This window comes from Magnolia sinica, chromosome 1 (genome assembly GCF_029962835.1).
Source record: "Magnolia sinica isolate HGM2019 chromosome 1, MsV1, whole genome shotgun sequence".
Taxonomy (NCBI): Eukaryota; Viridiplantae; Streptophyta; class Magnoliopsida; order Magnoliales; family Magnoliaceae; genus Magnolia; species Magnolia sinica.
The window spans coordinates 6,691,056-6,756,560 of NC_080573.1; the positions used below are offsets into that span (position 1 = coordinate 6,691,056).

Here is a 65,505-nt window from a genome sequence, read left to right on the forward strand (position 1 = left end):
TCAGTGGTCTAAGTCACTGCTTAAACAAATGAAAACTTCGACTTAAGTCGCCTGAGTCAACTCGACTTGAACAGATTTCATTGTGCCTGGTGAAATTGGCTTGACCATGACTTGCCAATTCAACTACAATATTTATATATTTTTAATGAATGCTAAGGCCCCGACCTTCATGGGGAGTTTAGCAATGTCCCGATCCAAAAGGTATTAAATAACATACGGCAGGACTAATTATTGTTCTGGACCATCCATTCGTTCAGAAAAATAAGGGAAACCATGGTACAAAAATCATGTTAATCAATGAAACGTTTATTCAATAGATTTTACACTATATTGGTTGTGTTTATTGATGTAGGACATGTGATGTAGAGCAGGCTGCAAACCTATTCTTGGCACAGATGAACTGAAAGAAGGCGAATGGTCGGACCTACTCTGTTAAATCCGGCCCAGTCCTACATAGGGCATGACAGTCCGAATCGAAGAAATTTACTCCGAATGTGAAGAAACGGTTGTTCAAAGTGCGAACCATAAATAAGCCAAAACTTTTGATCCATGTATCATTACGTGATGCACAACTTATGAATTTTGACTAGAATAGGTCATCCGGAGACAACCGACCCTTGTATCCATTTTGTGAAAAAAAATACTTTCTTCCAATTCAAAACTATATATAATCTTCTTAGAATTTGCTTATTCTAATCATGCTGGGAATCATCTAATATAATTAAATTAGGACTTTCTATTTTTAATAAATTTTAATATTCCGAGTAAATTTATGTTTAGTCGAAATAGGACTCATGATTAAGGTTTTGCTTTCCTTTATAAGTGATGTAATCGGAAGTCTAAACATTATTATTGATTGATAAAAAAATTAAATTCCTTTTTTCTTTTGTGGATTCAAGAGTAACCTTGTAGATTCTAAGTTTTGTACACTTAAGGTAGATGATGATCTTCTTCATCACATCATTCCCTGGGCCAGTTGGTATCAGAATGTGACTTTTCTTTGGCTCAGTAGCATCTAACCAAGGTTTTGGCAATAATCCCATGGACAGTGCTCATGGGATTATCCTTTGATGGCAGTAGTGTTTGGGGCGGCGCAGCGAAAATTTTTACAAGCCATACAAGGACTGTAGGCAACAATCAAACATATGACGAAAGCCTTTAAACAGACCCGTGTTCATAATGACAAGTAACATTAGATCGATTATGGAACTCACAATCAGCTTGTTCGTGTTTCAACACTAATACTAAATCATATACCACCACTTGTTAATGGTGATTTAAGCAATAAGGAGCTTACTAATTGATGTGGACACAAGCGCATTCAAGGTGTACCAACGAAGAAAGCGCCAACCACAAGTGCCGTCCTTCTGGATAGGCGACTATTGAGGAGCTGATGACCTTTCACATGTGATTGGATATATAGAAGACCCCACTCAGGGAAGACACATGTGAAAGAAGATTGGAGAAAGAAGACCGAGGGCCCAAACTTTCCTGTACTTATGTTATTTGCGCGTTTTGACTTAATTAGGGGTCTTTTAGTAAATTTATGTCTTTATTTGCTTATTCTAGGGATATTTTAGTAATTTTATGTATTTATTTGCTTATTTAAGTGAGCTAAAGCCCTAAACTCGAATTTTAACTATTGATTAATGAAAAGAAAACCCTTTGGTTGCCTCCTTCCTCTCTTCTTTCTAATGGTACTTCTTCTCTCCTCTTGATCTTCTTCTTCTAATTTCTTCTTGTGCCCCTCCAACTTCTTCAAGGTAATAATTTTCTTCCTTTTATTTTTCAGTTTTGGCTAATCCTTCTTCAATCAAAATCTTGAGAACCGATCTAAACCCTAAATCCCCAAATTCTCAAATTTCTAATCCGAGAAACTTCTTGGTTCTTCGGACTAGTGATCTTCATTCATCGATTGGGTGTGACCATGCAAGATCGGGAGGTCTCATCCCTCGCCGGATCCAACCTAAGTAGTAATTGAATTCCATAATCCATGGTTGTAGTGATGGCCCGCTCCATTGCATGTTTCCTTTATGATTTTCTCAGTTATGATGATTACTGTTAGAATTTTAGATCATTTATTCCTTTTATTTCCGCTGTTTAATTATCTCCATGAGCATGCATCATAATTAGGGTTGTCCTGCGTCAAATTTGGTATCAAATCCTAGGCTTGCATGGTTTTTGTCTAGATCGAGTTATCAAATTAGGGTTTCGATTTTAGGTTTAACTTAGGAAAGTTCCAGGTTTAGAAAGTTTTCAATTTTAGAAACTTTCCAATTTTAGAAAGTTCCTAATCTGGAAAATTTCCAGATTTGAGTTGTTTCTTGTTTCAACTTAATTGTGTCAGTTCATAGTAGTTTTGCATTCTTCGCATTCATCTTGAAAGTCATAACACCTAGTAGTCTAGTTAGGTAGAGTTTGGTTCAAGTTTTCATTGTATGCCCACGAGAAGAGGTAGAGGTTTTGGACTTCAACCTACCATGAATAACGAGCAGTTATCTGAGCAACTTGCTCAATTGATAGAAAAGATAACCACCCTAGAAGCGGGTCAAAGGCGTGAGTTTGCCCGCCTTGAGAACCAAATTACCACTACCATGACTAAGGTGGAGCAACTAGAGGCGTCCCAAAAGGAAAACCCCGTTGTAGGGGAAGATGCGCACTCTCAAGTGGAAGGAATCATTGAAGAACGTGTTGCCACACGTGGTGGTAGTAAGGATAGAGATTGTGGTAACAGTCGTGGTGTGGTGCGAGAGGCATAAGCCACATGTGGTCATCAAGACCGCTATGATCCAGATGAGCGTGCGATGAAGAGTGTGAGAGTTGAGGCCCCGAGTTTTGATGGGCGCTTGGATCCCAAGGCGTTCCATGACTGAGTTACTGACATGGACCACTACTTTGAATGGTATGGCATGTCGAAAAATCGTCAAATGCGGTTTGCTAAGATGAAGCTTGTGGGTCAAGCCAAGCTCTTCTGGACCAATATCGAGCGTAAGATAGAGAGAGTTGGTAGAGCCCCTATCACACATTGGTATGAGATGAAAGAGAAGTTGAAGGAGAAGTACCTTCCTCTCTCATACCGTCAGAAACTCCTTGACCAATGGCAATCCTTACGCCAAGGGTCATTGCCTGCCGCTGACTACATCGCTAAATTTGAAGAGTATGTGATGCGATATGATATCCGAGAAGACCCTCTAGTAACGCTCTCGCGTTTCAAGATGGACCTTTATGCAGATCTTCAGCGCGAGCTTATTACTCAGCCCTTAACGGGCTTAGATGAAGCATATCAAGTCGTGCAGGAGTTAGAGCAATATCTGAAGGCTCCTGTCGTTCGTCGTTTTGAGTCCCGAGACTCCAGTGCTAGATCTAGTTCCCAAGGAACTAGACCTAATAATGGTAATCAACCTAGGGCATAGGCGACCATTCCGCTTAGGCCTAGGGAGGACAAGGGCAAAGGGGTTCTTGGTGCCGGTCCTAGTAACATGAGCCAAGTGAGGTGCTATGAGTGTGGCAACCTTGGCCACATGTCTAATCAGTGTCCTATGAAGAGCCGTGGGAGAGCCTTAGTTATAGGCGAGTCCCACGAGGGTGAAGATGACCAGGGTGATTATGAAGTTGAAGAGTATCACCCTGAAGGAGGACTTACTGATGAAGAAGAAGTGGATGGAGAAGCAATGCTTGCAGTAGTTAGGCGTGTGTTAGCTCAGTCTAGAAGTAGTGCTGACTGGCGTCGAAGCACTATCTTCTACACTATTGCCAAGTGTGGTGAAAAGAATTGTAAGGTGATAGTGGACAGTGAAAGTTGTCAGAATGTGATTTCCACTAGCACCTTAGATCGCTTAAAACTGAAATCCACACATCATCCAGACCCGTATAAAGTTTCTTAGGTTGACAAGACATCCCTACCTGTCACCCAGCAATGTCTAGTCCTCATCGAGTTTGGGTCATACAAAGAGTCCCTGTGGTGTGATGTTTTACCTATAGATGTGGGACATGTTATCCTAGGTAGCCCGTGGCTATTCGATAATGATGTCATGATCTTTGGCCGTTTGAATGCGTGTACTTTTATATATAATGGTAAAAAGATCAAACTTAATCCCATGCCACCTGAGAATACACTAGGGAAGAAGAAGGATGAGAAGGCGAGTGAGCCTAGAGAAATAGGAAAATCCAAACCTAAGTCTTTACATATAATCAGCGCAAGAGAGTTTCAAAAAGAGGCTAAGGAGGATTCTATGGTGTATGCCCTTGTGGCTAGAGAAATTACACCTGAGGTTCCATCAGAGTTGCCCTGTGAGGTGACCTCGGTCCTGAAGGAATACAGTGATGTATTTCCTTAAGACTTACCAAATGAGTTGCCACCTATGAGGGACATATAGCATGTCATTGATCTTGTCCCAGGGTCTACTTTACCAAACCTTCCTCACTACAGGATGAACCCTGCAACGCATGCAGAGTTGAAGAAGCAAGTTGATGAGCTTCTGCAAAAGGATTTCATCCAAGAGAGTATGAGTCCGTGTGTCGTGCCTACATTGTTGACGCCAAAGAAAGACGGCACATGGCGCATGTGTGTGGACAGCCGTGCTATAAACAAAACTACTGTCAAGTATAGGTTCCTTATACCTAGACTTGATGATATGCTTAACATGTTGGCCAGGTCCACTATATTCTCTAAGATAGACCTCAGAGTAGATATCACCAAATCCGTATATGCCCAGGAGATGAGTGGAAGACGGCGTTTAAGACGAAAGATAGACTATATGAGTGGTTAGTCATGCCCTTCGGCTTGACTAACGCACCCAGTACTTTCATGCGGGTGATGACATAAGCTTTGAGGCCGTTCATGGAAAAATTTCTAGTGGTGTATTTTGACAATATTCTTATTTATAGTACCACTAATGAATCACACCTTGAACATTTAAAGAAGGTTTGTAGTGTCCTTAGGAAGGAAAAGTTGTACACTAATCTTAAGAAATGTGCATTCATGTCTAACCAAGTTGTGTTCTTAGGATTTATAGTGTCATCTGAAGGGATGCGCGTAGACCCTGAAAAAGTCAGGGCCATAGTTGAGTGGCCAGAACCGAGGAACATTCATGAGGTACGAAGTTTTCATGGCCTAGCAACTTTTTATCGTCGGTTCATTAGGGGTTTTAGCACGATCATGGCTCCCATTACCAAGTGCATGAAAAAGGGAGAGTTCGTGTGGTCTAAAGCCACCGTCAAGGCTTTTAAAGAAATTAAGGGCAAGATGGTGGAAGCTCCTGTCATGCATCTACCTGACTTTTCTAAAGTCTTTGTAGTAGCGTGCGATGCGTCTAGTGTCGGTATAGGTGGAGTGTTGAGTCAAGAAGGACACCCAGTGGCCTATTTCAGTGAGAAACTGAATGAGGCAAAACAAAAATACTCCACTTACGATAAAGAATTTTATGCGGTAGTGCAATCCCTGAGACATTGGCGACACTATCTCCTACCGCAAGAATTCATTTTATTTTCTGACCATGAGGCTTTGAGATATTTGCATTCTTAGAAGAAACTCAACCCAAGGCATGCCAAGTGGGTAGCGTTTCTTCAGGAATATTCGTTTGTTTTGAAACACAAGGCCAGGGTTGAAAATAAACCAGCAAATGCCCTTAGTAGGAGAGTGGCGTTGCTCAACTCCTTGAGTGTAGAGGTAGTCGGATTTGAGCAAATGAAAGATGAATACCCCATATGTCCTGATTTTAGGGGTACTTACGCGTCGCTCTCTAGTGACCAGCATATTATGGGTGAATATGTTCTTAAAGATGGCTTTCTTTTCAAGGGAGACGGACTTTGTATTCCCCGTATGTCCCTTCGTGAATTCCTCATCTGGGAGCTTCATTCAAGAGGGATAGCTGGCCATTTTGGTCGTGATAAGACCATTGTCCTCGAGGAAGATCGTTTCTATTGGCCAAGCCTCAAGCGAGACGTAGCCAAAGTTTTAGGGCAGTGTCGAACATGTCAGCTGGCAAAGCAAAGAAAGTAAAATACCGGGCTATACACGCCATTGCCAGTGCGACATGCTCCATGGCAGGACATTAGTATGGACTTCGTGCTCGGGCTTCCCAAGACTATAAAAAAGCACGATTCCGTTTTTGTCGTTGTGGACCGTTTTTCTAACATGGCGCATTTCCTCCCATGTTCGAAGACGTCAAATGCGTCTCATGTTGCTCGTCTCTTTTTTGATGGTGTGGTGCGTCTCCATGGGTTAGCTAAAACTATAGTGTCTGATCGTGATGTTCGATTTACTAGCTATTTTTGGAAGACACTGTGGCACATTATGGGAACTCGTTTGTAATTTTCTACTGCTTACCACCCACAAACAGATGATCAAACTGAAGTGGTAAAACGTAGCCTTGGAAATCTTCTACGTTGTCTAGTGGGTGAACATGTTAAGACTTGGGACCTAATTTTACCAACTGCTGAACTTGCTTATAATGGGTCAGTTAATAGATCTACAGGGTTGAGTCCTTTTGAAATTGTACGTGGTTATAAACCTAGAATGCCCATAGATCTCTTACCTATGTCTGTTACCCAAAGGTCTTCTGAGTCAGTCGATGCATTCGCACGCCATATTCATGATTTTCATACGCATATTAAACAGCGGTTAAATAAGAGCAATGATGATTATAAAGTTTCAGTTGATTCTCATCGTAGAGTGCAAGAATTTCAAGAATGAGACTATGTAATGGTGCGAATAAGGCCAGAGCGATTCTCTCAAGGATCTGCAAAGAAATTACAAGCGCGTAGTGCTGGACCATTCAAGATATTACAAAAGGTTGGGTCCAACGCGTATCGGGTTGACCTTTCACCTGAAATGAGCATTAATCCAACTTTTAATGTGGAAGATCTAGTCCGTGCCCATACTCCCATTGTTGATACATCGTCCCTTTCATGGCCTTTTTCTGAGTTTGCTACCCAACCCCTTCCACCCCCTCATCCACCCATTACCCATAAAGAAGCAATTGAGGAAATCTTGGATGACGAGATAGTATCCACGAGAGATGGGGGTTTCCAAAGGTATCTTGTCAAGTGGAAGAACAAACCATCGTCTGAATCTACGTGGCTGTCGGGCGACGCATTGCAGGGTATTGATCCAGATTTACTCGAGCGCTACAAAAGTTTCAACTCGTCGGAGTCGAGTTTTTCTCACCCGAGGGGAATGATGCGGACACAAGCGCATTCAAGGTGTACCAACAAAGAAAGCGCCAACCACAAGTGTCGTCCTTGTGGATAGGCGACTATTGAGGAGCTGATGACCTTTCACATGTGATTGGACATATAAAAGATCCCACTCAGGGAAGACACATGTGAAGGAAGATTGGAGAAAGAAGACCGAGGGCCCAAACTTTTCCGTACTTATGTTATTTACGTGTTTTTGACTTAGTTAGGGGTCTTGTAGTAAATTTATGTCTTTATTTGCTTATTCTAGGGATATTTTAGTAATTTTATGTCTTTATTTGCTTATTTAAGTGGGCTAAAGCCCTAAACTCGAATTTTAACTATTGATTAATGAAAAGAAAACCCTTTGGTTGCCTCCTTCATCTCTTCTCTCTAATGGTGCTTCTTCTCTCCCATTGATCTTCTTCTTCTAATTTCTTCTTGTGCTCATCCAACTTCTTCAAGGTAATAATTTTCTTCCTTTTATTTTTCAGTTTTGGCTAATCCTTCTTCGATCAAAATCTTGAGAACCGATCTAAACCCTAAATCCCTAAATTCTTAAATCCATAATCCGAGAAACTTCTTGGTTCTTCGAACTAGTGATCTTCATTGATCGATTGGGTGTGACCATGCAAGATCGGGAGGTCTCATCCCTCGTCGGATCTAACCTAAGTAGTAATTGAATTCCACAATCCATGGTTGTAGTGATGGTCCGCTCCATTGCATGTTTCCTTTATGATTTTCTCAGTTATGATGATTACTGTTAGAATTTTAGATCATTTATTCCTTTTATTTCCGCTGTTTAATTATCTCCATGAGCATGCATCATAATTAGGGCTGTCCTGCGTCACTAATGCAATTCTTTAACGAGAAGAATCAAGACGTGTGAGGCAGGATCAAGATTATAAAATAAAGATCAACCTCCCTAACTTCAATGGTCAACTTCACATCGAGGACTTCCTCGACTTGTTTTTTAAAGTTAAATTATTTTTTTATTATATGGAAATCCGTAAGAAGAAGAAGGTCATGCTCATAGCCTATGAGTTGAAGGGTGGAGCTTCAGCTTGGTGGAAACAACTCTAACTTTCACAAACCATACAGATGAAAGCGTTGATCCAGACATCGCAACAGATGAAGAAGTTCATGCGAATACGATTTTTGTCGAACGACTATGATCAGGTATTATTCCAATAATATTAAAATTGTTGACAGTGTTAAGGGACCGTGGAAACAAACCCCAAATTAAAATCAAACACACGAAATACAAACGCAACAAAGCATGCATAAGAATACACGATTTTTACATGGGAAACCCTTATGGAAAAAATCACGACATAAAGCAACGAGTAATCCATTATGAAAATGAATTATAAGATACTGATTAACTTACATATGCAAAAACCCTCATTTTCTACCTTGTAAACCCTATAATCGACTTAGTCCTCCTTGTTCTACCATAATCTCGCAATTACACTCATATATATATATATATATATGATATATATATATATATATATATATATATATATATATATATATATATATATATATATATATATAGTGTTATAATCGAAATTGGAAATGAATCACGCGATTATGCAAAACTGCATGCAATGTCGATCTACACATCGATCAATCAATCGATTGATCACCTAATCGAACATTGCCAAAAGTGTCTAGAGAGTTAATTGATTACTTCAGAGTTTCCTTGATTAAACGACCCAACCGGTCGATTGATCGAACTTGTTTGAAACTGTCCAGAGACTAATCTATTTAATCCAAGGTTCACTCGATTGATTGACGAAGCTATTCGATCAATCGAGATCCCCTATTTATAATAGATTGAAGACATTCAAACAACAATCTCCACCATACCTTAAATCATCATGAACTATAGCTCCAAGCTCCATCTCTAATCGTTTCCATCGTAATTTTAACATCGTCGTCGCCTTTCGTGCACACTCTATTTTCATTAAACATTTAACAGACTTAGAGATGTCGAACAAAATTTGAACTTTTTTGTGAAAACTATCTTTGTAAGTATATCTGTCGGATTCACGATCATGTGGATCTTCTTAAGAGTAACTCATCTTTCCGCATGCAATTGTCGAATACAATGATAATGACCATCAATATGTTTAGTTATAGAATGATAAATCGAATTCTTTACTAAGTTAATCACACTTTTGCAGTCATAATTAACTGACACGGTCTCCTACTAAAGACCCAACTCATTCATCATTTCATGCAACAAAAACCTTTATTGATAAACATTTGTCACTATCATATACTCAGCTTCAATTATGAAAAGGACAATCGCAAACTAAAGATTCGGCATCCAACTGATCGCTCCACTCGTTGTACAAACGAGTGACCAAAAGTCGATCTTTTATTATTTACATTTCCTGCATAACCTACCAATTTTTTCTATAATTTTTCAAATGTCAAAACGTAGTCTATTGTACCTTAGAAATAACAAAGTAGCCATTTCACTGCCTCTTAATCCTACTTGTCAGGGTTTGATGTTGAGGGTCAAATATTACATATCAGACCCTAGTTATTGCCTGATTTTACGTACATGATAGTGCTTAACATCATATTTTAATTGTGTTTTTATTGCAGGATGTAATCAGGAGCATGGACTGAAAAAATAGTACTAAAAGCGTGGATTTGACACTCCGAAGTTACCAGAGCAAGGGACGCACTCCAGAGAACCACGAATGAAGAATTTACATGGCAGGAATCCGAGGAAATCAAACCATTCACGTTAAAGAGGCCCGAAATTGGTGAAGAATGCAAGATCACATAGTTCCCACCATCTGATTGGCTCAAAACTGCATGCATGGCCTGAGGGCCATAAATTAACCGTACATATCAAATTTCAGCCCTCAGATCACTATGGAAGTGGCCCAACGGACAGATTAGCCTATGAATCTCGGATTTGGGGCCCACCTGAGATCTGGATATACTTCAATTTTGGTTGCAGCTCCTTAAATTGGATGGGAAACTGAATGGACGGTATGGATTCCTTAGAAAACATCAAGGTGGACCCCACTTGCAGAGCGTGTACCCCTTGCACGTGCACCAGCAAGGCATCAGAACCCGTTAGAACGGTCAGCAGGCGCTGACCCGTTCAAAACAATCCGAAATCCGGATTTTTCGCCGATAATAGGGATTGCGGTCCTCTGTTGTGGGCCGCCATCACAATTCTAAGGACCAATCTATATCGTCCATTAGACCAGATTGGTCCATATTACCAAGGCCTAGGTGGAAGAGTTTCAAAATACCAGCGACAATGGCGTCTCAAACATTTTTACGCAGGTTGAACGGTTGTAAGATTGATCAAGTGGGTCGCACCAACGGACGGCAAAAACCATTCTTTTCCGACCGAAATTTCAAGAGAAATTCGATGGACGGCTTGGATTTCTCATTTGAAACGGATTGTGGACCCCACCATCGTCCCAGCGTAACGGTGACGCACTCTGTTCTGCGTCCGGGAATTGCGGGGAGTAGTGGCTCACGGTCGTTGATCTTTGGGGTGATCTGGACCGTCCAAAGGACTCTCAAGATAGGTAAGGTTCCAACCATGATGTCAGACAGGTAAGATAGATGATCAGCCGCCCGAGACGATTCGTCGAACGCAAGTAGGCATGCGGTTTTGGTTTGAACGTGAAGATAGGGAGTCCAGCTCCGTTACAAACAAGTTGCGTAAAGAGGAGTGCGGAGCTCCTTCTCATCAGGCAGCCACCGCCTCCATTAGTATAAAATAAAGGGTCAAGAGAGAACCAGGGATTGTTTTTTGGTGTGGAATTTTGCAGGTTCTTGGCTGCTGGAACGTGAGAGAGAGAAAGAGACAATAGTGTGTTTTCTTCTTTTCTTTTATATTTCTTTTGTTTTTTATTCGCTTTGTTAAAAGGTTCAACCCATTCATGTGTGGCTAAACCTCTTAGCTAGGGCTAAGAGGTGAAGCCTATAGCGAGACGGGAGATACTGGTTCATGCTTTTAATTTAAATTTATGAACTGAATTTGATTTTAGTTGATTATTAAAGGAATGTTTTCTTAGTCTTTAATGGTCTGTTGTGACTGAAATTACAATGGGTTTGCAATGACTTTGAATATTTCTTTTTTTCTTTTGATGTTTATGATGTCAGGAAGCCCTGTTGTTCACCATCGTCTCCTGGGCATGGTTGGATGATGGTACCCTTCCTAACTTTCATGCACTGTTGATTGGTTGGTAATTAGTTTAATCTTGTTGTTCACCATCGTCTCCTGGGCATGGTTAGATGATGGAATCCATTCTAATTCATATACCTTTAATCTTGTGAAGACTAGATCAAGTAAGTTCAGTTTGATTTTCATGATTCTTGATGCAAGCATAAGATCTCCCTGATCTCTACAAGTGGATCCTCTGAATCCCTAGTTTCCTTCCTTTGAATTCTTTAAAGTTGTAGATTAATCTCTCACCATCATTCATCACTTTATATCGGTTTAGATTTCATCTCATTCTAGTTCTAGTTCTAGTTAGTTTCAGATTACGTACAGGTTTCAGTCCCTTAGGATTCGACCTCAGTCTCACCGAGTTTATTACTACATCACAACCCTATACTTGGGGAGTGAACATTTGACATGTATTTGCTCATAACACCAACTGCATGTAAAATATTCAATTTCGTAGAGACCATGACATACATCAAAATGCCAATTATGCTTGAGTAGAGCACATGAGACATGAACTATTTTTCTTCATCTGTAATGAGACATTGGTTAGAAGAAAGCTGAAAGTGAGCACATTAGATTTGCTAACTGGCTTAGCCTTGTCTATCTCAAACTTCACCAATACATTTTCAAGGTATTCAACGTAAGACAACTACAACCTGCTCCGCTCCTTATCTCTATGTATATTAATGACGAGAATCCTCCTTACAACCCTCAAATCTTTCATTTCAAATGTTCTTAATAATCGAGTCTTCAGTATATTGATATCAGACATGATAAAGTTGAAAATAAATATGTCATTAACATATAATATCATTATAATAAATTCTTCATATCTTAGTGCCTTGAAGTAGTCACAAACTTATAAATTTAAAAATCTTCATTTTCTCCTCTGCAAATCCTAATTTTGACTTAGCCCTCTTTGTTTTACCCTAATCCTGCAATTACACACATACACACACACACACATAGTATTACAATCAGAATAGAAAACTAATTGCACAATTATGCAAAATCGTGCACCGTTGATTATCAACACATCGATCGAGCAACACGCGACTAAAAGTGTCCAGAGAGTTAATTGATTAATTCAGAATTTTCTCAACAATCGACCCAATCGGCCAATTGATCCAACTTGTTCAAAACTATTCAGAGACCAATCTATTTAATTTGGAGTTCACTCAATTGATTGATCGGGTTGTTCAATTGATCAAGATCTCTTTTTTATGATAGATTAAAGACATCCAGACAAAAGACGGGATTGTCAATCTGTGAAGGATTACGCCGAAGAATTTTATGACCAACCCATTAAAACGATCTGATCAAGACTGGGTCACAACAAGTCGTTAGACTCCGGTTGAAACTCATCCAATTCACTTGATTTAAACATGCTTTTAAGTTTTTAATCTATGGTGTTAATTAGATGCGTGAAACCAGATGGTTAAGACTGCCCAATCACTGCCATTTTCCAGCTACGCTTCATCACTGGGGTCCATGATTTGGACGGTCCAAAAGGATGTACATGCATTACGTGTAAATGCTGATTTACTACCATTTTCAAGATGGTGTTGAACCATCAACGTAGGCTAGACTCTAGAGCGAGAATATTGCGCGTGAAGAAGCCAAAAAGAGAATGAAATGACATTTGAATTTGGCCAAACACCAACCGAATGGAAGTGCCAGCGACCAGCCGCACCGTGTGAGAGAAAATCCCTTCGAGAAAAAAATGGGAGTTGTAGCGCACGAGTGCACCCGCCTTCACATTAAAAATAAGTATACATGTAAAAGATCTGATCCGTTCATCAGACGAATCCAATGTTTATATTTCATTAAATGAAAATTACACCGAAATGATCATATCTGGACCACTCATTACCGATAATTTGGACAGTTGACCAGTTTTCTCAATTGATGTTTTGCATGCTTGAGATCGACATGATGATAATATCGAACCGGTAGTTGTACCATGGTGTCCACTTTGAGTATTGTATAACGAATCGGATTTTGTACACGTGTTCCCATTTTATACGTGTCATGCGAGTGCTCTTTGAAAGTGCACTCGAGCGATTGCTCTTAACATTCCTCGATGCAAAAATGAAGACGAACGCTTCGAAAATCGAACGTTTTCTGACGGGAAATGATACGGTAGTTCCGGAAGAACCGGAATAAGGTAGATCCATCACTCCACCAAAAATGTTTCAGGGTTACGTATCAATCTCTACCGTCTATATATTAATTATTTTTGTCACAGATGATTTATTTTAAAAATCGTACATATTAGTTGTACAATCTGTTAATTTTACCCTCTTTCCTGTACTGAATGTTTGCCCGTTAAAACCTTTCGTTTCCTCCTATCTTCGTGAATGACACTGATCAAATCGATAAGATTATCTATCACACGTATATTTTAAAATATACTCCGTAAAGAAGACAATAAACTATAAGGACGGTCCAGATGCATACAACACGCTTACACGTGTGCTATGTACAGATGGTTTTACCACATTTCGCTTCTACCGGCTCTACCGTCTCATTCACCTTTTCACCTTTTACTGACACCCTTTCGACCAGCTTTAGAGTCAAAGCTAAAAGAGGAGCGGATTAGGTGAGAACCGGACTCACCAAAAACAGTGCACCCTTACCGTGGAGCCCACCTTGATGTATGTATTCTGCATCCACGCTGTCCATCTTTTTATCAAGATCATTTTAGACCATAATCTAAAAAACGAAGCAGATCCAATTATCAGGTAGACCATACCAAAGAAAAGATTGGATATTGACCATTAATGGGCCACACAAGTTCAGGATCAAGCTGATTTTTTATTTTTTTGTTTTAAATTCTTTCATACAGGCTTATGCGACGTTATAAACAGATTGGATGGAAAATAAACACTAGTAGGGCGTTCAATCACCGCTGTTTCCTATGATTCAATTACCATTGTTTCTTATGATACGGCCCACCTGATAATTGGATCTGCTTTATTTTTTGAGTAATGCCTTCAAATGATATGAAAAAATGAATGAACGTAGTAGATACGGAATAAATACATCAAGATAAGGCCCCATGGTAAGGGGCCCACTGTCTTGGGTGAGGGCTGGCTCTCACCTTATCCACGCCTGGGTTAAAAGGTGGGGCGCGCTATGGCTACTCACACATGATGCGGTAGAAGAACGCAATATGACAGAACCATATCTCTGCCGCTCACGTGGAAGGATGATCTATAATCTCGATCCAAACTTGGAATGAAATAAGTTTTAGTAAGCCTTTCGTTTATACAGCCTTGACAAAGGCTAACAAAGAATTACCCTCTGGATCCTTGCTCTTGATGGGGGGTAGGCTCTCGGGAGTTTTAACACCCGGTCAAGGGTTTGAGCATCTATAGGTGGTGAAAGCCCACCACGGCGTGAGTGTGGGGGTGTGTTGAAAAAAAAGAAAAAAGAAAAAAAGAAGGAATCACCATCTCAAGGTTTTAATACCACTAAAGAAATTTCATAACAAAACATGTGATATGCTGATAAAATTTTTGGTACGTTATTAGTGGAGATATTGATTAAATTATCATTAAAACAGAGAATTTAGTTGGCAAAAAAATTGAAAAAGATAGAATCTTGTAAGTACCATGAATCACATTACTTTCAGGAATATAATTCTCACAAAATTTCTTAAAACCTGAAATTTTATAGCAAATGTACGTGTTTTCTCACAAAATCGACATCTTCAAATGGCATAACAAGTTAGTTGACATTAGAAATACTATAGCACCGAGATCCATAAGTCATGCATTTTGTGACCATGCCTAAATAAAATGTTAGGGTTATTTTATACTCAATACTTCAAACACCAATTTCTTCATATTAGAAATGAATACTCTTGAATGAAACATACTAGGCTTAATTAGGTCATGATTTAGGACTATTTGATTCTAACGGGTTACTTTCACTTTCGTTCAGGTTTATCTTGCTCAAACTTAATAAGAATGCATCTGCAGCCTGCTAAGTTTCCCACGCTTGGCATCCACGTATGTTTGTTTACCTGGGACTTTGGCATTGTGTATGTTTACATGGAACCAGGACTGAAATTAGTGGGTGTCGTTATGTACTGTGACCCGAAAGTCATATAGACTACATGTGTACGCTGAATGTGGGCTATCTTCTCAATGTTTTCCAAACCATTGGGTTCTCAACACGTGGGGCCTACTTGATTATCAGAATGTCTTGGGACCACGGAATATGCGTTGTGGGGTGGATACGATGAACAACCAAGATCTATCAAACGACAATGGCATATGTAGGAACGAATTAGTATGATAAATTTCAATATATTGCCATAGGATTGGTTGGACCACAGCCATTAGAAGTGATTTATTATTATTATTATTATTATTATTTTTGCAATGATCTAAACAGTTTGTATAACTACAAGTGGCCCTCACTGCCCAGAAAATCTATCGATGTCCAGAAAATATTTTACAGTATTATTAAAATGAGAAGGTGCCATGTGTAACTAGCTGGACTAAAGGTACTGTCTGCCCAGCGGATACATTCCAACCATTTATATGTGTGGGACATTCATCCCATCCAATAAGTCAGCCTTATGATGATGATCACCTTGTGCAAATTAACATCAACCACATCAACAACACCTGTGTTTTGGTTTCATCAATGGCCTGAAATGTTTGTTTTCTATAGTGTGGGCCATCTGAAGAGTCAAACCTTTTGTATTTTGTCAATGGATAAGTATTGTTTACTGGGTGTAGCCCTCACAGTAGGGCCAACCTATTGAAACATTTGGATGTCACGTGCACTTAAAGTTGGAATTTACGGTTAGGTGGACCATTACTTGCTGTCCCAGCGGCTGGACTTAAAACTTATTTAAGTAACCCCATCGTATTAAAAAAAAAGAGCCAAACAATCAAAGGATTAAAATATTATATTTGTTGTACCTTATTTTTAATCATGATGAGAAAAGCTAATAAAAAGGAACATGTGGCATTGCATGAGAAATAGGAGGTGAAGTTTTTTGCAGAATTATAGTTGACATTAATTCAATTCTACACGTTAGCGGATGGTCGATTAAATGATGTGGTCGAGTTATCCAAAAGTTTATACAAAAAATAATGAAGAGAAATAATAATTGGTCGATGGGGAAAGAACCATTACAAAAGGAAAATATTATAGAAGAATAATCTAAAGAAAAACTTTTCAACTATGTTAATCATTGAAATGATGGAAGGAAAACCTAGAAACAAATAAATTTATTTTTTATCTCAACTTATCCCAAAAATAATGGTAATTAAGTAGTAACAATTCCTAGGTAAAGTCCTTATTTGTAATCCAAATTTATACTCTACAATTAGATTTGATCTTTATTCGATATCACATTTTTTTTTTTTTTTTTTTTTAAGATGCATTCTTGGCATCACTCTTGATAATTAAGTGTGAGTTTTTTTATTTTGTTTGATCATACTATTATTCTAAAAATAAACTCGACCTTAATCATTGTTTAATCATTATAAAATTTCACGAATGTTAGATTACACGATTTTCTTGAAATCTGGTCACATATAAACTCATGTTAGACATATTCGCTTATTTCAATACTTGGCATGCCCGTACATATTACACATGACAGAAAGTAAACTGTACCGCCAATAACAATATGAAGTTACAATTTCTAGATGACCTAAATCCTAGAAGGGCCCTTCGTATAGACGGTTTAGATCTTCGAGAATGACATGGATGTAAGGCTAGGCTAAAGTCGCAACGCATTATACGGCAATATTTGTCGGGACGTATGATTGCAGACTTAAGGTGAAGTTCGAGCGAAGTTTACGGAAATTCCTGAACTGGTGGTAGATGACCGTTAATCCATATTATTACGAGCGGTTTCCTAAATGGCATTGCTTTGTTAAGAAATTACACATTTGCCATTACCGTGTCCTCGATACCGCCCGATCCCCCATTCAAAAAAGAATTCAAAAATCAGTCAGAGAGAGATAGAGATAGCTTCCTTCCTGCTGGTTAAAGCAACGGCTGAGATCTCCTGCTTACCTTCAACTACAATCCAAGGCCCACCACCCCAAGACCCAAGAACCCATCCATCTCTCCATTCCTCCTTCAAAAGCATGTCTTCCAGACCCCAAACCAAAACCCCTGCGAACGCCGGCAATCGCAGCCCTTCGATCGTAAGCCTCTCTCTCTCTCTCTCTCTCTCTCTCTCTCTCTCTCTCTCTCTCTCTCCTCTTTCCAGGGTTAGAGTTTCTCCATCTCCTCTTTCCTTCCTCTTTCTAGGGTTACGGTTTCTCCATCTCCCCTTTCCTTCCTCTTTCTAGGGTTAGGGTTTTTCTATCTCCTTCCCTTCCTCTTTCTAGTGTTGGGTTTCTATCTCTGATTTTGCGTTCTTTTTATTTTTATTTTACTGATTTCTGGGTATTACAGAAGAAAGAGAATCTTGATGTGATTCCTCCTCTTGACAAGAGGCAGAAAGTCGGAGTAGGCAAGATGGTGGGCCCCGCGAATGGTGTTCGTGGTCGCCAGGTGTTTTCGGTGGTCAATGCAGCTCAAGCTCTCAGTGGGAACGATCTGATGGCCAATGGCAGTTCGGAGTGCGGCAGCAGCGGTGGCTTTGAGTTTACAAGAGAAGATGTTGAAGCTCTTTTGAATGAGAAGATGAAGGGGAAGAATAAGTTCGATCATAAGGTCTTGTGTGCTGTCTAATTTTTTTCAGAATCTTTATTTTTCTTGATCTTTTCTACTGGTTAGTTTGATATTTTTTTTTTTTTCAGGGGAAGTGTGAGCAGATGACTGAATATATAAAGAAGCTAAGGGTTTGTATCAAATGGTTTCAAGAACTTGAAGAAAGCTATGTTCTTGAGCAGGCGAAACTTCGGGATATGTTAAAATCCACTGAGAACGAATGCCATGAAATTGGTATGTGAATTTTTAAAATTTGTGGTTTCTAATTTATGTTGGAAATCGTAACTAAAGAGTTAATACACAACGCTGGGTGCAATCATGGTGTGGCCCACTCTAGGTGATCTGGATCATTTTCATTTGGTGGGTAATGACACAAGAATTTCCCACATTGAACAGTTGTAGCCATCAGATTATGGTTTAAAAATGGCTGGTTAATCAGCCTGTTCTCCGTTTGGAATAGAAGAAGTCCTATTGGTTTGTTTCGGTAATCTGATAGAGTAAATTTTTGGTAAGTTTCCTCCATAATGGGTCCACCATATGAATGATCACGATCACTCGAGAGGTGGGTCCACCTGTACAGAATGCTGCTAAAGTATGACTGGCTCAGCGTGGGCATGGTATAATGACTTGTTAAATTCGATGTTATGAATGGATTTTTCCTCATACTTTATTTTCTTAGAGCTACAAATGAAGAGAAAGGAAGAGGAGATGAATGAGATTATCACGGATATTAGGAGAAAATGCACTTTGTTACAGGAGGAATTAACAAAGGAAAAATCCGAAAAATTGGTGAGATATATATGACCGAGTTATTTATGATAGCTTTTGTGATATAGCTGTTAACATATTCTTGTTTGGATATGAAATGTAGGCATTGGTTGATGCAAAGAGAGAAGAAACAGAGGCTAGAGTGGCTGCTGAAAAGTTGAAGGTATATTTGTCTGAAGAGCTTGAAAGGGCCCATCAAGAGGCGCTAAGTGCTAATCAGCAGGTAATGCTAATGATTTTATTTGGGTTTATCTGACCATTTGCCTGAGGATATGTATAGCATCAATTAGGCCTTGAGTCTGTACTAGTGATGCACATGGTTCCCCATGGTTATCACTCATCTGATTGGTCTATGCACAAAAATCTCCATGATGGGACATCCCTCGAACCTCTTCATAAGTGGTGATATAGGGTCATCAGATGGGTCCATTATTGTTAGAAAAAAACTCTAAGAACCATAAGAAAGGGAGACACCACAAGGACAAGAGTGTAAGATTGACCCCATGAATTTCATCTGTTGGCCCCAGGAATTTCATCTGGATGTTGGATGGGGCACAGATGTGGTTCAGATTGATAAGTGGTTGAGTTGTGGGGCTGCCATTATTATTGACAGTGTCTATGATTTATACGAGGCCATGCAGTTATGCAAGGGGCTGCATGCAGGAAAATATGCAGTATCGGGACTAGTTTCAAAAGTTCAGTGACCATGTCAGGGGAAGTCCTAATGTTAGTTGAGGCAAAACTGGAAATCCTTGTGAACTAATAAATACAATTGTTGGCAGTTTATTTATTTATTTAATTTTTTCTTGGTCTAGTTTCCTAATTTGGTGGTCGTCCTAGTTGAACTTGCTCTTATTTTTATTAGATTCAAAATCCCTCATAAAGATGCGCATAATACTTGGAGAGGATCAAGCAACTAGGGTTCTCAACAGGCTGGGTTTGTTTACTGATGTATTTGTATCCAGACCCTTCAAAGTGAATTCAGCTCCTGTTGGATCTGGATATGGGTACCAATACCACATATGAAGTACTGGATCTGGACCTGATCGGATTCGGGTACACAGTTGGGACTTGTCTGATCTAGTTTTGAGTACGAGTTAGAATCCAAAATGGGGTTTTGATCTAGACTCATGTTTAGGTTCATATGAGAAACATTCATGGCTTTTAAGCGACAAAATATAATTAAACAAATTATAGAACTAAAAAATTCACACACTTGGGGTACTCGACCTGATTTCTAACTGGTTCTGAATTTGTAGGCCTGAACCTGGCCTGATTATTAATGGGGCCTGACGTTTGGATCCATATCTAATAAAAATGGACTGGATGCTCTGGGAATCCACGGATTCGGTTATCCTGTAACTTTGCATCTTATTATGTTTTTCCCCATGGATGGCATAACTCGGATGGGGGTATTTTACTCAAATTCATCCAAATAATAATATTTTTGTTTGGGTATGTAATGCAGGGGCATTTTCACACCGGGCTCGAGTGGGGTAGCCTGTGGGATGTGGGGACACACTTGGGGTGGGCGGCCTGTTTGAGGCGGGTGGCTCGTGTGAGACGGTATCCATGTGACGTGGGGCCTACGAAGGAGGGTTTGGCCGAGGTCCTAATCCATGTGATGTGGGGCCTGAGTTATGAGATCAAGGGATTAATTCGCCATGCTCTATCAGTTCGAGCTTTTAGAGCAAGTGGTTAATTGTCTTGCATCAAATTGGTATCAAAGGGGGAGGTCTCTTGTTTGAGACTCCTCACCGGGGGTGATTAATGCAGGGACATTTTCATATCGGGCTTAAGTGGGGTAGCTTGTAGGATGCGGGGACACACTCGGGGTGGGCGGCTTGTGTGAGGCTGATGGCTTGTGTGAGGCAGTACCCATGTGATGTGGGGCCCATGAGGTGGGTTCGGCCGAGGTCCTAACCCATGCGATGTGGGGTTTGGGCTATGAGATAAATGGATTAATTCGCCATGCTCTATCAGTTTGAGCTTTTAGAGCAAGTGGCTAATTGTCCCACATCAGTATGTTGTTCCCATAGATAAAATTATATATTCCTCATAATTTAAATGTATTCATTTAATATCAAACTAAGTATTGCTGTCTTTTAGTTGAACTTGAGTAAAAAAGTTTGAATATGGGTATCTTGTTCTATGCAGATAACGTCTCTTCAAGATATCAATAAGCGATTGCAAGAGTATAACACGAGCTTACAACAATACAATAGTAAACTTCAGACAGATGCTGCAACTGCTGCCGAGACAGTGTCACGGCTGCAAAAGGAGAAAAGCTCGATGATGGAAAACCTTAGTAGCTTAAGGGGCCATTCTGCCTTATTGCAAGAGCAATTGACTTCTTCCAAAGTGAGTATATTTCTTGTTTTTGTTCATTTTCTTTTGCATTTGTTATTTTCATCTCAAAGAATTGCGAATTATGATTATCTTATTAGGCATGGCCATGGGTTACAAAAAGTGTTTTAAAAATCAACAATACTATTGATGATATTGTCGATATTATTGTTATCGCCAAGTCAATGATATTGAAATTGCTAACAATTTAAAAATTTCCAAATATTGCCAATATTTTTTATAATTTCGGTGATGTTATCAATATAAACAGCATTCTGAGAAGACTTCTTATATAAGTTCCTTGGTATTGGCAATGCCATCGATTTTATTCACAATACTGGGGATAATATCCCCAGTGTTAGGTAAAATCCTTAAATAGGCAAAAATTGATGGCAAATTGGGAAATTTTCTGAAAACTCAAAAAATTAGGATATCAATAAGTGATTGTAAGCTGAAAATTAAAAGCCTTTTTTTGGGGGGGGGGGGGGGAGGAATTTTGTTCCTTATCGATCACCCTTAATTTTTATTGAATCAAAGTTTGCATTTGGGTAGAAATCTCAGCTCGAAATGATGAAAGATTCTATAGAAACTTTATTTATTTATTTATCAAATGTTAGCTTGGATTGCAATGGAAATTCATGTCTATGCATGATTTTCATGCATTGACATAGATTTGTGGTGAAAAAATTAGCATCTAAGTGAAAAATGGGGAAGATTTGTGAATTCCTAAATTATTTCATTTTTATATTGGAAAATGTGTTTTTCACTGTCAATTAACATGGAAAATTTTAAATTAACGAGTGTTCCCCGATCTATTGATTGGCTACAAATTTTATATATTTATTTTCTATTGTTTTTTTTTTTTTTTTTTTTGGATAACACATGGTTAGGCCCCAACAAAATGGAAACTTATTATGTAGTAGTTGGTTTTTTATTTTTTATTTTCTTATTTTTTTATTTTTTTATACAATATTTTGATTCTTACATGTGTAAACATGTCTTTTAACATCTCCTGAATTTTCACTGAAAAATTCTACCTCTTTCCAATGTTTCCGTAGTGTTTTCCTTAGACACTGATATTTTTCTGAGTATCGGCGATAATATCGGTGATATTGATACGTGTTTTTGTATCCCCAATCGTTGATACATGTAAAGATGTTGATACTCTGAACAATGGTTACAAGTCATGTATGTTATGCATATAAGTTGTATCCCACATGCTTGTTATATGAATTTTAAGAGATTTCCATGGCCAGAAGTGTGTAGAGCCCTGCCCAGCTACATACGCAAACGTGTGCGAATATTGCACACATGTGCCAGTTCCGAGCTTTCCATCACTAGGTCCCATTTAGATCTTTTTGCCCACAAAAAAGTCATTTCACTGTTTATCAAGTTATATTTCACTATTGATCATGCAATTACGCACGTTATGAAGTTCCTCACTGCTACGTGTTACACTAGTTCTTTTTGCATCTTGTCTCAAACAAAAGTTCTATCATCACAATCCTTTTACACCTCGCTTGGGGTCAGTCATTTTCCACTCTTCACCATAATGCTGAATGGCAGTAGATTCAGGTTTTGCTCTATCGCTCCCTCCACTTAACATTCTTCATTGATGGGTCCCATGGAAGGGCTTCTCAATATATTAATATGATTATGCTCCTTAATGCCCACATTGCACAAAAATGACAACTTAAAACCAGAGTAATTATATGATAATCTTGCAGGGCATAGTTGGCAGACACTCATTCAAGCATTGCATAGTACGTACTAGATACATCTTTTAATCCAAACCATCCAATATGTAGGCTCTACTATGGATAGCATCAATGTATTATAGCGCAAAATTTTATCGTACCTTAATCATTTGATTGGTGTCTAGCAAATGTATGACCGGAAAGAAAAGTGGTCAACTTTCTGAATTTGATGAGCAAATTTCCATTGGTTGGGTGATTAGGATTGTCCATTGATTCTGCTTTTGTACTGTTTTAAATTTTTATGTACTTTTTTGATGCTCTATTATCTTAATTGAAGTTATATGCTTGATTTGTTTCTTAGGCATCTCAACAAGAAGCTGTAAGACAAAAGGAAATGTTAATGAATGAAGTGGGATGCCTTAGAGGAGAGTTGCATCAAGTAAGAGAGGATCGTGATCTCCAACTATCACAGGTGCAGACCTTAAAGTCTGAAATAGATAGATACACCGAATTTACTGGAAAATCCTCTGTGGAGTTGGAAAAGTTAACTGCAAAAACAAATTTACTTGAGGTATGTTGGTATCTTTTCCTAAATTTCCATCTAGTTAACGAACTGGTAAGATTTGATATGCGATTTTGATCTTCTTTTACAGGATAGATGTGCTTCTCAGAAAGAAGAAATAAGAAAACTACAACATCAGCTAGCGGCTGCAAATGAGAAATTGCAGGTTTGTTTATTATGCTCTGCAGCTTTTTCTGGATTCCACAAGTCATTCATGGCTCTTTAGGATTGCTATCTTAAGTGTCAACAGATGTGGGCATTTGCCCAATCTTGATCTGCCCTTTACCTTTTAGACTATCATTTTGGAGTTGATATTATTTTAGACAAAATAGAAACATGGCTTTACAATATTCTTGATGTGTACCAGATTGATTTTGCTGTTTCTTCCTATCATGTAGATGGCTGATTTAACAGCCTTGGAGAAAATGTCAGAATATGAACAACAGAAGAAAGATTTAGAGGACCTAAGAATGCAACTAGCAGATGCTGATTTTCAGATTATAGAAGCAGAGAAGTTGCGAAAAAAACTACACAATGATATACTGGTATGAAGATATTATTGATTTACATTGTCAGTACAATAGAATTATTTTGGTGCTGAATCTTATGTGCGCTGCAGGAACTAAAAGGAAATATTCGGGTTTTCTGTAGAGTACGGCCTTTGCTACCTGAGGATGACTGTAATGGCACAGAACCAACAGTTGTCTCTTATCCCACTTCAATTGAATTTCTTGGACGAGGCATTGATTTCATACAAAATGGTAAAATATCTATTTAACCTTTTGGTTGGTGTTCACTACCACAATTTCTTGATTGTTGATATATTTTACTCTTATTAAAATTTAATTGCATGATTGTTTTTATAGATGATTTATGTGCTTGGGTGCTGCATGTCACACACTACGACATTAAATACTCATCGTATTTTCATTTTGCTAGCAGGGCAAAAGTATCCATTCACTTTTGATAAAGTATTCAACCATGAGGCTTCCCAAGAAGAAGTTTTTGTAGAAATCTCACAGCTGGTTCAGAGTGCTCTAGATGGCTACAAGGTGATCGAAAAGGACTCGACTGCATGTTGTATATGTTGAACACCTTTTTCTTCCCTCTGCTTCATGGGTTGGAAATTGGAACCTAAAATCTCTCTCCTCTCTCTCATATGTTTAAAACTCTACACTTTCTACTTTCTAGGCCTGGTTTCAATTTTGTATGTGTTCACTTTTAGTGGGTATGCTGGAATTGAATGAATAACTCATTGTTGGGACACAGAACCTCGCCCAACTCCACTGTGGTCATACCCTTCACAAGGGTTATTCATATTTTTGTGGGCTTATATTCATGGAGTCATTGGTTTGCTTTTTTCCTTTTTTCCTTTGTTTGTTTGTTTGTTTGTTTGTTTTTTTTTTTTTGTTTTATTTTGTTTTGTTTGTTTGTTTGTTTGTTTTTTTTTATTATTATTATTATTTCCAATGGTGGTATTCAGTAGTCTTCTCTATGTATTGGTAACTCTTCCTTTCAATGTAGTTTCCTTTATTGCTCCTTACTAAATTCTTGTTATCCATTAATAAGGGAAAATGTTTGTTGTGCTAATGCTGTGTGATTAATGGTACATGATTTTGTGGAATGCTTATAGGTGTAAACTTGGTGTCATGAAGCATGGACTTTACAAATTTGTGCAAAATGATATATACTTGTTTTTTAGCAGGTCTGTATATTCGCATATGGTCAAACAGGTTCTGGGAAAACCTATACCATGATGGGTAGGCCGGAAGATCCGGAGCAAAAGGGATTGATACCTCGTTCCCTAGAACAGATTTTTCAAACCAGCCAATCACTTTTATCCCAGGGGTGGTCATATAAAATGCAGGTCAGTGTCTAAATTTTTTGACTAAATATCTCCTTTGTTCTGATTTACGGGCGATCTTAATTTTGTTTAGATGTATTTTCCTTTTTAATGTTTGTAGGCATCAATGTTGGAAATATACAATGAAACAGTCCGTGATCTATTATCCCCAAACCGTTCAAGCAGTCCAGAAAATAGTTCACTAGGAAAGCAATACACGATTAAGCATGACGCAAATGGCAATACATTCGTCTCTGACCTAACTGTTGTAGATGTCTGTAGTATCAGGGAGGTATCCTCTCTTTTACACCAGGCTTCACAAAGCAGGTAAGACGTTCACAATACTGTTTTTATTTTTTATGTTTTTTGAAGTAGTACAACTAAGACCCCTTTTTGAGTGAAAAGTATGATATGCTCATTTGCTGTCTTCATGAAATCTGCTAGTTCATTTATCCCATCCTTAGAAAAGTGAAGAAGTTGGCATTCTTTTTGAAAGATGATAAATTTTGTTAAAGAAAAACTGAATGGAACAAAGGTAGTGATGGTGGAAACAGAAAAAGTCTTGCCACTCCTTAAAGAGGCTATCGTAGAAAATAGAAACAACAACAGTAAAACACTACAACAGAAAAAAAGTCGGAGGGAAACCCAAAGATACCACGGCCAGAGAAGCATTCTAACTTTTCTTTTTAAGACTGATTTTAGTCTTATAAGAGATCCACCATGGAACATCCTCGGAAATCCCAAATATTTAGAGGATTCTAAATATGTGTTCTTTTCTGATTTTGAACATGTTTATGATGGTGTAACGGTCCACTTTTTGGTAAGAATGCTCTTTCGGCGTGTCTGATGATTTGGGGACCAATCCAATGCCCCCTAAATCGGCCCCAAATTTATGCAATCAATGGCTACCAATCCACTAATGCATATTCCTAAGTATTTAACATCATTCACCCCAACTAATTACAAGAAAAAAATCGAAATTTAAAACTGACACCATTTATTTCAGAAAACAGCCAAAGATAAAGAAAACTTATAAAAAATAGAAATGAGATAAAAAAAGGTGATCTAAATGTAAATAGTCTGCATGTATTTCAATCATCCACACTCAAAACAAAAGAAAAAAATGAATTTTGTTGAAAATTTAGAACTGACATTCTATAGAAGAAGAAGAAGAAGAGAATTGTATGTAAAAAATAATAAGATTACATAAAAAAAGAACAATTATACAAACAACATCAAATCGACTAGAAATCTAGCAAGATATGGTCGATTTGGTGTTGTAATCTTGAGCTTAAGTATTTCTAGCAAGAAAGAATAAAAGAAATTGGATTTTTACCTCTGTTTTTTTATTTTCCCAAATGTGGCCCCCTGGAGCTTCAATACATCCAAAATGATATGATTGTGTTTTTATCTACAAAGAATGCACAAGAGCGGTCGAAATCACCTCAGAATAACCGATTTTGCAGACACCTTGGCTTTATTCCTTGGTGGTGTAGGAGATTTCTGTACTTCTGTACAAGGGTAATCACTGTATCCTGCATCATTGCTGAATATAAGGACTTGGCCGAGGAGTTACCATTTGGAGACCATCTTAAAAAACTGGAAACTTTGGTTGAACTGTCAATGTGCACCTCTCCCAATGACCACTTAATAAATTCATGAAAGGAGTCGATTCCTTGGTGGATGGATTCCTTCTCAACCTAATGATCCCAGGCCATGCCACCCCCACCATCTCGTAGCAGGCTAGACTTTTTCTTCCTTTGCAATTGCAAGTGAGAACAAGGCCTGATAGGAGATTGTCCCCATGAAACATTGTCCAACCAAGCATCCATCCAGATCAGACTGTCACTCGTATCAACGAGAAAGTAAATGCCCTTGCTAAATTCCATGGCAACTCTACACAAAATGCCCTTAGGGGTTGCTTTGGCTTGTTGACTCAACCTACTAATGGCTTTTAAACATTGGACCCTGTTGATCAAGTTCCAACTTAGAAAAGGACTACATCCAAAGCATGCCTGTCTCCTCACTGAATCTCAACCGCCATTTACTCAAAAGAGCCCAGTTCCTCTTTCTGACATTACCAATCTCAAGGCCTCCTTTCCTCATTGGCTTTTGCACTTCAATGTTTATTATCATCATGCGAACATGTGTTTTCTTCTGAGGCATTTCATTGCAATCTATTTCCTTCTCCAGCTTACTGTATCCGCGGAGGCCACTGTCACAAGAGGAATTATATGATCCTTAACCTGATGATATGTATATAGTGCTTGGGTCTTTAGTTTGTACAAGCAGCACAAATAGCTTATTGATCTGGACTGTTATCTTAGTGGACATGGCTGGACGATAGCCAAAAAAATCTCTCCTAGGCAAGGGACAATAATACTTCTTCGATTGGTGGTCTGCAAACAGATGATTAAGAGAGAATGTCAACTGTTCACATTCAGCTGAAAGAGCTCCGGAGATACTGGAGGGATTCAATGTTCTATATTTGGGAGGAATTTGGTGCTTGGTTTATCCTCTATGATCTCTGTCGGATTAACAGTTTGGGCACTAAACTGGAGACCAACTTAGTCAAAGTTCAAACTAGAAATCCAGGAGGGAGGGAGAGGTTGAAATTTCCAACAAAATGTGGCAGGAAAACTTTGTTGAGAATATGTTTTGACACCTTGCTAAATGTGTCCAACATGGCACTTTCTGATGACATAACCATGGCATTTTGTCCGTACAGATTTTGAAGTGTCATATTGTGGTGTGTCCAGTAATTTCCAAGTGCCCGCAAGTCATGGCGCTGCAAACCCAATAAGTAGAAATGTCCAGGTTACGCTGGAAAATTTCATGGATTTAGTTATTTTCTGGCTATCATTTTGCATGATTTAAATGACATAGTTTAGTAGGGCTGTCAATGATCTGGGCTCAGGTCAGGAAAAAAAAAAAAAAAATTTGAATACGCCTGGCCCTTCAGGCCTTGTTCGAACAGTTCAAAATCCAAGCTGAAGCCAACCCCAGGCTTGGCCTGTTGACAGCCCTCTAGTCTAGTCTACCTCAGATACATACTTGCTATGAGTATAACTTATAAACCATCTTTGGTTCTCTTTCTTATGATGTTGAAAATAATACTACCACACCATGGCCGAGGGATAGCTTGGTATTTAATTTTTATAAGCAACAAAGTTGAGTTAGAAACAAGAAACATATTCTAGTCAAGAGTGGAGATTGCCCAATATGTAAATAATTTTTAGCTGCTGCACCTCTGGGAAGGCTATCGATCCCATTGGTTTCTTTGGAAGAACATGATAAAGTTCTACATCAAGGAATTACAACCTACCCAATGCTTTGTTGATGATACATGCAAGTCACCAAAGGCTCGGGTTCTTTTTAACAGGCATAAATATCGTGTTGGTTGAATTTTCTCACTCACACGTGAAGTCTCCAAATGCTTGGCTTCATTTTAGCTGGCAGGATATCATGTTGGCTGAATGTCCCTCCACCATGATTTGGTGGTTGATAGAAAAGATTTGAAGATTTTTTGGCTTGCAAAGAGGGCGTTGGTTTTGGCTCATTCGAATTTTATCTTGAACCAAACAAAATGAGATGGTTTTGGATGAATCGGTGCAGAGTTCAGGTTGAATGAAATTGGTTTGATGTCCAAGTTGGTTAGGCTGTCTATTTGTTATTATTTATCTTTTATACTTGTCAAATGTTTCGTATGTCTTTAAAGTTCTTGGTTTAAACTCATTTGGGTTTTGTAAGTTCCGAGTTTGAATGCACAATGTTGTTGGTAAATGACATTTTTTTTATTATAAAATATTAATATTTACTTTTGCCTTCATTTCCTTTCGGCAATATCTATTTCAGTGTTTCCTGCAATTATACAATTCAGAATCTGACGCAAAAGTATTAATATATGTATCAAACTCCAGCTATTATACAACCCTTGATTCTCAAAACTGCAAGCTCACATGTCCCTATCTCTTTTATTTATTTGACATCCTCTCTTGTAGAGATTAGGTTGTTTGTTGCTGACAAAGGGTGCTTTCTTAGGTCTGTAGGAAAGACTCAAATGAATGAGCAGTCTTCGAGGAGTCATTTTGTTTTCACTTTGCGGATAACTGGAATCAATGAGGTAAATGCTTGCAACAGACCCTAATGCTTTATTTACTCATGTTCATATGCTGATATCTTCTTTTTCTGGGCCCCAGAGCACTGAACAACAAGTACAAGGTGTTCTAAACCTCATTGACCTTGCTGGTAGTGAACGTCTTTCCAAGAGTGGCTCAACTGGGGATCGCCTAAGAGAAACTCAGGTATACTCATGTTGCTATACTCCTTGCTGGTCGTTATTGTTGTCAATCAATGTTTATTTGTGAGTATATTTTTCATGTTGAATTTATTCTCTTGATTACTTTCAGGCTATCAACAAAAGTCTATCATGTTTGAGTGATGTTATCTTCGCAATTGCTAAGAAAGAAGACCATGTTCCATTCAGGAACTCTAAGTTGACATACCTTCTGCAGGTAAGCTCTCTTTGGAGGAATTCACTGGACCTCACCACATTTGAATTTGTTAAGTGTTAGGAAAAGGCTTTCCATTAAAAGAAATATCTTTGATGTTCATATAATCAAAGAAGCCAAACCATTTAGCAACTTTTGCACAATTAGTATATGTCTAGAAAGTGTGGAGGTCACTTCTTTTTAACTTCAAACTAAAGAATGCCACTAATTTCTTATGAATGGCAAACGTTTTAGTTGCAGAAAATCTGAGATTTTCATCTACCCCACCTTTTTTATTTTTATTTTATTCTTTTAATAATAAATAAAAAAATATATGAATGTTGCTATATTATCTGGAGATTTTCTCCCTCGTGCCTCTACATGCTGGTCAGATCATTCCAAGAGATTTGTCTCTCTGATTAGTGATCATATCCTCATGTCCATGCAAAGGGGGTTGAAATGTGGATGTTGTTTCTAAACATCCTCCATATGGATGGTGAAGATCTCTGATCAGATGGATTGTTCCATGTGACCCATAGAGAATGCGACCTATGGTTTGGATCAGCACGTGTTGACGAATAAGAAGCAAGCAACAACGGTTACATTTCTATCACACCTCACACCTCTTTTTGACATTTTACTAACCTTCTATTCTATATGATTGATAGCCTTGCCTCGGTGGGAACTCGAAGACACTTATGTTTGTGAATGTCTCCCCTGATCCGTCCTCGGTAAATGAGTCGCTTTGTTCTCTTCGATTCGCTGCTCGGGTTAATGCTTGTGAGATTGGTGTTGCTCGACGTCAGACCCATGTGCGGTCTGCTGATTCTCGCTTGAGTTACGGCTGAGTCGGGCAGCTTGCGGTGGTCCTGCTGTTGTTTTCTCCCCGTTGCAGCGGTGTAATCTGTTTGATATCTTACCAAAGATCGAAAAAAAAGGGGTTCCTAACATGAACTACATGTAATTTGTATATTTAATGAAATGTATTGGATTTGTATGGGGTATTGGAGGGAATACATGCCCTTTCAGTGAGCAGCTGAAATTATTTTTCTGCAGTGCTTTGTGCTGATTAATTTCTTTGTACTCATTCGCCCAAACATCACACATGTTTCTATTGTTTCTTCCATTGATTAGAGTAACCTTGTGCTTGAGCTGTCAGCGTTTCCAACAAATGGATGAGAATGAGATGGAACAAGGCCAAACACTGGCTGCATTTTATGAAGTGTATGATGCCTTGAGTTGCAATTGGAACCCAGTCCCAATGTCAATATGCTAAAGAAGGAAATAGACATTTGATTCTTTCCATTCTATTAGAACAATGATTGCAATTTAGTTCGATAGTGCATCCAAACGCACCCTAAATGATGCAGCCTTGTTTGGATGATTCCCAAAACCACCAAAAAGGTCTTTTGTATCGGCTGATTAAGAAAGAAACATCCGTTACGATCCCCGATGGTGGGGGCCACCTTGTTGCATGTACCTTACATCCACACCGCCCTGTTGTGACAGCTCATTTTATGGCATGATCCAAAAAAATGAAGCAGATCCAAATCTCAGGTGGACCACACTACAGGAAACAGTAGTGACTGTTAAAAACTAATTGTGGGCTACAAAAGCTTTGGATCAAGCTGATATTTGTGTTGTCCCTTCATCCAGGCATCAACACGTTGGATGGCAAATAAACAGTCCTGTGGCCCCCAAGATATTTTTAATTGTGGTATTCGATCACCACTTTTTCCTATGGTGTGGTCCACCTAAGATTTGGATCTGCTTCATTTTTGGGATCATGCCCTAAAATGAGCTTTTAAAATGGATGGACAGCGTGGATGTAAGGCACATATATCATGGTGGGCCCACAATCAGGGATCCACCCAAGCCGTATCATTTTAATCTGTGGGACCATAACTTTCCACCACTGAGAGTCGCAGACCACTAATCCTACAAGTGGCCTTTTTTCCATCCTCGAGTCTTTTCTTCTCAAGTTCATACCAAGGTTTAAAAATAGGCTTCCCAGGGGTTTGTATGGTCCACTCCGCATCGGCTGATAAGAGCTGCTTATATGCTTTTTGGTTGCATTTTGTACAAATCAGACGGTTAGGATTTTAAGATCACTGTCATATTCCATGTATACACCATCCACGACATGTCCCACAATTTAGAGGATTTGGATGGTGTATTTAAATATCACGTGAGAATGATGGGTTAGCACTGGAGCACTGTGATTCAGTGGTCCCTCTTCGACAAACAAGGATCAATGATAAATCAAAGGACAGGATTATTCAACGATTTTCTCTTGGGACCGTGACTCAAAAACAGTGGGCCCCACAGCTTAATTTGATTGCCACGTGTACATTCATACTCTGCCTGAGAATCAAATAACTCTCCTTAAAATTCAAATTCCCAAAAGCGGGAGCTGTGGGATTGAAATTAGGAAAGAAAACTACCCGCTCGCCCGCTCCTGGCGCGGATTGGGTACTGCTGATGTGGTGGGATTTGATTTGATGATGGGCCACTGTCATAGATAGGGCCCACACAGAGAGCTGAAAGCGTGGAGTAGCCCCAACAGGGGAGCGGGTTAGGTGTTACACGGGTAACATGTTAGTGGGTGTTTGCCTTACCGTAAGGCCCACCTTGATGTATGTGTTATAAATCCATGCCGTCCATAAATTTTTCCAGCTCATTTTAGTGGATGTTCCAAAAAATGAAGCAGATCCAAATCTGAGGTGGACCACATAATAGGGATTGAATACCCACCATTAAGAACTTTGGTGAACTTGCGGCCACCAAAGTTTTTAATGGGTGACACGTACATCAAGGTGGGCCGAGCGGATTAGGTGTTACTTGGGTAACACGTTAGTGGGTGTTACCTTGGGCATATGGGGCCACCTTGATCAATGTGTTGTATATCCACGCTGTACATCTGTTTTTTACAGCTTATTTTATAACTTGAGCCTAAAACTTTAGACCCAAATCCAAGGTAGACTAAACTGATGAAAGGTGTTGTGATTGACCATTAAAAGCTTAGTGTGGGCTATAAAAGTTTTGGATATTTGATATTTATATTTTCCCTTCATGTGGGTCCTAACTCTTGCTCGGGTGGTAGACTTTCAGGAGTTTCAACACTAGGTCAACGGTTCGAGTACCCATAGGTGATGAAATTCTACTAGCGTGAGTGTGTGTGTGTGTGTAAAAAATGAAGAAGGAAGGTTTGTATACCTTATCATATGGTAAATAAACATTACGCTATTAATGAAGAATTACAAGAATATAGGTGAGATGAAATCCCTTTGCAAAACCATAAAAAAACTCCTTTAAACTCTCTCACACTTATATATCTACTTACATAATTAGAAACAAAACATGCATAGAAGTTAACGCAAACCAAAAGGACGCAAACCAAACCATCAATTGAATCTTCGATTGATCAAGGACTCTTTGATTGATTGACTCCACAATGTTTGATCAATCAAACATGTTAAAAAATATCCAAAGAGCAAACATATATTTTTTGAATAATCTCAATCGATTGGGCCTTGATCTTTATTGATCGAACATGTCCAAAACTGTCCGAATAGTTAACTGAAAAATTTGTAATTTTCTTGATTGATTGAGACTGCGCTCAATCGATCGAATTCCCCTGTTTAATCACATATTGAAACCATCAATTTGAATAGGGTCACCACAAAGGTCTATGGTAGCAAAGTCACCATGCAATGCATGTGGATTGTGTGGTGACCCTGCCACAACTGATGTCCATGGTGATCCGTAGTCACAAGATTTGATTGGGCACATGCCCTTGTAATAGATGGGGCGAGGCAAAGCTTGTCTGGCTCTATCTCTGATAGTGGCATGTGACCTAAGCATCGGTGGTGGCAAGGTTACCCCGCAATTTACGTCCATCCACAACCATCAAACAAGTGATTTATATGCCATTTTGATGTGTGTGTGGAATTTAAACCGTTCATAGTGTGGCCACCACAAACATAAAACGCTCCAAAAATCAAGCCTGATATGTAGGACGTATCATGTGAATGGTTTAGATATTTAAATTATAGACACAAATTGTGCTCCAAACATAGCTAGATCTTTCATAATGTTTTCAATAAAACATTTTCATAAAAGTATTTTAACAACGCTTTCAGTAATAAATTTGGACCATTCAATCCAACCCTATGACCTCAATGTTGAAACACGCTTTGCCTACAACTGAGCAATGGATGGAAACCCGGCGGATACTTAAACCTTGTGACATACAAACATGAGAAGAAAGATGCAGAAAGTCCAGCTTCTTGTTATTGCTGTAAGGACCAAGGATAGACTTGGTGACTCGGGTCGGGAGTGACTCATGGTGTCGAACCGGATCAGGTCCAACTGAGTCCGAGTCAACTCGGATAAGTTGCATTTCCATCGAGTCTTCAATCCATAGTTATTAGGACCTGATAATTCAGGGGAAGTGATGCAGTTTTGAACCCATCTATCTAAGTTGGTTATCAAGCACTCATTTCTCTAATGGACTGTCCATCTACATGTCCCTACCATGTATGGGCCCATCCTAGCAGCCCAATGGATGGCTTTCACCCATTGAATATGGCCTGTTGGTTGGATTCAAGTCTAATACTGATTTTGGCAAGCTAATGTCCTCTACATAGGATTTGCCGCATTAAAGTGGTGCTTTCCCCCGCATAAATGCACTTAGCTGCATTTTTTTTTCAATCTTCTTTAATTGCATTATGCAGAGGAAAGCACCACTTTAGTTAAACATCTTTATTTCCTTACTGACTAATTACAGTGGTAGTACAGATAAATGGCCTTTCTAAGCTTGATTTTGCACTCTTTGTAGATGTGTTTCTGGAATTGAAGCTGCGTTCTTTCTCTTTCACTGCCCAAATAAAACAATAAATGTTACAGATCTTTACGCCATCCAAGTCATCACCTCTTGGAGAAGAACTGTGGTATCTTCATAACATGATTTTATCTCAGGGTCGTTTCGCATCTTCACAGCATCTTCAAGCTGCAATCACAGAGAATTTTAACTTCTTAGTTAGCTTGGACCAATAATCACAGAGAATTTCAACTTCTCAGTGAGACCAAATATCCAATGTTTCATCAATCATATGCTTAGACAATAATCTAGAAATGTCTACCCTTCGTGCCCAATCATGAACGGAGATACCCAAGAAATCTCCTCCCATATGGATGTGAACCTTGTTTGTAAACATTTATTTCCACCAAATGGCTAGGATTGTAGGAAAGGAAGACAGGTCCCATCTCGTGATCGGGTCCAGAATCAAGCTACAAACCCGTTTGGTTTTTCAAAACCCGTAGTATGACAGGCATTGCTGGCACATAGCTGCAATGCCCCGAGACCATTATATTCTGATTTCAAAACCTTGTTTTTTCTTTTAAAAAACCCTTGAAACAAACTCTATAGTCTGTACAAATACTATTAAAACATGCATAGATGAACGCCTCCTTACCTTTTCTACACTGTCAAACAACTTGTTGGCTAGATCAGTAAGAGGTTGCTTCTCGTCGATTGGAGCAGCAGAAATAACTTTGTCGAAATCATAGTACATGACCGTAGATTTCAGACGAAGGTACTTCCTTATATAATTCCATGCATCTTGTCCCAACAGATCTCCCAACCCCATCAAATCAAATGCATATTGCCTCAGCCTATATGCACTTCCTTTTGCTCCAATATTCGCCATGTAAATGCCTTTCTTAAGGAATGAACGAGTGCCCGTCTCTTCATTTGCAATCTCTGCCAATGAATTCAGGTATCTGTGAGATTTCAAAAATCAATGTGATATAGTACTTGGCTTGAGGCTGCATTTGGATGCACTATTTGATTGAATCGTAATAGTCTAGTTCATTAAAAGGAATGACCAAATTTCAATTACATTGGTATATTGTATTATGTTAGTGATCCTGCATGCCTATGAAACTTAAGGGGAAAATTTTATAAGGCGACTATTCGAATGGCTATGCTATATGGAAACAGAAAGCAACATTAGTAGAGATTCAAGTATTGCAAAGATAAGGATGTTGAGATGGAAGTGTGGGAAGAACAGGAAAGATAGTTCATTTGAAGTAGCCCATCAAGTTAATTGTGTATGTTTTCCCAGAAACATATGGGTACTCTATTTCACTCCATTGATCAGGAGCAATCGAAAAAGCCAAACCAGTACAGTCTTTCTTCGAGTCTTGAATATGGTGATACCACCAATCAATTCAATCTAAATGGAGTGAAAATTGAGATACTCTGTCATGTACAATGAATGGGGGCCAGAGAGACGGTCCGGTGATGAAGGAGAAAATTGATTAGTATTGGTGTGGAAAGAAGATGGGAGGAAGAGCTAAAAGGAGTAGAACCGAGGTGGTAAGGAGGGGTATGAAGGCTTGTTCACTTACTGAGGATAGCTGGTTTTGTAAACCAGAGCCGAACTAGATAGGACCACTTTGATATTGATGATGATATTCGCATTGAGGAATTTGTTGCCGAATTGCAATTACATTGCATAAATACAATTTTGGTGCTACTATAATACTAGAAACATCACTATTCAGTCATATCCTCTTTACTAATTTTGACAATTAATTTCACTTTTGCATCCATACACATTAGAAGATCAGTAACTCTTCATGTTACTATAAATGGGGGAATTCAACAAATATACCGAGGGTGGACTCAACAGCTAGAGCAGGAGCCTGAGCTAAGGGAACAGCCTTATTCCAAAGAGCTGAGATCTCATAAAGGAAAAATGAACCAATTGTCGTGAAGAAATTCCAAATTCAGGAATGGGATCTATCGCCTGTCGATTGTCATTATAAAAATGTGTGCTATGCATAATTGTTATAAAAGGTGCAAAAGATGACCAAACTATTGGGATCCTTTATGCAGTGACCCAAGTAAAAATAGTGAACTTACAGTAAAAACCAACTTCAATAATGGTCCAATATTCATAAGGTGGGTAGATTGCAAGGATGAATTTAGCAAATTTACAGTAAGGGTGTGTTTGCATGCCACCATTTCCATTTCTAATGAAATCTATAGCTGCCCTGCATTTGTTGGGAAAGCTGTGTTGAGAGGCTGTGATTAACCACCTCTCACACAAGGGCTCAGACTTGCCTTCACGAAAAAAACCCCATTCTGATAAAGTTTTAGGCCCCCATTGGATGCCTGAGCCGGGCGACAATCTTTGGTTTAATTCCAGTTGGGAGAAAAATGCATTAAAATGAATTTTTGGTGGCACCCAAACACATCCTAACATTTCATTCCAAACATGAAGTTCATCGATTCTAATCATTTTCTCCTTTAAAGGGAACTGCCAAATCAACCAAGCTTGTAAGAAATGCAAGATAAGAGTGTGTCTGAATGCACAAGTCGATTGAATTTTGATCATTCCATTAATAAAGAGGAAAGTGGCAGAAGTTGATGTTGTTTCCCTGTCTTCATGACGCCAAGTAGCATGAAATTGCATTTTTGGTTCTTTCAGGTTTGACTTGAATGTACCATGCACAGTCGCAATTTGGGGCCCTGAGTACTATCAATATGAATGCTAGTAGACTATTGTTTGGTTATTCCTACTTTATTAGGCTAGTAATTGAAATTCATTCTGATAGAGCATCCAAACGCCTCCTGAAGTAAGAACGGTGAAATGAAATCCATTGCACTTTTTAGTAAATCTTTATCCAGAGTCGCCAAATGTGCTAGAGATGATTGCTTGATCATCACCAGAAACCGCGTAGGATGATCTGAACCATTAATCTGGTGGTCATAGAACTGCAATTTTTGTGACTATAAAATCCTGTCTTCTGATGATTGTGAAATTCACCCATTGAAGGGTAGATTTTGCCATCTTTTGTTCAAGTAGTTCTTGCGAACAATCCATTTGGATGACAAATGTGATGGCTGTGGTAGTTCCACAGTAGCAGTGAACTCTAGGCTATGGCATGTGCCTGTGGTGGCCAACCAGATCAATGGTGTCAATTGCCTCAGCAGACTGCCACATGTACAGAGTTTTGACGACATTGTGAGAAAATCCAAAAAATCCATGTTTTATCGCTGGAATGTTTTAGTGTTTGGTTCAATGACATCGGAGGGGTTTGATGCCATCGACATTCTGTCGATGCCATTGAAGTCCCATCGAAGGTGCCATCGAACGATCGCACAGAGTTGCGTGAGTGCCGGATTTGTTTCCTATTTCGATTGTGATTCTTATAGAGGGTATATATATGGGTGTAATCGGGAATAGGGCATTTCTCAAAACTTTCTAATTCATTCCAAAAGGGTTTCAAGGGCTTTTAAGGGAGATTCGAGACTTATTCGAATTGGGTAATCTCTATCTATTGTAATTTTCTGCTTTCATAGTGCATTGTGGTTTTTTCCCGCAAGAGTTTTTCCACATTAAATTCGGTTTGTTTGTGATTGAACTTGGTTGTGCGATTGGACTACTTTGCTTGATTCATCTGTGTGCTTCCACAGTCCCCCTACACGAAGGAGATGCTAAAGATAGGTGAGGGACAACTTTTACAGCTATGTGAGCCTGCTGATCATTCATCTCCCTCCCTACTTCTACCATGAATGAGCAATGGACAAAGAATCATCAGCCAAACTATCCCAGCCATCCAATTGCATATGGACGATTTGCTATCATCCAATTATCAACCATCTATAGCAAGGCCGACAATCACATGCCTAGAATTGTCAAATGGCAATGGATTTCTCCAGCATTGCCCATCATCCATGGTGGACCTCACCACCCAAGTGGTCTGGATCACCGAAATTGTGGGGCCCACCTGTACGGAATGCTGTCCTGTACCAACGAAGATCAGAAATGAAGTTGGTGAACGAATGCTTACTATTGACGACTGAAGGAACTGGTATAGGGCCAGTTAGCCATAACCCGTTGTCCTCGGCGCGAGTGTTTTGGCAACTGAGATGTGTAGAAAGAGTAAGGATACCGAGCCCAATCACAGCCCTTCGATTAGTTTGTATGGAAATGCCAACGGGTTTTGATGCTTCATGCTGTTGTTCTTCAGATTCTTCTGTTTTCTTGGCCATGAACCTGTGAATTGTCAATGTTCGGTGCCATTTGAGATCAAAGATCTTGGGTTTGGTAAGGAGAACCTCAGAAGCTGCATTGAAATTAGATATGGGACGTGCCATGGATGTGAGAGAGAGAGAGAGAGAGATGGTCTGTTTTTTCAGTTTTCAAGTGAATTGGCAACCATAGGCCACCAGAAACGGATGCAGTTAGTGGATAAAGGGCAGTTTCGTCATTTTGCAAATGTGGAGGATATGGACGGAGGCTGATTGCATACTGACACTGGACGGTGCTATGTGGGCCCCATCATAATGTCTGTGTTTTATCCACGCCGCCCATCCATTTTGGATTATTATTTCAGGGAATGAGCCCAAAAATGAGGCAGATCTATATCTTAGGTGGACCACACCAGAGAAAAAAAAGTGGTGATTGAACTCCCACCATAAAAAACTAGAGCCCATTGTAATGTTTATATGCCATCCAAAACATGTTGATTATTAGGTAACAAAGACCTGGATGAGGAAAACACAAATATCAGCTTGATCCAAAACTTTTGTAGCATCCGATGAGTTCTTAACGGTGGGTGTTCAATCATCACTCTTTTCCTCTGGTGTGGTCCACCTGAGATTTTGATCTGACTCAGTTTTAGGCTCATGCCCTAAAATAAGCTGCTAAAATGGAAGGACGGTGTGGTTAAAACACATACACCATGGTGGAACCCACAGTGCACCGTCTAGTCGCAAGTGGCTAGTGAAAGTGTCAGTAGGCAATCCGCGTCCGATATTTAGAATATCCTAATCGCCCATCTTTGAGAATTTTGTCCGATATTTGGAAGTTCCTAGCCACCCATCTTTGACAATTTTGTTGAGATAAATGAAAATCATTGCTGTAGTTCTCTCTTCTCAATAGACTAACCGTCCAATTGACCAACATCAGATACATGAGCCCACGGTGGGCCCAGATCATGGTTCAATCTTCTAAGGCCCAAAGTCTGAAATTGATCAAACCCCTACTTCTCATTATGAATGGTCGTCTGAAATGGCCCTGTAATGTGTTGAAGTGTTTCCTATCACCCTTGAAACACAGATAAAAATGTGAATTAGATGTCCCACCGCACGAACAGACGAGATCAATGCTTTGCAATTGTAGATTTGTAGGGAACCCATTGAAGGGGCCCTTCCAGAAATTCTCAGTGGCGCTGGGCTGAACCCAGGCCAAAGAGGGGGTTTGGAAATAGTTTTCAACCAGCAATTGACGCGCCTCGGTTATAACCTCACTAGCTGCGTCATTGCCCCAAGCGCAAAGATGTTTTGTAACCACGTCATGCCCTCCCTTTTATAAGTTCTGTGCATTCTTGTTTCTCTCCTTCTCAACCGATGTGGGACTTCATTTATTTTTTTTATAAGTGTGGACGACCTGATGATCGTTTAAGCTTAGTTTCATACAGATGGCATCTACATTTTCAGGATTGCTTGATGAGCGGTTGTGATCTGCACGTGTTACTCGTTTCCACGTGAGACGGCGAGTGCATTTAGCTTCTTCCCTTAGCCGTCGCTAATCTAAAATTTAAAATTGGCAGAGGATCTTTCACAGTACTCAAGAGAAACCCGCCATTTTCCCTCACCTCTCTCTCTCTCTCTCTCTCTCTCTCTCTCTCTCTCTCTCTCTCATGAATGGCTCTCTTCCTCTCAAATCTCTCAAACCCAACAGCAAATTTCTCTCCTCTCGTATCAAAATCAATTCTTTCTACACCCAAATCCCACAGAACCCTCTCAAATCCCCTCTCACATCTCTCCAATGCGGTGCTCTCTTACAGTCCTTCACCAACTCCAAATCCTCCCAAATGGGTAAGCAGCTCCACGCCTACATGCTCTCTTCAGGTATTCTCCTCGAAAATACATATCTGTACACCAAACTCTCCGCCATGTATGCCATTTGTGGAATCATGACTGATGCCCGCTTCATTTTTGATCAAATCGTATTAAAAAACTCATTTTTATGGAATGTTATGATTAGAGGCTATGCTTGTTGTAATGGATTTTCAATGAATTCGCTTGTTCTGTATCGAGAGATGGTGATTTTTGGGAAAAGGGCAGATAATTATACTTACCCTTTTGTTCTTAAGGCATGTGGTGATTTGTCACTTGTTGAAATCGGTAGGAAAATCCATTGTGAGATTGTGGTTTGTGGGTTTGAGTCGGATATTTATGTGGGCAATTCCTTGATTGCGATGTATGCGAAATTCAGTGATTTGGGTAGTGCACAGAAGTTATTTGATAAAATGCGTGTGAGAGATTTAACTTCCTGGAACACGATGGTTTCTGGTTATGCGAAGAATGGTGAGCCAGGTGAGGCTTTATCTGTTTTTTATCAAATGGTGAAGAATGGAGTAAGAGTGGATTCCTCTAGTCTTCTCGGTGTATTGTCGGCATGTGCTGATGCAGCAGCATTGAAACAGGCAAAGGAGATTCATGGTTATGTTGTGCGGAATGGTATGGATTTCGATAGTTTTGTTAGGAATGCTCTTATTAATGTTTACTGCAGTTGTAATTTTATAAAGTGTGCAAGGGGATTGTTTGAGGAGGGAGACAGTAGAGACATTGTCTCGTGGAATTCTATGATTTCGGGTTATGCTCGGTGTGGTGATGCTATTGAAAGCCTATGGCTTTTTCGTCAAATGAATTTGGAAAACATGGTACCTGATAAAGTTACTCTAATTTCTGTGCTTGGAGCTAGTGATCAGATAGCAGCGCTGCAATTTGGTAGGGGCATTCATGCTTGCCTTGCAAAAAATGGCTTCGTGGTGGATACGATTGTGGGGACCTCACTTATAGACATGTATGCCAAGTGTGGTAGTTTAGGCTGTTCGCGTCGAGTTTTCGATGAGATGCTAGAGAGGAATTTGGTTTCTTGGAGTGCTATGATTGCAGGTTATGGGTTTCATGGGAGAGGAAAGGAGGCCATTTCCATTTTTAGCGAAATGACAGAGTCTGGTGTTAGGCCAGATGCTGTTATTTTTACTTCGGTCTTGTCAGCGTGTAGCCATGCAGGGTTAATGGATGAGGGTTGGGCGATATTCAACCAAATGCGGAGCGAGTACTCTATAAGTCCAAGGATTGAGCACTATGCCTGTTTGGTCGATCTTCTTGGGCGGGCTGGGCGCTTAGATGATGCATATGAGCTCATTAAGAAAATGCAAGTGAAACCTAATGTAGATATCTGGGCCGCACTTCTCTCTGCTTGCCAGGTCCACCGCAATGTGAGGCTAGCTGAAATTGCAGCCCAAAATGCTTTTCTTTTGAAGCCTAAAGGTGTTGGCCTTTATGTTTCCCTTTCCAACACCTATGCAGCAGAGAAAAGATGGGATGATGTGGAAACAGTAAGAGCGAGGGTGAGACAAAGGGGACTGAAGAAACCACCAGGCTGCAGCTTTGTTGAATTGGGGATGGAAATTCATCGGTTTTTAGTGGGAGATAAGATGCATCCGCAATCAGAGCTTATATATGTCAAGTTAGAAGACTTGAATCAGAGATTGAAGGAAGATGGCTATGCACCAGATACTAGCTCTGTGTTTTATGACGTCGAGGATGATTTGAAGGAGAAGATGTTGTGGGACCACAGTGAGAGACTGGCCATTGCTTTTTCTCTTATCAACACAGCCCCAGGGATGACTATCAGGATTACAAAGAACCTCCGGGTGTGTGTCGATTGCCACGTGGTCACTAAACTCATCTCCAAGATTGTCAATCGAGAAATTGTCATGAGGGATGCACATCGGTTTCACCACTTCCGTGACGGATCTTGTTCTTGTGGTGATTATTGGTGAATTTTTCTTCGACACAAATGGTTACTTTGTGCAAGGAGCTGGATTTGTTAATTCCTGTTTGTGAACCTTTTCTGTCTCCTAATGCGGAACTAGAGAAATACCAATGGGACTTGGGTGCTGTGAGATGGTGGGGTTTTTTCAAGGTCCTCATGCCAATGTTGCAAACACGTGCAAGACCTCAGATGGACTATTCATGCATGTTAGACACAGACTGCTGGTTCTTTTTCTCAAGCATCACTCCCACACATGTGACTTCCCAACCCCCAATCCCTGATGAATGGTCCTGATCTTGCACATGCGTGTCCCATTTATGTATGCATGGAACCCCTTGTGGAACCATCAGAGTCACTGGAGGATCAAAAGATTAGCTAATCGCAAGGTTTAATACTTCAACTGACCAGGATACTGTTCTGGTTAAGGTGAAGCAGTAACCTCACGGGCTCCAACCTTGGCATTGTGTTGACACGGGTGCATGGAACCCCATGTGGAATTATCAGACTCAGGTCAAAGATTAGCTAATCACAAGGTTGTGTACTTAAACCTATTAGCTAATCACAAGGTTGAGTACTTAAACCTACCCGGATACTATTCTGGTTAAGGTAAAGTGATAACTTGATGGGCTCCATCGACCTTGGCATCAGATCAGAGTTTTAAGGTTTGTGCTTGTGTGTGGCTGTTTTTGTGTAATTTTTTATTTTATTTTTTGGGGGTTGGTTGGGCATACATTCCTCACTGAATTTTTTTTTTTGTTCCGGAATTCAAGTGTACAGTTTGAGATATCGCTGGATAGTGTAAATAGCAACTTTGCAAGCTATTGATTTGATCTTCTTCTCTTGCTTTAGCATGTTCAGGTTGAGATAAATCTCTTTTCCTTGACTGTGTAGGATTAGAGCTAGAAACCTGTTGGAAAAAGAAATCCTAGCATGATACACTTGACAGATTTTCTGATTCAAATCTTCAATGAAACATGGTTTAATGTTTCTTTTATCTCGTCTTACCATCACCAAGTCACCAAAAAATGAAATGAAAGCATAAGGAAAAGATTCATTTCAATTACTTCAACACATAAGACCACAATGTAGTAATGTAATGAAGAAGATAGAAGGTACAGAAAGAAGAGAACATGTGAATTCATTGGAAACGGATTGAGAAGGAAGTGCACAAACACAGTTCATGGAAACATGTTATAAAGATTTCTAAATACCATGTCCCTGAGTTTGTGCTCATAAATAATAGGCAAATTTGGGTGACTTTTTTTTCTTTTGGGTAACGGGAGGTGACTTTTACCTCAACGTTTGATAGAATGAAATAATCAAAAGATACACCTAACTGGGCAGGACATAAAACCTTAACCCTCAGAGAAAACCCATTTACAATTAATCCTCCCAAAACAAAAATAAAAGGAGTATTTAATTCTAATCGTATGAATATCATTCCTAATGAAGGAATCCTCTCTCCATACGCGAATTTCTTTCTTCCGTAGAGTCACATGCCTTGTTCGCAAGAGACTTGGCGACTTGTATTTGGGGTGACTCGCTTGTATTTTTTAGCATTGAAATCCGTATGAATTGGGTGACAAATAATGGTTTCAGACAACACTTAAAACCTTTATTTCACATCTTTCTTTCCTGTTACATTAGATACTAAATCCCTTAGAAATTTCACACTCTTCGTAACGGGTGAATTCACCGCCATCTTATTATACAAAACATTCTCAACTTCCCCAACTGATGGCCTCTTCTTAAACCTGGAAACCACCTTCAGTTCTCCCTTCTCCTCTTCTACCAAAATTGCCCATCCCTCATTACTGTAATTACCATCAGCACACCTAAAAACCACACCGTTTCTCTTACTCAACAGGCCTCTAACCTCCAACCCCATGAAAGCATAAATCACCTCAAATGACCCCACAAAACCACTCAACCCGCCGAAACCACTCTCCTCCTCAAAACCCCACATGGGGTTGAAAACCACCACTGGTTTCGGGTAAAAGCCATCACTAATGGCCTTCATGATGTCTAATTGAGATGCTTCTGGCGCCAAGAAGACTGCCACATCAGCAGAGCTTAAAATCCTAGTGCTAGTATCTCCCTCAGTAACTAAAGAAAGGTCTGAGTTAGTGACTGAGTTGGGCGATGACTCGGTCGACTTGAAGGCCTCAATGGCTAGTTTTGTCAAAGTGGGGTTGGGCCAAAGGATGAGAATTCTGATCGGGGCACCTTTTTTCTTGATGGGGAGGTTAGAGAAGAGCTGGAGAGCTAGCTGCACTAGTGACTCGGCCGAGTTGTCAGCAACTGGGATCTCGACTCGGTACCTGGGTTGCTTTTGTTTCTTGAGTTTGCCAGCAAGTCTTGGATTGTTAAGCGGCTTTTCTAAGGAGAGGGTGAGGCATGTCTTGGCTTGGAGGATGGCTTCATCTTTTGAGGTGGGTGGTTCATATGTGGGTTGGTCTTTTAGGGACAGGGAAGGGATTTTTGATTTGTGGAGGAGCTTTTGAGGGAAGAAAGAGAGATGGGAATGGTGGTGTTGTATTGGAATGGGGAGAGATGGGAAATGGGTTTTGGAGGGAGGAAATGGGGTTAAAGGATTTTGAGTTTTGAGTGTTTGGATGGGGAATTTGAGAAGATTGGAAGCCATTTGAGATGCCGAAGTGGAAGGGGAGATGTTAGTCTTTGGGTGTGGATGGATGATATCTCTTCTTGCTTTGAGCTTTTAGTTACCACACAAATTCTATAACATTATTTGAATATTTTAAAAAAGGGGAATAGCCCTTTGAAAGTGTATGCTTGATCTTGGCCAACCATTGGGTGGTCCTTGAATGAACGTGTATCTGTGCAGGAAACAGGCGGGTACAGTTATCAGAGGCTCTGCAGCTGATTGTGAAACATGGACCATGGCCATTTCTATTTTCTGACCGTACATTTTTCTCCCAGGCGGCTTCAGTGGATCCCTGACTGTGGGGCCCACCGTGATGTATGTGCTTTCCCCTTTGAAAGCACATTTTAGGTCATGATTCCAAAAATGAAGCAGATCCACATCTCAGGTGGACCACACCATAGAAACAGTGGTGATTGAATACACAACATTAAAAACTTCTTGGGGACCACTGGAATGTTTATTTGCCATCCAAGCTGTTGATAAGGTCACAAAGACCTGGATGAAGGGACCACACAAATATCAGCTTGATCCAAAACTTGTGGCCCAAATGAAGTTTTTAATAGTCAATCACCAGTTTTTCCTGTGCTGTGGTCCACCTGAGATTTGGATCTGCTTCATTTTTGGGATCATGCCCTAAAAGTGAGCTGCCAAAACAGATGGATGGCATGGATGTAAGGCAAATATATCACGGTGGGCCCTACAGTCAGGGATCCACCAACCTCGGTGGACATGGGGATTCACCAAGGAAAGGGATTGGCTACTCCCCCACCAGTAGCCAATGGCTAGTGGTCGGTGCTCTGTGGGCCCCACCATGATATATGTGTTTCATCCATGCCGTCCACCCATTCTTCCAGATCATTTTATGGTATGGGTCCAAAAATGAGGTTGATCCAAATATCAAGTGGACCGCACAGTGTTGATTGAACACCTACCATTAAAAACTTCTTGGGGCCAAAAAAGTGTTGGATCAAGCTGATATATATTTTTTCCCTTCATCCAAGTCTATCTGACCTAATCAACAGGTTAGATGTCAAATAACCATTACAGTGGGCCCTGGGAGGTTTTTAATGGTGGAAATTCAATCACTACTGTTTTCCCATGGTGTGGTCCACCTGAGATTTATATCTACCTCATTTTTGATATCAAGCCTAAAATTATCTTTCAAAATGGATGGACGGCGTGGATAAAACACATACATCATGGTGAGGTCCACATAGCACCGACCACTAGCCACCTGGCTCATGGCGGTGTCACTAGCCAAACCGCGTCCATTTTTCTAATTCACGTGAGGCCCACTAATTAGTGTACCTACTTATTTTTGGGTCAGGGCATGGAAATGGGTGTGGTGCAACCTGATGACTGGACTGGTCTAACATGTGTGCCATTTTTGGCATGTGTGCATCCATGAAGCTGATGAATCAAACACGATAGATGTGACATGTTAGGACGTTACGTTTTCAGGGAATCCCCTCTTACCTGTTCAAGAGCAAACTCATCAATGGACCCAGGAGGGCCCACCTACAGTCATTCTTCACCATTAGACACGATGGTCCACTGCTAACGAGTGACCCACGCACGAAGCAAAAATCACAGTGACAAGATGACCACAGACATCTGGTTTGGGCTTGCAAAATGGAAGGTAAGACGAACAAGGCACGACCCAAGTTGGATTTTGGTAGTCTGAATCGATCAGGCTTAGGTTGATGAGGTTGGCTTGAACATTGGGTTAGCCTCGGTTTAGATTTATCGATGGCGTTGCAGGGGTCAGGTTTGGGGTAGCTCCAATCTGGGCCAACTGGGCCTGATTTGCACCTCATTGTTTTTAAACCGTTGGTGTTTGTTTTTCATGCCGATAGTCGGATGTTTTTGACCATCCGATCGTGGAGACATTCGTGGGCATTGTGGATCGTGGAATATGCAATGGAATGTTCTCTTTAGTATTGATGGTAGGTGGGCCATTGTGTGTCCACTGACAAAATTGAATGGAGACCAGGGTAAGAAAAGATACAGATCTACTATAGTTAGTTGGGCCCTTGAGGAATTTGAATGGTGGGTTGAGGCCTAGATTGAGGTACAGACCTAATACTATGGGACCCAAAAGCTCTTTAGAAAGTGGTTTTGCAACACAAACTGCTCGTTGCGCCTGCTGGTCTTTTGATTACTTTCAGATCTATGGGCTTAAGCTTGGGCTTATTCTCATTACCAAAAAATAAATGGGCCGAGCATGGGCCTGAGCTTGCTGACAATATCTATTTTACTGCCATCCAGGACCTGAATATTGGCCCATTTACTGTTTCTTCGCCACGGTAATGGGTTAAACCTTTTGAAAAAATAGTTTGGTCTCAGGATTAAAATCATGGTCTAAACATTATAAAAATAAATGCACATAAAAATTTCTTTTGTATAGGGTTTTAATCTATCAGCTGTCTAAGTGAACTGATGTAAATATGCTTAATTTATATAATTTGCTAATGTAAGAAGATATCGCATGGAAACACAAGCAATACGGTTTAAATCAAAATAAGAAGTAAAATACTAAAAATATACTTAGAGATGATGTGGATAGTTGTAGCTTAGAACCACATAGAGTTTCACATACAATAAGAGCAGAAGGTGGTTTTAGTCAGGGTGGGACCAACTTGATGGGTTTTAGTCAGATACAGACCCAAGTCTAACCAATTAATTACCAGTCCTAAAACTCAGGCCCGTGTGCCCAACTTACTAGTGCTGTGGAGCCCGATTTAAACATGTTTGAGTACCTGTTTTCTTGGACCACTAACAAATCAGGTCAGTTTGGGTTCACCTTTTGGGAACGGGTTAAAAATTGGGTCCAGCAGGGTTTGAATTAAGTCTAATTTGGACTTGGTTAAAATTGGGTTGGGTCAGGATCTAACCAAGGGCTCAGTGGTAGAGGCAGTGCATTTCAAGACTGAGGTCATGGGTTAGAGTACTCATTGGGATGTGTGTGAGTAAAAAGGGGAAAATAAATAAATAAATAAATAAATAAAGATTGGATTGGGTTAGTTCATTAATACCATTATATGTTTAAAATAAGTAAAAAAGGTTTCAAGTCCAACTGGTTGCACCATTTAATCAATGGATTAATTCCAACTTGTGAAGTGGTTGTGACATCCAATTCTCCCAACCATGAAGATCACCTAGTATAAAAACTAGTCATATCCAATCATCAAGTGAGCCACACCATATAAAACAATGTATAGCCATTGATAAATAACAAAATAGAAGTGTGGTCCACTTAGTAATGAATGGGGTTGATTTTTTCATGAAGTGTTCCTTGTGGTGTGAGCCACACCATATATAGAAAACAGTTTATACCCATTAATAAATAGCAAAATAGAAGTGTGGTCCACTTGATCAATGGATGGAGTTGATTTTTTCATGAAGTGTTCCTTATAGTGGGACCAATGTATTGAACGGGTTGGATGTCCCATGCATTCAGCAAATAAGAAGTTTCTTTTTTTTTTTTTCAACCAATTAGAAATTAGTCACTGGGTGGACCATGATATTTGGTACAACCTATGGAACTTGGGAGTTGTCCTCAAATATATATATACGATTCTAGAAACGACGTTTCTTCTAAAATATATATTGAGTATTGTAGCAATGATGTTTCCTGAACCACACGCACGTACAAACGCCCATTTTACACCATGCATCTGGCTCATGTATGTGAGCTAATGATCCATGGAGAGTGGGCTGACCATGTAATTTCTCTTGTTTGTACTGCACTTAACTCAAAAGCCTGATCTAAAAACCCAATTGGCATCCAACGGTAGCCGAACCCCACCTGTTGACAGCCATAGACTGAACCCCACATGCTTGAAACGTGATGGGCCAGGCCATCTCATTTGCCGAGCTAGATCGGACTCGGAATGGGTGGTGAACCCAACACCACCCAGTTAGGTGGTGGAAAAGCTCTGTGGGGCCCACCATAATGTATGTGTTTTATCCACGCCGTCCGGCCATTTTTCCAGATCATTTTAGGGCATGAACTAAAAAATGAGGCAGATCCGGAAGCTCAAGAGGATCGACCAAACTATAGGAAAGAGTGGGGATTGATAGCCTACGGTTGAAAGCATTCTACGTGCCTCGGTTCCAAACGTTCAACCAAGTACTGGTACGGGTGGGGGTCCAAATGCTAGTAATTTAACCGTTCATCCGGTATTTCTGAATCATGAGATGGCCCATGTCCAAGTATTGCTACTAAGATATGATTCTGGCAGTCTCAGCCGGATGGTTAGATCACTCAATCGGGGACATGCTTATCTCCAGTCCATACTACGGTCATTTTCTGCGTTGGAAATTATATTGAAAAAGTCGGGAAATAAAATTATTTACTTTTAGCACAAGGCTTAATCATGCATAAATATGCTATCTTTAAAGCTTGATTCGCCGCCTTATCAATTACTGATGGTTTGAAGGCGAATTGCTTCCAGGATATGACAAGCCTTCTTTCTATATTTTGCGTGCAGTAATCACGAAGGGTCTATTTAGGAACTCTTTAAACGCCCTTGATTGTCTAACAGACTTGATTAGTGATTGTCTAACAATATTCTTAAAAGAAGAATGGTTTTGGTGAGAACTGATGAATTCGAATAAGATCTATTGGAGTTGATTGATTTTGTACCGGAGTGGTTCAGTTTATATAGGTACTAGAGGAGTGGACCGTTGCTAGGTGGTCTAGCGCTACTACAGTCACACTGCCCTTGCCCTTGCTCACACTCGTGCTCATGCTCGAGCCCGAACGTGTGTCTGCGTGCGTTTTAGTGCTATGCACTAGAACGCACAATCCGAGTATCTCAACCTCTAATTCTCCAAGTGAGAATACTACACACACAACCACTTATAAAGTACAAAATTTCTTTCATCATTTTCGATATGGGACTAAAGAAACTGCAGTTTTTCATTTAAAAATTTCAACATCGTTTTAGTAGGAAAACAAAAATTTCAAAATATTTTGATTTTTAAAACTAAAATTTCAACAATTCCCCACTTGGTTTTTAAAATAAATAGTAAAATTCAGCCAGAGATAAAATCCAACTATTATGCATAGAGAAAAAAATCTCACGATTTGAATATTTTCTTAGTGTAGGTATTTTAAAATTTTGTCGAAATTCATGGTTGCCGCAACCTCGAACCAGTTATTCCAAAATGAAATAACCGAAGATACTACACACATAATAACATCTGCGTTGTATGAGTCCCTTTATATTAATCGCTTAGTACTTTTAATGGACATGTGCTTATCCTGTTTCATGAACGATCCCGAGAGAACTCTAACTCTCATGAGAATCGGCACCACTTTTACATTCATATAGGTGAAATCTTTCTAATGTTTCTGTTACTTAAAACACATGTCCTATTGACTGGATTTCATTAAGAGTTCCAAGACTCAACCCTCTAATTGTAACAGCTAGCACTTTTCATTTTGAATGAGGTTATTTCTAAATTTAGTGCTGAAACTTTTCACATATTAGTGATTCATTTTTACCCATTAAACCCAATCTTTAAAGATTTTCTAACTTTGGGTTGGATTTCTATCACTGGTGGAACTTTAATTAAAGAGTTTCAACTTCATCCCTCTAGATATTGTCCTTACTACCTCTCTTGTTAGAGGTTTAGCAAAGGGATCAGTCAAATTAGTACTTGACTTCACAAATGAGATCACAATAATTCCATCTTGAATCAGCTGCCTTATATAGTCATTTCTCAAACTTATGTGTCTGTACTTCCCATTATACGTACCGTTGTAGGCTCTCGCTAGAGTGGCTTCACTATCACAAGAAAGTGAAACAATTAGTATAGGCTTCACATAGAATGAGATTTTTAATAGAAGATTCCTCAACCAATTAGCTTCTTTGCTAGTTGCAGCCAATGCTATGAACTCATATTACATTGTTGAGTGCGTTATATAAGTTTGTTTCTTGTATTTCGAAGATACAACTGCACCTCCTAAGGTGAAAATCTACCATGTTGTGAACTTGTTGTCCCCTGCATTCGATATCCAATTTGCATCGGTATATCCTTCCAACACGGCCGAAAATTCTGAGTAGAATAGCCCTAGGTCTTTGGTTTCTTTTAGATAACCTAGAACTATACTTATAGCTCGAGTGTTCTACACTTGGATTACTAGTAAACCTACTTTGTTTACTCATAACGTATGCTATATCCGATCTTGTGCATTGCATAATATATATAAGACTTCTTATAACACTAGCATACCGGTCCATACAATGGTAGCTATATATAGTCCTCCCAGCGGAGGTTTTAACAAATATGGAAAGATCATTTACTAACTTCTTTTGGGGATGACAGGATGGGAAGAGAAAGCAGCATTGGATCAAATGGAGTAACATAGCCATGCTTAAGGATGAGGGAGGGCTAGGAATCAGGAAGTTGAAGGAGGTTATGAAAGCTTTGCAACTGAAGATGGCTTGGGCGGTTAGGTTTAGGAAGGATGGGAGTCAGTGGTTTGATTTTATGCGGTCCAAGTTTGTGCAACCTAGGGTTAACGCTGGTAGGAGCAGGCACACAGCGGATGCATCCCCGCTTTGGAAAATCCTAGTGAGCTTGTTTCATACCTTGGATAGAAATGTTCAGTGGGAGGTGGGCCAAGGGACCTGCAGCATGTGGAGGAGCAATTGGACTAGTCTTAGCCCATTGGAGGATATTTCCTCACTATATATCCTTGTCGAGCTTAGGGACCTTAGAGTGGCGGATGTTATTAGGGCAGATGGGCTAAACGCGGAGGTGCCGATTGCTCTTCCAAAGTGGATTCAAGACCACATTAAGCAAGGGGGTTTGATCTACACTTTGAAGGGTGAAGACCAACTCATCTGGCCGTCGATCCCTCTGAGAGATTTTCTGTTAAATCTACTTGGGAGGTGGGCAGAGTTGGAGATAAGACGAGGAGCTGGGCGAAATGGGTGTGGCATCCCAAGATGCCGCTTAAGATTGCCATGTTTATGTGGATGTTGCTGCAGGGGGCTATCCCAGTTAATGACTGCATCCAAAGGAAAGGAATTCAGATTGCCTCAAAATATGTTCACTGTGGAGTTGATCCAAGATCTAGGTCTCTCCTCGAATCTATGGCTCATTTGTTCATTGGAGGGAGTCTGGCAGATAAGGTTTGGAAGCATCTCGCCGACATTTTTGGGATTTCCCTCTTTCGTCATATCTCGGCCCAGGACCAGCTCAACTGGTGGTGGCATATGCGACTTTCAGGCGGTAGCAGATCTATCTTACAATGGTTATCCCCCTCTTTTATCCTATGGAAAATCTAGAGGGCTAGAAACGAGCCTAGGTTCGACGGACATGTGGTCTCTGTCCCACGGGTGATTAATAGAATGAAGTGGTGGTTGGGGTGTAACACCCCGATTCCCGAAACCCGAGTACACTACTCGGTTTCTAAAAACCTGAGTGTTAACCTTTAAATATAGTCAATTTCATGTATATTTTTTTTTTCCAGAGTTAGTAATTTAGCGGAATAGAACAATTCAAGTATAAGAGGGAGTCCAATTATACAGAACTAAATATTCAAATGGCTTCCTAAAAACTTATACAAACCAACGTCTTAAGTTTTTAGGTTACATGATAGTACAATTCAAATAAAATCATAAATAAAAAGTCGCAAGATCATCTGGCTCCTCCTATTCCACCTATACACCAGCATGCGCACCCTCTACATCTCCTTCACACTGATTACGGTTTGATAACATCAATGGCTATCCGAGTAAGGTATAATCCCTATGATTTATCGTATCATCAAGATAATTATGCATAGTTATCAAGAATAGTGTTAGACAAATATTTCATAATGATTATCACAGTAATCAGATAAGGTTTATCAGATACGCATTCGTTAAATAAATTCCACAGAGATAATCTTGTTTAAATGCATAGATGCATGCACATGTTCACAGACCTGGGGATGCACATCCAGGTGGTAAAAAGTCACCTAAGGAGAAATAGCCACCCAGAAAAGTACTCAATGGTACGCCTTAAGGAGGACTAGCAACTCGTAAAAGACCATGCAACGAGGACACCTAAAGTAAACTAGTCTCCCAGAAAAGTACTCCAAGTTACACCTTAAGGAGGTCTAAGTATCCGGAAAAGTCCATGCGAAAAGGACAGCCCATGATAGTCGAATGCACGTAATGAAAACTTAGGATCGCCAGGTAAAATACTCTACGGTACAGCCCGTAATGACTCAAGAAAACCCTGCATCTTGTATCGACTACCCGGTAAAGTCCGTATGCTATGAAGATATATGATTAGCCCAATCATTATTATACCAATTTCAAACCACTATTTTAAAAAAGCTCAAAGGTCACTATGGGAGGTTTGTCACCCAGTATAGGCCGACAACTCAGGCATAGTGTCTCATTCCACCATCTCTAGCTCATGAAACTAATAAATATAATGTTTTAAGGATAACCTCTCCAACTAGTGGCCTATCATTGTCCAATAAGTGAAACTTACCACCACAAAGTTATATAAAATAATCCATTAAGGCCACGTAGAACAATTATTCCATGAAAGCTGTAAGGGCCAAATATTCCACCTAGTGGTGTGATAAAAAGGAGTTATTACCTAAAAGCCACATAGGCACAAATGATCCACAGGGTGATAAGTCTACGATGTAAATTTATTTAATTCATTATACATGTGACCACTAGTTCGAGGATTTTCTAAAACATCATCAAGTAACCTCATGTGGCAAAATAAGCCACGAATAAACATCGATAGCAATTACACGTTTAAGGTACTATAATATAAATGTTTGTAATCCACATTATGTTCAGATATATGAGTTTAAATCCAATTCATCAATCGATTATAAAGAATCAAAATTAATAAGAGCAATGAACCACATTTAGCAATTAATAAGATAAATAAATAAAGATGAATAAACAAGCTAACTATCGTGATGTAGAAAAAGCTTGAAGTAATCCTTACCTTTCAAGAGTCGAATTAGCTTCTTATGTTGTTGGAATTGTTTGCACACGTCTACGAATCCAATTCCAACCACACTTTAAATTGTTTGATCAATTAGATCGCAACACCAATCCCTAAGATCAATCCTTAAATAGTGTAGGTTTGAGTATGAATTTATGATTAAGAGGAGATGATTCAAATTCCGATATAAGAATAGTGTGATTAAATGTTTTGTTGTATTGAAATTTAAGCTAAAACTCTAAAATCAACTTATATGAGTCACAGTGCAACTTGACTCAATTCGAATCAACTTATATGACTCAAATTGATGTGAATCCACCTCTCTACTCGAACCAAATCTCATCGCACTACCTTGTTAGGATCAACTAGCTGTGATGGAATTAAGCTTAGTCAAAACAAGCCCAATTTAGCGAGATGACTCGATGAGCCGCCAAGTTTATTAAAGAATAACAGAATCCTAATTTCCATGAACTTACACTTGCATGAAACATAGTATTTAGGAAAGGCTGCTGACCTGAGTAGGCTTGACCCGGCTTGCCGTGGACCTATGAGTTGACTCACTGAGTTAACTCATTAGAACAGAAACCCATTCTTCTTCTTCTCTTTTTCTTCTTTTCCTTACTTCTTTCATGTTTCCATTCAACTCACGCCCCTCGCCATGTGTACTCGGCCAAGGCTCAGCCCAACTCGTACATCTTGACTCGACGAGTTTTAGTCGAGTCAACTCGTTAGTACACATCTACTCTCGCTCCTCTTCTTTACTCTCCTCCTTTCTTTCCTATTCTTCTTCCTTCTCCTTAATTTCCTTTGTTCTTATATTCCCCCTTCTTTTGGAAGTGTCGACTTGGCCCATTCTAGTTAGACTTGACGAAGGATGGTCGAGTCAGCGGCCCATGACTGGGTAGCAAGTCATGCTCCCGAACTCGTTGGAAACCCAACTCGACTCGCCTTCTCTCTCTCTCTCTCTCTCCATTTCGTTTCTTCCTTGCTCTCTTTCTATTTCTTTGCTGGAAACAACCAGTAACGTATGCCTAAGCTGATCTGACTCAGTTCCAGTCGGGCTGAGTCGACTCAGTGCGGCACGATCAGTGCCATGGGGACGCACACACCCACGTTCTTCTCTCTTTTCCTTTCTTCCTTTCTTTTCTGCCTACTGGAAATCATCAATAGGTCGGGACTCACCTTGACACGCCATGAGACTCGGTCAAAATTTCACCAGCGACACAGACGAGCAGCCTGGTGCGGACAGACTCGGGCTCTCTCTCTCTCTCTCTCTCTCTCTCTCTCCCGGATTTTTAGGGCCGGCTTCCGAAAATAGAAAAGGAGCCTTTACAGCCTCCCCAAATTCTGCTAGAGCCTTCCCACGTAACTAATCCGGGATTAGTTATTGGGTTAAGATGCAGGTTTGAGTTGATCTAATAAAACTGTGTTTGTATGGATGAAATCTAATCATCTAGATGAATGTCTGGAGTCCTGGGCTACATGATGAACGTCTTAGATCAGTAAATGGACCCCATCACCAGATGATGGGTTTTTTGGTGGATCGAAAATGAAGGGCTATCCTTTAGGTTTCTTTGTAATGAACGGCTTAGATGGGACCCACCAAGCTTGTGGGACACACATCTTGGTTATACTATCACGAAAATCTGGTGGGTTCTTAGTTTCTAGGTTGCGGCGGTTCTTCCATTGCGATGGAAGCCCTATTTCGTGCAGAGAGGAATGGATGGCTAGGATTTACTTGCACTGAGGGTTAGGATTGATGGAGAATCGCGCATGCGGTTAGCCAAGCTGGCAGTTTGAAATAGTTTTTCGTCTTTGGAATTACAGCCACACAAAGCCGCTTCACACCATAGGTCGTGTGCATGCACATTTGTGCCAGCATATAAGGTTTGGGTCATGTTTGTCCCGCCTATCAGCCGCACGGTTCAGATATTGTTTCAGGATGGTGTAGCTGGGCCTCATCTTGATCAAACAAGGGCTGTCCGTTTACATCCCACTCACGCTCCAGCAACTTGCGCCGCACACTGCACACTCACTCCAGCTTGCAAAAATTACTGGGTTTGGTCGAAAGACTCCCAGCTCCGTGATGAACGGCTTGGATTATTGGAATGATCCATGATGGTGGGCCATAACTGTTGCAAACGGACATCGTCCGTTTGAACTATCGATGGGCCGGAACGGCGGGAAAAACGGGAAAAGAGAGAAAAATTCTCTTTTTTTTGCGGGGAGTGATCGGGTCAGCCATTGTTGACCGGGCTCCCTGGTTGGGTGCACAGCGAGTGCACACACTCCATGAGCACGTGCATCAATGGTGGGGCCCATAAAGATGGTCTTGACAAATCCACCCCGTTCATTTGCCTTTTCAGCTTGGTTTAGGGCCCATCCCAGAGGAGGAGGCAGATCCAAGTCTTAGGTGGGTCAACATTCTCTAATTTGAGCGTCTACTGATGTTTCTATACAACCCAACAGTCAGATATATTCCAAATCAGAACCACACTGAAATACAAAGTTTCTGGGCTTGTTTGAAGAGAGCCAGCCATGGATTTAATAATTAAATTATTTAGTTGAGATGTTCATTGTTGGATTCCTATGTTTAGTGACGTTAGTTTAACAATAGGTGGACTCAATGATCTAGGCTACGAATTTTATGTCGAAAGTTTAATTACCTATATTCGAGGATCCTTATCATATGGAAAATGGGTTTTGCAATTGGTTTGGAATAAGATGTTTTACTTATATATATAAATGATGATAAAATGTGAATTATAACCAGCATGTTGGATAATATTGGGTTCAATAATTATTGGTGGAAGGTTTGATTTGTTTATAAAAGGGATTGAAGTCCTAATGGTAAATTTCCTCTGCTGATGTGATGGTTGTAGCCTAAGGATTGATGGTTGAAGTGTGCACATTATGATTTTCAGTATAGCGTAGTATAGGTGTGAACCTTCACTCAACTATGCTTATTTAGATTATAATGGGAACACTCGAGTACTAAAAAGTATAGGGTGTTACATGGGGAGACTGGTCCGTGAGAATCTGAGGAACACTCCCCCAAAAAAAAAAAATAAATAAAAAAAATAAAATAAAATAAAATAAAATCTTTCTGTATTGTGAGGTGGATCAGGCCTAGAGAGGGTTGGGCAAAGCTTAATGTGGATGGATATGTGTTATCAAATCCAGGGCCATCAGGGGGAGGAGGCATCTGCAAGGACTATAATGACAATTTGATCTTCGCTTTTGTAAATTGATATGGGCAAGGTTCAAACAACAGGGCGAAGTTGTAGGCATTGTGCAATGGGATGACCTTTTGTGTGAACCTGGAGATTAACAGAGTGTTGATTGAATTCGCCTCGAAATGGGTGGTTGATTGTCTCAATGGGAGATCTAGCAGTGCCTGGAAATGTAGATACTGGATGACTCAAATAAGAAGGTATGAAAATAGGGGATCCTTTATGATTTCCCAAATTTCGAGAGAAGCGAATGGGTCGACAGACAGGCTGGCCAAAGAAGGGAGTGAGAGGCAAATTAACTAGTTTTTCTGGGAGGTCTCTAACCTCCCCAGACTTCTCAAAGGGCCGATATCTGTTAGATAAGGCAGGATTGGATTTTTTCAGAGAGCATCATAGAGATTCTTTTGTATAGGATATGATAGGGGGGCCAGTCCTTTTGTCTATGGTCCTCACCCTAATAGCCTGGGCGTGTATTGTCTTGCTTCATCAATGAACGCCTTTTTGAAAAAAAAAAGCATACTCTAGTTGTACAATTGCTCTTCCATTGTTTTCTTTTAATTTGATATTCGGATCAAATGAGGTTTTTGCCTCTTTGATTTTCAAGTGGTTAAGTTCGTTCGATATCTTCTCAATATAATGAGATTGACATAATGCATAACCTCTACTATGCTTTTTAATTTTGATACCTAATTATATAGTATCCACTTGTCCAAGATCATTCATTTTGAAAATGGAGGAGAGAAACCTCTTTATTTCAGTTTTTTTTTTCAAAGATCTGTATCCATTTCATTGATAGAGACGATCTGTACATTCGGGCAACCCAAGGTAAAAAAATAGGTGCCTATCCTGAGAAACTAACTGCACACAGAAAGCAAACCTTTACAAGGACTTAATTGAACCGAGACTAACCTTATCGAGAAAAATAGAACCTTTGACCTGATGGGGAAGATCAGCATGCGTATCGAAATAAGAAAAGGATTGGGAACCACTCCCATGTCGGGCTATGAGATCAGCCAGAGAGTTTCCTTCCCTCAGGACATCTCTCTTTATTTCAATTACACATTCCACTTTGTTGCTAATAATTAACATGTCATTTACATATAAACATATGATTAAAATATAATCATTACAAACTTTTGAGTATATGCATTTGTCATCAATGTTATGTATAAAACCATAATACAATACTTTAGAATCAAACTTATTATGCCACTGTTTTGGTACTTGTTTTAATCCATACAAAGACTTAACAAGTCTACATACTTACTTTTATTACATTGCCTGGTAAAACAAATCCTTACGATTGTTCCATATATACCTCCTCATCGAGGTTACCATTCAGGAATGCTGTCTTCACGTCTATTTAATGGATATGAAGATGATGTATGATTGTTAGAGTGAATAAAATCTTAATTGATGTTATTCTAGCCACTAGTGAATATGTGTCAAAATAATCTATTCATTCATTCTATCAGAAACCCTTATTAACTAATCTTGCCTTAAAGATTTGTATTATACCATCAATGTGATATTTTTTTAAAAAATATCCACTTACACCCTATAAGTTTAGAATCTGGAAGTAGATCTACAAGTTCTTATGTTTGGTTTGATATAATCGAATCCATTTCATCATTAATGACCGCTTTCCAAAAAGCGGAGTCTCTTGAAGACATAGCTTCACTAAATGTTTTAGGTTAATCTTTTACAGTTAAAATCATATGTATTTTCCTAATGACTTTCTTTCTATTACCCTTCACAAGATGAAAAAAGAGACATTGAGAGTCTATTTGATCATGATCAAGACTCTTCTATACTCTTATTCTTTGAATCCTACGAGGTTCACTAGCAGTTTCAATTTCTTGTTGAGTTTCTTCTATAGTTTTATTAGGAGATTGAATCTCTGTATTCTTTTTCTCCATGAATAAAGAGTCCTCAAAGAACTCTATATATTTAGATTCTATGATTACATCGGAATCTAAGTTCAAAATTCTACATGCCTTACTATTTTGTGCATATCTTACAAAGATGCACTTGATAGCTCTTGGTCCTAACTTAGTTCTTTTGGATTCAGGAGTTCTACAATACGCGAGACATCCCCACACTCTAAAATACTCTATGCTAGGTTTCATTCCTTTCCATATTTCGTATGAAGAGTTCTTGATTTTCTTAAATGAGATTCTATTCAGAACATGACACGCAGTTAATAATGCTTCTCCCTATTGGCTTAATGATAACTTTACTTGTATTAGCATTGAGTTGACCATTTCAACTAAAGTCTCTTTTTTTTTCTAAGCTACACAATTTCGTTGTGGTATATAGGATACTATGAACTGGTGTATTATGCCATGTTATTCACAATATGTAGAAAATTCATTAGAAAAATATTCTCTTCCTCTGTCACTACGAAGGATTTTAATATTTTTACTTGATTGATTTTCTACTTCGAATTTATAGACCTTGAATGCATTAAATGCCTCATCTTTAGATTTTAGCAAATATACATACATATATATTAGATTTTAGCAAATATATATACATATATCTTGAACAATCATCTATGAACATTATAAAGTACCTCTTACCTCCTCGGGTAAGAACGCCATTTAACTTACATATGTTAGTATGCAGTAGGTCTAACATCTGATATTCTATATCAACACTAGGGAATGGTTTCTTAGTTATTTTAGATCGTATGCATACTTCGCATTTATCGTTCTCACTATCATTGTATGATATTGGTACTATAACCAATATGGGCCAACCTACCATGCCACAATGTTATATATTCAATCATATAAGCAAAAAGATTCTTTTCATTTAGAGAAAATCTAATAATCCCATTACAAGCATAATCCTTTCCCACAAAGTTCCCATTCTTAGACATGATCATCTTGCCACATTCAAACACAACCCTTATCTTGCGTTTGCTCAAAAGATCCCTTGAGACTAAATTCCTCTTTATGCTTGGGACATGCAGTACGTTGGTCAGGATTACTTACTTTCAAGATATAAAGAGTAATTCCACGGTTCTTTTGCCAACGATCGTAGATCGACCTCATTTTCCATTTGCACCTCTTGACCTTTGGTCACATCTTCATAGGTTTTGAAGGTAGATCTGTTATTGCATACATGAACTGTGGCACTTGTATTATACCAATAATCTAGAACTTTCTTTTAAATTATGTTCACTTCCACGACCATTGCTACAATATCATTGTTTATTGCATTAACCACTTTCTTAGGCCTTTTGCGATCCCTACAGACTCAGGCGAAATGTCCGGACTTGCCGAAGACATAGCAAGGACCCTTGGGTTTACCTTTTTTTTTCTTTTGAGTTTTCTCGAATTTCCCTTGATCTTTATTGGATCTTAGGGAATCATTTTTCTCGAAGTTATTATTTTAACATGGTTTTTCTACTGTATTCATCTTGGATGAGGATGCACCATTGGTGTCATCTCTCTTATCTCGGTTATGGGATTCTTCATCAATACGAAGATGTTTTTGAATTTGTTTCAGGGTGAACTCTTCATATTTATACAGTAGCTTCTTCTGGTAGCCTTTCCAGCTTGGGGGCAATTTGGCTATAATAGCTCTGACTTAAAAAGATTCAGGTAAGTCAATTTTCAAAGCCTCTATTTTGTTTACGATTAATTGTAATTCATGAATTTGGGCCAGTAGGGGCTTATTATCTATTATCGTGAAATTGAAGTACCTGGCGATTACGAATTTCTGTGTTCATTCTTATTCAGTCTTGTACTTGTATTCCAGTGCACTCCAAATTTCTTTTACTAAGGTGGTTCCTGTGTACAGATCGTACAATTGATCAGAAAGTGCATTAAGAATATGACTGCAACACAACAGTTTGTCTTCTTGTCGCTTAATTCTGGCATCGATCTTTTCTAGAGTGTCGTCGTTCGTTGCTTTTAGTAGAGGCTGGAGATTTGAATCTAAGATGTAAAATATCTTCAACGCAGTGAAAAGAAATTTCTGTAAGAATTCTATAAGGTGGGCCTTATTGATCAACAGTCTGGATTGTCCTAAGGGTTGGATAATCTGATCGGGTAACCAGTGGGCCCCACTAAGTTGTGATACATTCAGAAATTCGTGTAATGGGTGGAGTGCTACAATTATGATGCACACACAGTGTTTTAAAGAAATTAGGATTGTAAAATTCGTGTGGAGCCATAGGGAGAGGAGTTTTGATGGGTTTCAAACTCCTCTGCCCTCTCGATTATAAAACAGGGCTGGGTCCCCAATCCAATACCACCGATAGAAGTTTCAGCCCCATCACAGCTTCTCTAAGGGTGTAAGGAGAGGAAGACTTCAGCATCCTATCTACAGTAATGACGTCTCAATAAGGTAAGCGATCTATCTCTTTCAATCTCCATATCCGATGCATTACACGGTTCTTGCAATTCCCCATAAAGTATTACAGTTGGTATCAGAGCCACAATGCATCAGGTATGTAGGATGCAACAATTGGAATTTCGAATTCCTATATTAGCAATTAGGGATTTTTTTATTCCCAAATCGAAAATTAGGGATCTCCATCCCCAAATCAGGAAATGGGATTTCAATTTCCAAATTCGATGCTTAGGGATTTTGATCCCCAATAAAATTCAGTATTAGGGATTTTTTCCTATTGGCATATCTGAAATTGGGATTTTGAATTTTTTTGAGAGAATTGAAATTTTAGAAATCGTATTAGCAATTTCAATAATCAAATTAGATTGCATCATGGATTTCGGAATCCATTAAGGAGTAAGGGTTTCTTTTCAAAACCCCTCTTTAATACAACCCTGAGACTTATAGTTTTGCAATGAGTTGGCCACCTATGACAGCCATTGATTCCGGCCATCGATTATCGGAAGCATGGAGACAATGAGGATGATGGATCTGAGAAAGGGCTTACCCGTTCTTTATATTCCAATCTGGGAGCCATTGAATTAGGTTCCTTTTCAGCCTCTTCATTGCCACCATCAATGAGGAAATCTGATCTCGGTTCCGAACCATATGACAGCCATTGATGCCGATAATCGATCTCTGGATTTGGGAAGATGTCGATAGATCATGAACAAGCAACGATGTACCTAGAATTGAAGTTTCCCCTCTAGTTCCATCGCCACTGCCATGATCATGGATTCCCATTTAGGCGGTGGCGGCTGGAAAATCTAGTGGTGGCTGGTCTTTGAAAAGAGTACGGTTAGGGTTTTTTCGATGACTCTGCTTCTGTTGAGTTGTGAGGGTCGGCACGTAATCCCTTTTGTTTTCTAATAGAAAGAGTAAACACCACCCTTTTCAGACCTCATGAGGACCATTGGTTCTGACCAAAGATGGAATGGCTATACTCATCTCCAGACCCTGCACATGTGGGCCACTAGTAACTCCAGTGCCGGCCATCTCTTTACCTGTTGACTGCGTTGTATATGTTAGATCTGACCCATGCATTTGCACATTATGGGCATCCACCAAACTGATGATTATTTCATGAGCTTTTAGCATCATATCATGGCAATCCATTTACATGGACTACATTGTCAAATCTGCTTGTCCAATGGTAAATGACCAAACCATCAATCTTGTGGATTTTACCCCAACACTTGGCATACTCTTGGATGATGAAAATACCATTTGAATAATATTCTATAGATCCAGTGGTCCATTCGTACATAGCTTCCTGTTGGCCTTGTTTCATTAGGACCCTAACATGTGCCTATCCTTTGGACAGTCTTAAATCCATTATCTAGATTCATCCAAGCGAACCAAGCCTAATTTTAATTTAGGCCTAGTGGTTGACTAGATAAAACTTCTATTCTAAGCTCATACCATTTTAATTCAGCCCAAATTGAGTGCATGTTTTATGCCCATTTAGTGCTTGGGCCTTCCCTTTGGGGCCAATTTTGGGAACCATTTTTTAGATCTGAACCATCTATTTAGTTCAAAATTAGCATATAATCTGAATTACTCACTAAATGGACAATAAAGAATATGGACCTTCAAATCATGTGGACACTTAAGTATTAGATTTGAGTGGTCCACTTTATGGACCCTAACAAGGACCTGAATGTCCACCTGATTCAGGTAATCGTTCTATATAGATTGTCATCCTGTGAATGTTAAGGGACAGATGTGCGTCGCTTATTGATGATGATCAGATCATATAGAGTCTCAATTCAGTTTAATTACGGGGCCATTACCCATCTTTTAGGAGTTGATATAGATTGTTGGAATGAGGAATGTGAAACATACCCGTCTGTTTCTTTTTAAGGTTCCTCAATTTTTTTCAACGATCAATACCAACAGCCTTATGGGCCAAATCAGACTGATTATTATTTAATCTGTTGTGGGCAGGATTAAAATCGGAATCCTAAGTCAAAATTTGTGGAATTGAATCCGGTTGTGTTAGCCACCACAGTGACCTCAATTGGTAAAAGTTTTCATGAATACGAATTAGGACTTATGATATTGGAAATTTAGTTAAAGGATTGCATTTAGTTGTGTTTATGTCCAATGCGAACGGTGACGAAAACATAGACAATTACCGTTTGGCAGGGACATGAATAGGGTGGAGTAGGTGGTGTTGGTGATATAAAGCTGAAAGACTCATCCTACCCACAAGTGTTGAGTGTCTTAGATTTACATAATTGGCATCGCTTAGCTTCATATTCAGAAGAATCACTTGCATATTATCACTACCTCCCATAGGAGGAGTGATGATGAAGTAACCGATTCTCGCTGGGATTGAATGTTTGGGTCCATCTTCATCCTAGATAGTTCAGTTGAAAGCCTTAATCAATTGAATTGATAAGTTTGACTGATACTTGGCTTTATTCATGAATTGCTTTATGCAAACAATTTGCTAATGTGAGTATATTTTACAACCAATTAAAATTTTAACTCAAACGCATTTACTTCCCATCCTAGACGAGTCTAATTATGTTCAATAGCTAATGGCCTTAGAGACAGTCCTAGGATGCTTACATTTGGAGATCACTTCAGAAAATTTTGAACCATCAAAATCCTTTGAAAATAATCAGAATATTGATCTTGTAACCTTAGGACATGTACCTGGACATAATGGAAACAGAAAAAGGAAACATGGTTCTAACGAGGGATCCTCAGGACCTCATGGTCCTACAAGTTCTCCGATTGAAAATTGACCTAGGAATGGATTGAGCCGCAAGTAGGCTAAAGATAATAATTGTTTCTTTTGCAAGAAGTCGGGCCATCAAAAGAAAAACTGCCTAAAGTATAAGCAATGGCTCGTAAAGAAGGGTAATAATTTTGTTTCAGTCTGTTTTAAATCAATCTAACTGATGTGTCAGTGGATTCTTGGTGGATAGATTCGGGAACTAATATTCACATATGTACTTCTATACAGAGCTTATTACAGACTAGGCCACCAACTGATGCAGAGCGCTCAATATAATTAGGCAATGGTGTTAAAGTCAACGTATAGGCAATTGGAATCTATAGGCTTAGGTTAGAGTCTGATTATATATTGGATTTGGTATATACATTTCATGTGCCTTCTATAAGGTGCAATCTAATATCTATTTCTCGTTTGGATAAATTGGGATATTCATTCCAATTTGAGAATAAAAGATTCGGTATTTACCTTAATTCGATTAAAGTTGGCACCGACTTTATGGTGAACAACATATACCAGTTGGACTTGATTAACTCATACGTCTATAATGTTATTAGCTTATATAGAAATAAAATAAGATTTAAACGTAGACTAGACTGTGAGAATTCTTCCATGTTGTGGCACAGGCGATTATGTCATATATCTCGTGAGAGATTGGATAGACTTGTGCGAGAAAAGATTCTTCATTCTCTAAAATTTTTCGACTATAAAGTGTGCATTGATTGCATTAAAGGAAAACGGACTAGAACTAGAAAGAAAGGTGTAAGAAGGAGTGTAGAACTCTTAAAGGTAATACATACGGACATTTATGGACC

At 39.4% G+C, this 65,505-nt stretch overlaps 4 protein-coding genes and 1 pseudogene across 4 annotated transcripts; 2 read left to right on the forward strand and 3 right to left on the reverse strand.

Annotated features, from left to right (window-relative positions):
* The first annotated feature begins 17,378 nt into the window (after positions 1 to 17,378).
* On the forward strand, positions 17,379 to 30,845 carry LOC131237914 (kinesin-like protein KIN-14D). The gene is made up of 17 exons (XM_058235974.1): positions 17,379 to 17,577; positions 17,831 to 18,091; positions 18,178 to 18,322; positions 18,768 to 18,877; positions 18,960 to 19,079; positions 21,014 to 21,217; positions 23,261 to 23,470; positions 23,553 to 23,627; positions 23,860 to 24,006; positions 24,081 to 24,222; positions 24,404 to 24,513; positions 25,167 to 25,328; positions 25,426 to 25,631; positions 29,346 to 29,427; positions 29,504 to 29,608; positions 29,714 to 29,818; positions 30,463 to 30,845. Exons 1-17 carry the CDS (start codon positions 17,518 to 17,520, stop codon positions 30,640 to 30,642), a joined length of 2,424 nt encoding a protein of 807 aa, XP_058091957.1. The 5' UTR covers positions 17,379 to 17,517; the 3' UTR covers positions 30,643 to 30,845.
* Positions 30,846 to 34,583: 3,738 nt separating this feature from the next.
* Positions 34,584 to 39,000, reverse strand: LOC131237919 (photosynthetic NDH subunit of lumenal location 3, chloroplastic). Its single transcript, XM_058235988.1, has 3 exons — positions 38,660 to 39,000; positions 35,272 to 35,558; positions 34,584 to 34,805 (listed from the first exon to the last, which is right to left on the reverse strand). The coding sequence occupies exons 1-3, from the start codon at positions 38,964 to 38,966 to the stop codon at positions 34,707 to 34,709; spliced, it is 693 nt and encodes a 230-aa protein (XP_058091971.1). The 5' UTR covers positions 38,967 to 39,000; the 3' UTR covers positions 34,584 to 34,706.
* Positions 39,001 to 39,883: 883 nt separating this feature from the next.
* Positions 39,884 to 43,514, forward strand: LOC131237924 (pentatricopeptide repeat-containing protein At3g12770-like). Its single transcript, XM_058236001.1, has one exon. It carries the CDS (start codon positions 40,514 to 40,516, stop codon positions 42,668 to 42,670), a length of 2,157 nt encoding a protein of 718 aa, XP_058091984.1. The 5' UTR covers positions 39,884 to 40,513; the 3' UTR covers positions 42,671 to 43,514.
* On the reverse strand, positions 40,004 to 40,151 carry LOC131222001 (U4 spliceosomal RNA; annotated as a pseudogene).
* A 180-nt stretch (positions 43,515 to 43,694) lies between the features above and the next one.
* LOC131237930 (uncharacterized) lies at positions 43,695 to 45,374 on the reverse strand. The gene has a single exon (XM_058236016.1). It carries the CDS (start codon positions 45,305 to 45,307, stop codon positions 44,279 to 44,281), a length of 1,029 nt encoding a protein of 342 aa, XP_058091999.1. The 5' UTR covers positions 45,308 to 45,374; the 3' UTR covers positions 43,695 to 44,278.
* Between the last annotated feature and the right edge of the window lie 20,131 nt (positions 45,375 to 65,505).

Coding starts and splice junctions, on each gene's coding strand:
- LOC131237914 (XM_058235974.1), top strand. CDS start 17,518: ATGTCTTCCAGACCCCAAACCAAAACCCCTGCGAACGCCGGCAATCGC. Junction 18,878..18,959: donor AGGAAAAATCCGAAAAATTG/GTGAGATATATA, acceptor TATGAAATGTAG/GCATTGGTTGATGCAAAGAG. Junction 29,819..30,462: donor AGTTGACATACCTTCTGCAG/GTAAGCTCTCTT, acceptor TATGATTGATAG/CCTTGCCTCGGTGGGAACTC.
- LOC131237919 (XM_058235988.1), bottom strand. CDS start 38,966: ATGGCACGTCCCATATCTAATTTCAATGCAGCTTCTGAGGTTCTCCTT. Junction 35,559..38,659: donor AGTTCCTTCAGTCGTCAATA/GTAAGCATTCGT, acceptor ATTCATTGGCAG/AGATTGCAAATGAAGAGACG. Junction 34,806..35,271: donor TGTTTGACAGTGTAGAAAAG/GTAAGGAGGCGT, acceptor CTGTGATTGCAG/CTTGAAGATGCTGTGAAGAT.
- LOC131237924 (XM_058236001.1), top strand. CDS start 40,514: ATGAATGGCTCTCTTCCTCTCAAATCTCTCAAACCCAACAGCAAATTT.
- LOC131237930 (XM_058236016.1), bottom strand. CDS start 45,307: ATGGCTTCCAATCTTCTCAAATTCCCCATCCAAACACTCAAAACTCAA.